The sequence below is a fragment of the Macrotis lagotis genome, chromosome 2 (assembly GCF_037893015.1).
Source record: "Macrotis lagotis isolate mMagLag1 chromosome 2, bilby.v1.9.chrom.fasta, whole genome shotgun sequence".
NCBI classification, from domain to species: Eukaryota; Metazoa; Chordata; class Mammalia; order Peramelemorphia; family Peramelidae; genus Macrotis; species Macrotis lagotis.
The window spans coordinates 71190715-71262803 of record NC_133659.1 but is presented as its reverse complement, the minus strand read 5'-3'; the positions used below and the strand labels follow the sequence as shown (position 1 = coordinate 71262803).

The 72089-nt window shown below is 34.8% G+C and overlaps 1 long non-coding RNA gene across 1 annotated transcript; it reads left to right on the top strand.

The window, feature by feature from the left end:
• The first annotated feature begins 26735 nt into the window (after positions 1–26735).
• LOC141511047 (uncharacterized) lies at positions 26736–58262 on the top strand. The gene is made up of 2 exons (XR_012475257.1): positions 26736–26837; positions 57773–58262. It is a non-coding gene; the product is annotated as an uncharacterized LOC141511047 (long non-coding RNA).
• The last annotated feature ends 13827 nt before the right edge of the window (positions 58263–72089 follow it).

The following is a 72089-nucleotide window of genomic DNA, read 5'->3' as shown; positions in this document are numbered from 1 at the left end:
AAGGAATGGTCAAATTCACCAAAGAAAGGGAATGTATGGAAAGAATATTGATTAAAATGAAATAAATGTCTACATGGATGAATTATCAAAGATAGTTTCAAGTTTCAAAGATCATAATTATGTATATATTTGTGAGAACATTTTTCTGTGTTACATTTCCATCTTGGGTCTCACATTATTTATTTGTACCTCTCATGCACTAAAATATTGTGCCTCTAATTTACATGGTCACAAGTTCCATGGCAGAAGGAACCATGTCTTATTAAATTTTGTATTATGTTCAAGACCCATTAGAGTGTTTTGAACATAGTTGCCAAAAAAACTTCACCCAATGAATTGAATTTAGGTTGAAAAGAAGAGAATAATTCTCCAGAATTAAATCAATCAAAATATGGAAGAGGTAATATTGAATGGTAGTAGGTTCCTCTCCCTGGGGTTATTCAAGCAAATGTGAATGACCTCTGGTTGGATATGTTGGAATGGGAAATATTTTTCAAGTAAAGGTTGGCCTCAATGGACACTAAATTCATTTTCAAGTCTGAAATTCCAAGAATTTAATTGCCAAAGTTCACCTGGTAATAAATGTCAAAGTAGAGAGATCCATACCCAGGCCCTCTTCTTTCAAAAGCAAAAGTTATTTTCAAGACAAGAAATATTTGACTACAAAAGCAGTTGCTTTGGCCAACCATTTTGTGATCATATAAAATGGGAAGTGGCCATTTCTTCTTCTCTACTTGAGTTCATTTGTCAAATATTTCTTGATGTGGACAAAGGTCAATGCAACTCAGCTGGAAATACTGCCAAGCATGACCTCTAAGGAGGACATAAAGAAAAGGAGCCTTATAATAGCAATGACAGTATTTTACTAATGTGCAAAGCTGATCTCATGCAGTCTTTCTAGGCTAGAATTCATTTGAAATTAAAATGACAGAAGGCACCATGTACATCTATGCTACTTTGACATGCAAGTAAATGCACCTCAATTCCCCTTTCTTTTCCTCACTGCTCAGACTTCAGCATTTAGCACCAGACAGTTGCTCATCTTTTCAAGACCATAGAATCTTCAGGCAACTCTCCAAGTAAAAGAATATTTGTTCCCTTACTTCTTGTTTCACCTTGCTTAATGCAAAACTGCTCTTTGCATGCCAAGAGTTGGCATTTAAGAACTATTCAATCAATGGTCTTGTTTTGGGTTCCTGATAATTTATGGGTACATCTGTGGTCAATAGACATTAATCATAACAATAGAGAAAACTTATCACGTGGCACTACTTCATCTTTAAAATGTCACCTTAATTATATTTACTTTTACAACATAATTATTGTGAAAATATTTTGCATGACTACACATGTATAGGCTATATGGAACTGTTTACCTTTTCAAAAAGGAGTGGAAATGGGGAGGAAAGAATGGAGATGATTTTTAACCACATTTTAAAAACAAATATTAAAAATTGGTTTTGCTTGTAACTGGGGAAAATAAGAATCCCCAAAATAGTAAATTTAAAGAATGTCACCTAATACTTGAAGAAATTTCACCTCCTAAAGTCTCTTCTTTATATTCATTGACAGGTCAGACATCATCATCTTTATTAAGAAAGTAATCAAGGGACAGTATAGATATTTTTTCATATAGGCTTTGGATTTTTCTACAGCTCTAAAGTAAACCTAACTTCTTTTCTTGAAAGAATTTCATTAAAGCAAGGATTCACAGTGTAGGAAAACCCTACCTTCAACTTCTACAAAAGTGATTTGGAGATGCCCACTTATTGGTAGAAGCAGGTTAACATAATGAAAAAGGTTTTACTTTTCCTAGAGCCCCCAAATTGGAAGAACCTTAATGCTCCATATGTTCCATGTTATGTACAAGAATAGACTCCCAGCTCTTAGCAACAATCTTGGTCATTGGGCAGCTAGGTGGCACAGTAGATAGAGCAGTGCCCCTGGGGGCAGAAGGACCTATGTTCAAATTTGACCTTCGACACTTAATAATTACCTGACTGTGACCTTGGGCAAGTTATTTAACTCCATTGTCTTGCAAAAAGCAAAAAAGAAAAACAAACAATCTTGATCATCATAAATGGGGTGGTGATGAGCTGGCCACAGGTAGGCTGCATTAAATGATCATTATGGGTAAGTGGGAATCTCATGCAGCAAAAAGATTAAAGAGGAAAAGCACTGCCTTCCTTCATGCTAAGACCCTTGCTGGTGCTGGGGTAATGGTAAACCTCTAGGTATGGGGGGATGGGGGTGGAAAGAGAACCTCTTTAAAAATGTAAGCTCTTCAAAAGTTATGTAAAGGTCCTTTAGAGGGATGGACCACCTTGTAGGTCTTTTCTCTAATAGAATGGACTAACACTTTTCAGGTATATTATGGTGGGAATTCATTTAACATATGGATTGGGTTAGACATAGACTGAAGCCTCTTCCACCTCTTAGATTCTGCATTTTAGGATCCTAGAAAATGTCTCTAATGTGGTATGTTGCTACTCTTCTTATCTAAGACACAACTGTGAGGAGATGGCCAATGTAGCTCTGTGTTTTGTCCATATTTCCTCTTTGTCTGGGCAACTCTATTGTGATTATCATTGTAATCCTATATCTAAACCATAGATAGTTCTAATTCTAGCTAATCTGTGATGATGGGTGGATTACAGAGACATTCAAGGCAACTGTCTGCCATTCTAGCCCATCAACCTTGGGGCATGTTTAAGATCTCTTGATAAGTCTCACTGATAACCATAGAAAGCATTCTACTTTTCCAGCCTTTATTGAGGTCCCTGGATATAACATCCCCTAGTTGTACAGTTAGATAATATCACCACAAGTAGTGGCCCATTCTTTCCACCAAGACCATACATTCAAGTTATTTTAGCCTGACCTTGACTGAGGCACCTATCATATTGTCTTTTACCCTCCAAGTATGACAAAACCAAACATGACCTTTGCTATATAAAAAGCAGCACCTTCCCATTGAACAGCCATGGGTGACTTTTGTGAAAAGAAAGTGAGCAGCAATAACTTCCAATTGGCAATTTCCCCTGAACAAAAATTGGAACCATCCCTCCTACTTTGAGATTGTAGGACAGAGGCTGGGTATGAGATTTCATTGATATATATAGGGAACTTCCAGCTGAGGAAACACTTTTCCTGAAGCAAATAAATCTTACAGCCCCAATTGTGAGAGTTGCCTAAGGCACTGAGAGATTATATGATTTGTCCAATGATCACCCAGTTAGTATAGCTGGAGATATAACTTGAACCCAATTGTTATTGACTTCAAAACTTACTTTCTATTCATATGTACTATCTTCTTTTTTGTTTGTTTTCTTTTGGCAAGGCAATGGGGTTAAGTAACTTGCCCAAGGTCATACAGCTTAGTAAGTAAATATTTAGTGTCTGAGGCTAGATTTGAACTCAGGTCCTCCTGACTCCAGGACCAGTGCTCTATCCACTGTGCCACCTAATTGTATCCCCCTTTTTTTAGCAAAACAGAGAATATAAGTGCTTTAAGCAAATATATATATATATACATATATACATATATGTACATATATATCTGTATATATATGTATGTATGTATTGGCAAGGTTTTGAGGAATCAAACCATGATTCAACAGTTTTTATGGTAAGAATGTGAAAAGTAACCTAAATCAATTTAAGCAATTCTGAATGATTTGGAATTATGAAGAAGCAACACTGGTGAAAATGTTAAGGTTAGATTTTAGATTTGGTTTCAGCACAGAGGATAGAAAATTGGCCTTGAAGTCTGGAAGACCTGGTTTCAAATCATGTCTCTGACAAATACTGGTTGGTTCATCCTCAACAAATCACTAGTCTTTCAGACAATCCTCAAAGAATATATTTCAGAAAAGTAAGAAAAATACAGATCAAAACTTTATTATATATTTTAAAAATATCAAGTTGTACATAATAAATTTGAATTTTTATGTGCAATCATCTTTTTAATTATGTTATATTATGTAAATGCTGGTTTTATTCTATAATTTTAAAATAAAATAGAATTTCAAAAGTTAGAATAGAAAGAGTTTCTGCATTTAAGAGTTGTCTATAGCACTGAAATCATATGGCTCACTCTGATCCCTATTTTTGAATAATTTCAGTAAAGGAAGAATGGAAACTCAGAATCAACAGCATAAGGGCAAAAAAGATCCTGGAGGAAAAACAAAGACTCAATTTAGTGACATTAATGATAAGCAAGGATTATTGGCCCCTCATCTAAGTCCATAAGGACCTTTGTTTTCATCTTAGTACTCCCAACTACAAGGATAAATACTACAGTAAATACCTTCCAATTAGTTAATTTTCCCATGAAGAGAATCAAGAAATAAAGATAATTGGGAATAAGGCAAGGATGGATTGGAGGATGACTGGTAAGAAACTGGATAAGACTGGGGAAGAATTCCATTCCATGGTAATCCTGGGACCTGAGATAGCTTGCTGCTTCAGATAAGTACAGTTCCCAGAATGAAGTCAAATCAAGAAAATGGGAAGTGTCCCTTAAATATAAGGAATCATATTTATAAATGTTTGTAACAAAAAAATTTGATTTTTAGTAATGGGATTGCTGAAGTCTTAACAATTGTCCTCCTGACAAAACAAGTCACAAAGGGCAGCAGACTCCAGGGGAGGGCTGATATAACTAAATCACTACAACACTAGTGTCAAAAAGGATCTTTATTGCTTTTGTAAGGAGCGATTAGATGGCACGGTGGATAGAATGCCAGATCTGGAGTCAATAAGACCACAGTTCAAATTCAGACTCAGATACTTACCAGTTGTGTAGCCCTGGGAAAGGTACTTAACCCTATTTTCCTTAGTTCCACGTCTGCAAAAAAAAAAAAAAAAAAATTAAAAGCTAGGGAAGGGAATGGCAAACCACTCCCATATCTTGGGTAAGATAACTCCAAATCAGGGCAGTTAGGTGCTGCAGTGGATAGAGCACCACCCCTGGAGTTGGGGGACCTGACTCAAATGGAGCCACTCAAATCCAGCCTCAGCCACTTAATTACCTGTCTGATCTTGGGCAAGTTGTTTAAACCCATTGCCTTGCAAGACCAAACAAAACCAAACAAAGATAGCTCCAAAAGGGATTGCACAGTTAAATATGACTGAAAAAACTTAACAACTGCTAAACAAGAAAGAGCAAGTTTTTTTCATTATTTTGCTTTTTTGATTGATATTTTGTTTTTCTAATTGCATCTTATAAAAGTTTTTCAATATTCATTCACATGTAAATGCATATTAAGTTATATGATTTATTTTCACCCTCCTTTCCCCACTCATTGTCCCTCATTGTACATATCCATTTATGTTTAACATGTTTACAAATTCAGTATGCAGAATTAAAATAAAGGGAAAAGAAAGAAATTGATGAGATAGGAAAGAAATTCATAAAAAAAAAATTTAAAAGGGAGTATAGTGTTCATTCAGATTCTGTAGGAATTTTTGTTTTTTATTTTGTTTTGTTTTTCATACCTTTGGATGAGGATAGCATTGTCCAAAGCTGGTAATTGTCCAAGCTCTCTGAATTTCTGAGAGGAGCAGCCTCCATCAGATCAATTCACAATGTCATGGTTGATGTGTACATTGTTCTCTTGTTTCTGCTCCCTTCATTCAGCATCAGTTCCTCTAATTCATTCCATGCTTCTCTAGAATTTGACCATTCATGGTTTCTTATAGAACAATAGTATTCCACGGCATTCATATACCATAAATTATTCAGCCATTCCCCAATTGATGGACATCCACTCAATTTCCAATTATCAGTACAAAAATAGCTGCTATGAATATTTCCTGTTTTTTTATGATTTCTTCTGAATACAGACCTAGAATTGGAATTTTTGGATCAAAGGGTATGATCAGTTTTATTGTTCTTTAGCCATAGTGCCATATTGATCTCCAGAGAGGTTGGATCCATTCACAATTCCATCAGTAATATATCGATGACCCAATCCTTCCACAGCCTCTCCAACATTGATCATTTTCCATTTTTTTCATATTGGTCAATCTAATAAGAGTGAGATGATAGCTCATTGTGTATATACACACACATATAAATATATATAGCTTTAATTTCTTCATTTGAAAACTATCTATTCATTCATATCCCTTCACCATTTATCAATTGGGGAATGACTTGTGATCTTATAAATTTCATGACATTCTCTATATATTTTAGAAATGAGACTTTATCAGAACTCCTGGTTGTGAAAATTGTTTCCCAGCCTTCTGTTTTCCTTCTAATTGTGGCAGTATCAATTTTATTAGTGCAAAACCTTTTTAATTTAATATAGTCAAAATCATTCATTTTGCAATTTGTAATGTGCTCTAATTCTTGTTTGATCATAAATTTATCTCCTTTCCATAGATCTGAAAGAGTATTTATTGGTCTGTTAATTTATCTATGGTATCATTCTTTGTCTAAATCCTACACTCATTTTTGGCCTTATTTTGGTATAGGGTATTGCACTATTTCTTAAACCATACCAAGCAGTTTCAATGACTGCTGCATTATGTTATAGTTTTAGTTCTGGTAAAGTAAGGCCATTTTTTACCATCAGTTTCCTTGATATTATTGATCTTTTGTTACTCCAGATGACTTTTGTTACTGGTTTTTCTAGCTTAGTAAAATAGTTATTTGGTAGTTTGATTGGGATGTCCCTGAATACAGTCATTTAATTTGGGTAGAATTTTCATTTTTATTATATTAAGAAGCAAAGATTTTTCCTAAGAAAGACCTAGCCATTCATAACTATTTCCACTTTAAGTTTATTTATATCCCTTTATGAGGTAAATGAATAATAGTTTCACAAACTTTTATAATTTGTCAGAAGTCTATGAGCAGAATAAATTGATTCACTGCCTTCACACAATTACAATTGTCTCTGAGACATGGCATATCACCTTTCCCCCATCTCCATTATAGTTGAGTGAATCATATGAATGATAAACACAGGCTTTACAAAAATAATGCTAGGAAAAATTGACTTTAACTTTCTTCATTGTTGATATGAACAACTCTATTTCAAAAAAAGAGAAGTAACAGAAAATGAATAATACACACACTTATTTGGATACAGAAATCTATCATACCCTACACAAAAATAGGAGGGGACTGGAATAAAAGAATGGGAGCAGTGATAGAAAGAAGGACATATTGGGTAAGGTGGCAAAAACAATACAGTGGAGGAGAGACAGGATTAAAGAAGAGAATAGACTAAAGAGGGGGGAAATAGGATGAAGGAAAATGCAGTTAGCAAACATAACTATGAGAAAAAAATTTTGAATCAGATTTCTCTGATAAAGGCCTTTCTTCTCAAGTATATAGAGAAATGGGTCAAATTTTATAAAATTAAGAAGCATTTCCCAATTAATAAATGATCAGAAAATATGAAGTCAGTTTTCAAATGAAGTACTTAAAACTCTCTGTCATATGAAAAATGCTCTGAATTATTATTGATTGGAGAAATGCAAATTATAACAAATATGAAGTACCATCTCATAGAAAAAGAAAAGACAAATTTTTGAGAGAATGTGGGAAAATTATACACTTCTGGTGGAGTTGTGAACTGATTGAACCATTACATAGAGCAATTTAATTGACTTAAAACCATCCATACCCATTGACACCGCAATGCCACCACTATGTATGTATCCCAAAAGAAATAAAAAAAAAAAACAAAAAAAGGAAAAGGACCTATATGTATAAAATATTTATAGCAGTTCTTTTCTGATGACAAAGAATTGGAAGTTGAGAAAATGTCCATCAATTAGGGAATGGTTAAACAAGTTGTAATATAATTGTGTTGGAATACTATTGTGCTAAAAAAATCATTGGGTAGGATGATCTCAGGAAAAACCTGGAAAGACTTACATAAACTGATGCCACATGAAATGAATAGAATCAAGAGAACCAGAAAAAAAGCAATGTTATAAGATGATCAACTGAATAACTTAGCTATTCAGGAGTACAGTGATTCAAGAAAATTCTAAAGGACTTATCATAAGAAATGTTATCCATCACCAGATGGATATGGATTGAATCTGAATATGGACTGAAGCATATTTTTGCCCTTTATTTTTTTCTTTTGGGGCAGATCTGTTTTATGTTTTATATGTTTTGCATGATATATGTTTTTATATGTTTTATATGTTTTGCATGATACACAATATCAAATTGCTTGCCTTTTTGATGAAGGGGGTAGGGGAGAGAACATGTGAATTTGGAAGAAAATACTGGAAGGTGAGTTACACTTCTGCATCATAGAGATCTGAATATCACCATCCAGAACAGAAACTCATTTCCATTGATTTCAAGTATTAAAGGTAGAATTCAAGTAGCATGGATCTATTCCAAGCTAGAAAGGACATGCAACTTTCTTAGCATTAAAGTTGAGGGGGAATAGAAAGAAAAATCCTTTAAACATCAGTTCATGTATTATGAATACTTGGTTATGCTCTTCAAATAGATTGATGTACTTGTGAACTTCCAATATTTGATTAATAAAGTTTTTGTGACTCTTTTCAATGAATTATGACCTATTTTGAAGGCATATAGACAGTATGTGAAATAGGTTCAATAATTACTCACCTGGTTGCATGTAAGTCTATATTAAGTCTTTGGAATACTTTTCCCACCAAGTACATATAGAAATCTGGAGATCTGCATTAGGCCAAGAAGATTACATGTGGACCCAATAGCACCATTCTGTGTACATGCTATAAAAAACTAAATTTGATTTTCAGGAGTTAATGCTGATGCATATTTTAGGAAAGGTGAATTTTTACAGTTTATTCAAATCTACTGAAGTTTTACACATAATTGCTAAGAAAGAGAATATAGAAACGTCATTAATTGTCAAGTAGGATGGAGACTTCATCACACAGAAGAGAGCTTTCATGGTTTAATATAGATTCCAAATCTGGATTATTAATCTATGTGGGTCATGCACCACATGGTGTCCATAGACAAGTCAGTTCAGGACCAAAAACTCCCAAATCATTTATTACCATCAACCATTAATATCGGTATAAATGAGTTCCATCAAGACAGGTTAGACTCTATTCACTATCAAGGTAATATAGAAAATGTGTTAATAGCATTTAGAAAGAGTTAAGCACCAAATTATGTTCATAAAGGATTATAGGATCTCAGTTTAATTTAAGGAACTAGGATTTATATGGACATCACTCTTGAGCAATGTTATAATTTGTAATTCTATTCTTCAGATGATATGTGTAAATGGAATATGAAACACCCTTTTCTAATGTGCTATAAGGACATTAGAATCTTAGAATGAAGAGGCCTAGAAAGAACCTTTGTTTTTCTCTTACATATATTATATGTGTTATATTATTATAAACTCTAAAGATAGGGTAACAATTGTGACTCTGTCCATGGTGCTCCCAGGGTCAAATTAGCATGCAATTGTAATGCAAAGAGGAGGTTCACAGGATATTTTGTTAAGCCTGAAACATATTAAAAGGACTTAATCTCCTGCAGGTGAATCCTAGGCTTGTAATGCTTAAGCAGAGTCATCTTATTACATCTCTTTCACAAATCCCAGGAAGGCAACCTGGATTTAATAGAAAACACATTTCTCAGGCTTATAGCATAAAACATGGTAAAGTAACTGTTAATAACTCTTGGCCCTCTTTTTATATTTTTCTATCTATCACAATACTTTAGAAATTGACCATCCAGAAGGGATAAAAATTGGTGTCATGATTGACTATGGGAGTATGGTATCATATCTGAGATTGCTAGCATTGCTAATGCATTGACACTTTTTAGTGAAACTTATATGACCTTATCCAAGTCATTTAACTTTTACTGGTCTCAGTTCCTTTTTCTGTTAAATGAGGATGCTGGTTTAACTGGGTTTTTTTAATATAACTTCTAGGTTTAAATCTATGGTCCTATGTCTTCACCTCACTTTTAGAGTTCTGATGACTTTAGTGGCAGTTTTTGATTGTTAGTATCAAGTAGAATAATACCATTCTCAGAGCACTATGTCATTCCTGAATATTAATCAATTTTGTTCCATGTTGTAATCGACCTTTCCCTACACATATAACATTTTAGACACCAAAAGGAAGTCATTCATTTACATGAATATGTTATTATAGAGAATATCCAACAGGTTGTGGAAAATTTGTGGAAAAATCTTTCAAAGGAAACCATGGGACCAGCTCTTACTTCCCTTAGTCCATCCTATAAAGAGATTTGGTACTTAAAGTGTAGAAATAAGAATATTGAATGATATTTTTGCTGTCACCCCATGCCTTTGCAGCAGGTTGAGGTACATTTTATGAAATCTCAGTATTTACAAAGAAATATGATTGATTTCACTTTGAAAATTCTTCTTACTCACATGGCTGTATAATGTGCCAGATATTTACCAATGCCAGCATTTATAAACTATAAACATCATCTTAAAGAGTAATCTGAGACATCTAGCCAGCATTATAATAGGCACAAAAACAATAGAAGCAGCCAAGAGACCAACAAAAAAGCAAAGCCTCTGTTTTAGAAACTTGGAAAGCAGGTCCAAGTGACAGCAAAAAGATGACATGGATAAAATGCTTTAAGGTTTTCAATGATATTTATGCACATTATATTTATAATCATAAAAATCATATGTGTTAGGTATTATAGTAAATAGCTCCATCTTATGGATGAGAAAACTGAGGCCTAGAAAGGTTATATGCCCTGTGTACAATCACACATGTGATCAACAAACATTCATTAAATGATAACTATATGCCACGAGAGCAAAATATTTTAAAAATCCTTATTCATAAAAAGCTTATATTCTAATGACTGATAAATGTCAAAGATAGAATTAAACCTCAGGTTTTTCCCTGACACCAAGGCCAGAATTTGCCATTACTTTAAGCTGCTTTTTTTGATCAAGAACAGATTCTGTAATGCAGACTTTCTTGGCATTCAGATGGTAAATATTCAGATATATTCATTTTCACTCAGTGCCTATACCCACTGGCAAATGAGCTAAATGTGCCAGTACGTGGGAATATTCACCTAGCTTTCCATATTCCTCAAGGCAATGTCTTCTAAATTTAAGAAAATTTCAGAAATTGGATGCCCTTTTGTGATTAAGATCAAAAGAAATATGCATTACAGAATTCCTGGAGGAATTTCAGATTAGGATTAAAATTAGTGTGAGTAGTCCAATATGATTAATTAAAAGGGGTACAAGCCCAGAGGACAACATGGGGGAGTTTGTCAAGATGACTATGAAATCTCTCTGGTTAGGGATTTTTTAGTTAGATTTGTTTTTTGTTTTTTGTTTTGCAAGGCAAACGGGGTTAAGTGGCTTGCCCAAGGCCACACAGCTAGGTAATTATTAAGTGTCCCAGACCAGACTTGAACTCAGGTACTCCTGACTCCAGGGCCGGTGCTCTATCCACTATGCCACCTAGCCACCCCAGGTTAGGGATTTTTTTTTAAAAGACATCCAGAAAGCAGGGATGTGTGAAGAGGGGATGGCAGATGAAGCAGAGTTGAACCTCACCTCTGATTGCAAAGGTGAGCATATACAACCCTTAACAATCAGAGGAGAGGCTCAATTCTGCCTTACCTGCCACACACCCCCCCCTCATTACAAGTCCCTTCAAAGAGAGTAGCTAGGTGATTCAGTGGAGCCCGGGGCCCTCTGTTCAAGTCTAGTCTCAGACCCTTGACTTTGCACAAGTCACTTAACCTGGATTACCTCAACAAAAGAAAAAAGAAGATATTCAGAAAGGACTTGATCATAATTCCTTGGGTTAAAAGTAAACATTGGGAAATGAATCAAAAGAGAGGAATATTGGACTTGACTGTGGCAAGTTTGTGTTGTGTGGCCACCATGGGAATGCTAAAGCACCATACCTTAGAAAGGTTTAAGGAAAAGGATGAGTTGAAGTTTCTGAAACTAGTTATTATGATGGAGACTGTGATTCAGTTGTTGGTGGAGAGTGGTTCAGACTCAGGAAAAGTTATGGGGAATAGGAAGGGTACTGCTGCATTTTTATTTGAAATCCCCAGAAGACTTCATTGATTTACATATGATTTTTTCATTCCTGGCTGGCCCACTGACTGATTAGTGGAAAGGTAATCATGGCCATTGCCTACTTTATCTTCCTCCCCCACTCCCGGACATCAACACATCCTTGTCACCTCTCTAAAGACTGGGAGAGGGATCAGAATTTTCCAGTGCACGCAAGTCTGTGACACTAAGGCTTTTCTAAGTTAGACTAGTCTGCTCTTCTGTGACAGCAACTGTCTGAGAATATCCCATCAACCTTGAGCATGTTTGAGAGTTCCAGACATAACACATTTTGCATTTTTAAAATTTCCTTTAATGGAACAAAAGAAATGCCTCATTATTATTTTAAAATTAATTTAAATATAATTTCATTACATATCATGAGTGTTAAGAACAAAGAGAAAGCTTGTTGTTTCATATATTAATATTGTAATATATTGGAGGTTGTCCCTTGTGATTACATTGCCCCAGGGTCTGACCTTTCATAATGTGTTTCTGCTTTGAGAAAGGAGTCAGGATGAAAAGCACACTGTATATTTGGGGAGACTATCTCTTGAAGGACCCAGATTCCAGTTAGAAATACCTGAACCAATTACTATTGAAATAGCACATTTTTATATCACTCATAAATATTTGTGGATCTCATTTGCCTAAAATTCCTTTGCAAAAATTTGCATAAAAATAAAAATACATAAACCCTTGATAAGGACCTTTAACCTGCTTCACATTTAATCTGAATTTGGAAACTCCACCCTCATACTCAGTAGATCATTTTTTACGTACTAACAACAGTTCTTTGATTTACTTACTACTAATTTCTGAGCTGCTAGGGTATGTTACTAATCTTCAGGTCTAAACTGTGGGAAAATAACTTAAATGTTATATTTCAAAACAATTAGTAAACCTTGACATTCTTTTTCACTGAGTTGATAGTTGATGGTGATTATCATTTTAGCCCTCATCTTTTTTGATGAATGTCAATATAATAAAAGTTCTGGGATGATTCACTAACTTACTATTATTCCTTAATATTTACTTGTTCCTTGTACTATTGATGGGTGGATAAGATTATTGATTCAGACATTAAAACAAAATAAAAATAAAAATCAGCTTATCTCCTCTAGACTCTGAATATATCTTTCAGACAATTCAAGTAGTGGACAGTATGAAGGGTTATTTAACTTTCCATGATTTTACATTTGAAAGTATTTTTCCTGCTTGTTTGTTGTATTATTACTTATCATTGGAATTATTAAGTTTACTTATCCAGGAGTTTAAAGCATTGAATTTTATTTATTCTCTAGATTATCTGTGGGCTCTTTGATTAGTCCTTTCTGTTCTGCATTCAGGAGTTCTGGGCAGTTGTCTGGTATTATTTCTTGCTTTAGGGAGTTCACTTTTGAACTATGAACTTTAAACTATCTCTAGGCATCCCAGAAAGTAAGAAAGGAATGATATGTAAGTCAGCCTGTTATTTAAGTAATTTTGGTTTCTTTACTCTTGAGATCTCTATATTTTGAAAGATTTTGATTTCAGTAATTTGGTTGGTAGGAATATTTGCCTTGGTGATATCTGGGAGACAAAAGGTTTTTCTGTATTATTGATTGATTTTTACTCTTTCTTTTATCCTATAGGGTTAAAAAATAAATGATTCTTGAGCAAGTGATCTTACTGTTATCCCTTTAAATTGAATGTTTTGGGTATTATTACACAGATGGATAAATAAGTGCTTTTCAACTGAATAAAAATTTCACGTAAAATACTGTGATGTAGTAATAGTAGTCATAGAAGTAATCGCAGCAGCACATGCAGCAGTAGAAGTAGAAGCAGAAGCAGGAGTACAACTAAGGTAGTATTTCTAGTAGCAGTTGTCATCATCCTAATCAGGATAGAAAATCTAGAGGGAAACAAGGAGATCAAAGTCCAGGAGGAAGACAGGCTACTGCAGAAGGGATTCCAAAACTCATTATTTGTCATAAGACAAAGATAAAAGGTGGATATCAATGCCAAACCCAAAGGTCAATATATAGTCAAGGCAGCATTCTTAAAGCCTGTTGATTTATTTCTAAGTTCCTTATCTCAGGCTAGAAACTGGAAAGATCCTGGATAGATAGCTTAAAATGACATTACCTGGACTCTCCTAATTTCCTTTGCCGTTCTTTTTCAACTCTTTCTTTACTCTTCTCTCTTATGCCCTGCTTGACTCACTTTTTTTCTCTCTCTCTTCCTGCACAGACTACAGATGGCATAAATGCTGCAGTCCTCATGAAGATAGAAAAAACTGTCAGACAGATGTGTTGTTCATAGCTCCCTAGCCAGGCATAACTAAACATTTACATTTATTACCAATTAGAGGAGAAACAGACTGTAGTTTTATGCACTGTATGTGGCTGGATATATTTCTTTCTGTGAACTCACTGAAAACTTCAGAATATACCCCTGGATCTCACTCTCTTACCAATGAAAATCTCATTAAGAAATGCTTGCAAATCCCAAGCCTACCAATGACATTATGCCTTTTTTCTTAATAACCCAACGGGGACATGATAGATTTAGAGAAACAATGCTACAAAAGGACAAATGATAGATCGTGATTGGAATCATATTGAACCTCACATGACCATCCCAATGATTCATGCCATGTTGGATCATACAACCATTGTTTTGCAATATAGAATTGTGAAGTTGCTAACTGTAGAGTTGTTGGTGATGATTTTAGAGATGCTATAACTATGTGAAATGTAGTAAATACTTTTGCTCAGAAATAAATGATTTTCTAGTTTCATTCCCTCATTCCCTTTTAAGAATGATGTATTTCAAGAGTTCGAAATATTAGCTTGTGATTTCAGTTTTGTGGGTATTCCTTGGTATGAACCTTAATCTCTTCTACAATTTTATAAATGGTCACTGTAAGCTTCCCAGGGCAAAGAAAAATATTCACCTTGTGGCTAAATTTTCTTGTAATAATCTTTTTCAGACTTAACTAGACTAGTTCTTAGGCAATAGACTAGTACCTGGCCCTCACTTAATACCTTATTTTTAAAGTTTTTGCAAGGCAAATGGAGTTAAGTGGCTTGCCCAAGGCCACACAACTAGGTAATTATTAAGTGTCTGAGGCTGGATTTGAACTCAGGTACTCCTGACTCCAGGGCCAGTGCTCTATCCACTGTGCCACCTAGTTGCCCCCTCAATACCTTTCTAAGCAGAAGGGACCTGTCATAGCTTTGCTAGTTCCATGGCAAACCTTTGAAAAATCCAGTTATTTTTGCACCATGATCCATAGGATCCTAAAACCTAAGATACAAATACAACCAAAGGTCAGAGAAATACCCCCAAAATTTGGTCAAGGATGGTGGTGTTTCCACCATGTGACTGAGTCATAATCACCCAGATCCTTCAGTAATTTGGATGCCTAAGATTTAGGAAACTTCGAATGGTGGGTGGAACACATGCTCGGCCCAGCTATTAAGAGGTGTCATTTGACTCTCTTTTTAATTCTTCTGTCAAGACAATCAGCTCTGGAGCCATAATATAAGGGCAAGTTTAAAGCTATAAACCCCAAAGGTCTGGGTTTTCCTGCTTTAATCTACTCTTTCCAGGCAGCCTCAAAGAGAAAACAAGGTTGTTACCCTCATCAGGGCTATTGGCAGCACCTGTGGCCTTCTTAGGTTTAGCGCTTCATTGTACTATGTCTTTATTTAGTCATAGGGATGGGAATTTAAGGGAGTAAAAAGGAATAGAATGATGAGAGAAAAGAGGGAATGAAGATTTTTGTATTATCTATTCCACAAAGTTATTGTCACAGATACAAAGAAGTGATTTTGTATCAACCAAATCCCTTCTAATCTAATTAGTCTAGTCCAAGACATTACTAAAAAGGAGGCAAGGAGAAGCCTAATGTTCACATGATCATCAAAATAGAACACAATACTATAAGCATTATAGGAAAAATATTTGTCTAGTTTTTTAATATTTAAAAAACATTATTTGTCCTTGTTTGAAATTTTCTGAGGACTTCTAATTCGCTTTTCTATTTTGTTCAATGTGTAACTCTGAGTCAAAGTATTCAGCAGAAGCCCCCTCAGATGCAATTTCTCTCCATTTTTTATGTAACTTTCCTTTGTTAAATGCAAGTTCACCAAGTTAAGAGCAACCTCAGTCCATCCCTCTACCATTCCTCTGAAGGAATGCTTCTCAGTCTTCCAAAGTGAGTACCTGACTCCAGTCAAATAGAGAGCAGAGTCACTCTTTGACTCCCCTTCTCCATGATTCCTACCTGCAAAAAAATGGACAAGACTATAAAAGTTTGACCCACATCTTCCTTCAGGACCGACTCACTTGGATTTATTCCTAGTCATTTCTTATAGCTGCTTTCCTTTCCTTTCTCCTTTTCCCTCAAGTATTCTTGTCTTGACCTTTGTTATTCAATCTGTCCTCAGGTGACTTGCTGTCTCTCTAGATGAATTAAATCTATGAAAATGTGTGAGGGTTATAATATGTATGAATTTTGTAGACCTTTGATGAACTTTGCAGACCTTTGAATTAAAGTCTGGAGCTTTGACAATTCCAGGGTTAGTGTGAATTCTTCACTTAAGCAAAATGTCCCCTCCCCCAGTCATTATAAGAACTGAATAAAGAAAGAACTAAATAAAGGGATCAATGATCTCTAAACTAGAAATAGAATCCAACATTACCTTATAAATTTTACTAAGAAATTGAGCAGCACAGAAGACTAGTCCATTCAAAGTCAACAAGTCAACAAATATTAATTATTCAAGTCAACAAACATTAATTATTCACCCAACACATGGTAGGCAGTGTGCTAAATGCTGGAAGTAGCAGCCAAATCTCATATCAAATTTGGAAGGGAGGGGATGTACCATGCCACGCAGATCAAACAGGTTATAAGTAGCAGAATCCAGACTGTTTGATTACTCTTTGATTGCTTTTATGTGCCCCTTCTCCCTCATCCCTGAGCCCTGTAATGCTGTAGCAAGATAAGATATAGGTCAGGCTTTGGTTAGATGAGATGCCTCTCTAGAAGGAGAAGATAATCATCCATATGGAAGACATTTAAAACTCTAAGTGGTAACAGAGGAAAAGAATAAATCATGAAAGTGAAGATGGGTGATAGATACTGGGAAGTCATGGTTTTAGAATTTATCTTTCCCAATCCTCTCATTTGACAAAAGATGAAACAGAGTCTAAAGACACTGACTTATCAGAACCTCAAAGCACTAGACCCCACAACTAGAAGCAAACTCTCTCTCAATGCTTATTCTCATACCTTATCCAATATAACAAACCATCTCCATTCTGGAAGCTCTTTCAAAAATCTTTTTCAGAGAAATTATGATCTATAAATCATGAAGAAGTTTTAGAATAGGAAGAAACAAGAAATGTTCTGAGAACAATTCTTAAAGTATAAAAGTAGAGCTATATTGGATCTGCTCTGGGAACTGTGCATAAAAATTTTGTTGGTAAAATACAAGGAAAACTCCAAAATGGGATATTGAGTAGGGCAGTGTTTTTTTTTTCCCCTAAACTGAATGTATAGTTATGTAGATCACTGAATCTGTATTCAAATCCTACTCCACACATTTACTATTTCTGTGACATTGGCAAGTCACTTTAATGTGCTTCAGTTTCCTTATCTATAAAATGAAGGAATTAGCCTTAATGGTCTTGAAGGTCCCATTCAGCTCTAAAGATGTGTTTCTTTGAATGATGGAATAGGGGATATATGAGTAATTGTTAATGTTGGTAAAGCTTTCCCTATAGAATGTCAATATGAAATTATATGCATACATGGATATAAACAAATAAATACATATTTACATATACAATATACATATATATATATATTCATGTATATTTTTCCAGATCTCTCCACTCTACAATTTTATACTACTGCATAGTCTTTAGTATTTAAAAAGTACATCAACAACCATTGCTTTCAGTGTCAATTAAGAAAGCAGAGTAAAACGCTCATAATTCCTATGTTAGAGATAAAGAAACCAAGAGGTTTCTTTGAGCTGAGTCACAAAGGTAGTAAGTTACAGTCTAGTCATACTGGACTTCTGCCATTCCTCACACAAAACATTCTATCTCCTATTTCTATTGCTTTAACTCTCTTGCCTGGAATGCACTCCCTCCTCACTGCTGCCTCTTAGAATCTTTAAATGCTTCAAACTCAGTTCATGTCTTCTTTCTAATTTTCAGTTTCCCAGGCCACCATCTTCCTCCCAATTTGCCCTAATTTTGATTTATTTTGTAGGGAGAGAGGCAGCAATATCTAGAGAATAAAGAGTTGACATTCAAAACTTGTCATGTTTCCTTTGAACTGCTTCTATGCTTGTTCACAGAACACAGCACCTTCTCTGATAAAGGCATATCAATCATGTTGGATGATCCTGTGCCAGTGTCTCCCATGTTGCATAATCAATTCCAAAAGTTTTTGATTGATTACAGAAGAAATACAGAAAAAAATATGGTGAAGTTCAAACCCAGACTCACCCTCTTGGGTGGTGACAGAAGGAAATTATCAAAGCACTGAACTCAAGCTAGTCTACCTACACTGGCCTGTAACCTCCTCTATATTATTGAGTATGAGGCTTCCCTCTCTTTTACCCCATCCTCTTCCATTAAGAATTCCTGGGCAATGGGGCAGCTAGGTGGTGCAGTGGATAGAGCACCAGACCTGGAGTCAGGAGTACCTGAGTTCAAATCCAGCCTCAGACATTTAATAATTACCTAGCTGTGTGGCCTTGGGCAAGCCACTTAACCCCATTGCCTTGCAAAAAAAAAAAAACCAAACAAACCTAAAACAAACAAACAAAAAAGAATTCCTGGGCAAAAGTAGCATTTTTCCTGAAAACATTGTAGTATCCTAACCATCCAACTAGAGAAATTACTTGCCCCTGACCAATCCTGAGAATAAGGAGAGTCCCAAAGAGACTTTTCTCTCTGCAGAATTTACCTGGTTCCACAGTCAGTGGTATTAGACTATGAGATTTCTCATGCTCTCTGATTCTGCTATTTCATACACAGAGCATTTTCCATATGGATCTCTTGCCCTGAGACATTATTTAACACTTGTTTCCATTAAATCCCACTTTCTAGTCCCTAGCCTTGGGTCACCCAAAGAATATAAAAATCCCTCCAGAGCTGGCACATTGAACCTAATTAGCTGCTCTCTTGGCAATTTGGGGGCATCACTAGGAGGTTTTGATAGCTCATATTTGACATTCACCTCCATCATCATTTCCATGCACAGATTTATGAGCCAGAAGTGCTACCAAAATGGCATATCATGTGTTTTAAGTAACATGAAAATTGACTGGTGTCACTAATATCACAGAATAACATGCTCTTTCAGCTGTTTCTTAAAGAGCACATTGCAAGAAGCCTTCAATTGATTACCCAATTCTCATTACCAAGGTGAAGAGACAGAAACTGTGTCAGACACAATTGCTCTGGATGGACATCAACATGGAACTAACTAAACCAGTCCTATTCTGAGTGTTTATTTAGTCTAATCCCGGGATGGACCTTCCCCTGGGTGTTTTAGTTGTCTTTATTCTTCCAAAAATTGATAAAAGCTAGGAGAACAGAGAGACTTTATGTCCAATCTGATCTTGATTTTAGAAAACAAGGCCAGTTGAGTCATGTAGAGCCCCCTTTCATGTGTAAACATAGTACTGCTGAAACATCATCAGTATTATTTATGTCACTCCCTTCTCATAGTTCTAGCATGAGAAATGTATGACCTTGGGAAAGTAGCTCAATATCCTGAAACTTCATTTGCCTCCTCTGTAAAATAAGTTTAAAAAATGCAATAACTCTCTTGTTTAGCCCCCCAAACTGGATGGATTAATTTAATCCCTCTCTGAAGGTCTGCTCTGGTTACTCCACATAAACATAAAAGTACTAGCTCTTAACAAATCTGGCTGTGTGGCCTTGGAATGGACATATAATATTATTTTAGGCAATTACCTATGATCAGTTTTTCAGTTACTCAACAAGTATTTATTAAGTATTTACTGTTTGCAAGATAATCATATTAATCACTGAGGGTGTAAAGAAAGGCAAAACACAAGAACAGAACCTCTGACTTCAAGATTACATTCTTTTAGAGGAAGCAACATGAAAACAACTATGCAAACTTGCTAACATCTATATCATTTAAGATATATGTATATATTTATAGATATATATATATGTAATATAATATATATATATATATATATGTATAGTATAAATGACAAGTAATCTCAGAGGGAAGCTAATGGAAGTAAGAACTGGGGGAAACCAGAAAAATTTCTTTCAGAAGATGGGATTTGAAGCCTTCTGCTGTCTAATTGGCAACAGATTCTAGATGCAGATATTAATATATTCGAAGAGATTCTCTACGTCTGAATTGTCCTTCTTTGTAAACATTGATCTTTAAATTAGGAAAACCATGGTATGTTTATATTGGAGTTGAGGCTCCTCTGTTGTCTGTCTTGCTCTTGCTCTCCTTGTTCTTGTTCTTGCTAATCTAGCTCTTCTTGGTTTTCTGGCATTTGACTTTGCTCTTATCATCTTTTTGATCTTACTTGTCATATTGTTCTTTGTCTGCTTCTCTATAAGCTATGTCATTTGACATTGGGAAGACGGGGAACGCTTAAGCATTAACCTTAAAGTATAATTGGAAAAGCAGAAAAAAACCTTAAATATGATTGTTTAGTATAGGATATGTTTAGTGTCACAGATTTTGCAGATGAAAAGAACTGTGACTATCATGTGGGCAGTGGATTATCTGATTTAGCAAATAACACCATGGTTATAAGAATATCAATGTAAATCTAAAGCAGAATTCCATGAGATAATGAAGATTTCACCATCCTTCAAAGGACTGTTAGTCCCATCGTTTTCTGTCTTTAAATGCAACTGAAGAATTTTGTTCACAGCCAGTTAGTTAGCGAATATTTACTAATTGCTTGTTATATATAAGCAACTGTACCAAATACTGAGAAAAATGAAGGAAGAGATAGACATTGCTCTCTTGTTCTTTTCTAGTGGTCACATTTTAAAGACACTGAAATGTTGGAAAGCTTCCAAAGAGGGCAAACAGGATAATGAAGTGAATAGAGACTAAAATATATGAGGATTGTTGAAGGAAATGAGGATAGTTAGCTTGGAGAACATTTATCATGTACAGAGAGGAAAGATCTCTCCTCCCTCACTCCCTTCTTCTCTCCTTCTCCCACTCTTCTCCCTTCCTTCTCCCCTCCTTCTTACTCTCCTGCCCTGTCTCAAGCATTCCCATCTTTGCTTCACGTTATTGCAGCTCCTTAAAAATTCCTTTTGTATTTGCCTGGATCTGATAGAAGCATGCCATATAGAAGCATTCAGGTAGGAAAAAAGGACCCAAGAAACTATTCATTTTCTTAATAAGAGTTATATAGTTTAATTCACTTTGTCACAGCTACAGTCTTCTTGATGCTTCACTAAATGCTTACTTCTTTTTCCTCAAAAATGCCCTGAAGTAGATACTGTGGATAATATTATATATCTTTCTCTCTGAGTAAGTTGAGGTTTAGGGAGTTTAGGACTAATTACACACAGCTATCAGGTGACAAGACCAAGTCTCAAACCTGGGGCTTCACACTCCAAGTCCTGAGTTCTCTTCACAAGATACTACAATTATATGGAAATAGTTTTATTCTGAGGATGGGTTTACTTATACCTATCATTTTTCTAACAACCCAAATTCTTTAAGAATTCTTGAGTGTCAACTTTTGAGTCAGAGTCAAGATGGAGGTGTGAAGCTAGCGTGCTCACTTAAATGAAGTCTCTATGTGATATTATGATATATATGATATTAAAGCTACAGATCCCACCAAAAAGAAAAGATCAAAACAAATTTTCAATTGCAGACATCATGGAGGATCTTCAGTGAAGGTCTGTCTCTTGGGGGAGGGAGGGGAAGGGGAAATAAAGTCCAACTAGGCAGTAGAGTGGGAAAACTGAAAAGTCAGTAGAAGGCTCTAAGCAACAGTTCAGCACAGATTCTGGCAACTGGATAGCAAGCCATTAGGGAGGGTCCCAACCCCAAACAAAATTTGAACCTTGGGAACACTGGGGCAAAAGACAGGTTTGGGTTGGGAACAAACTCCTGCCTAGGCAGAGCCTGGACAAACAGACAAACAAACCTCTACTAGGCAACACCTGAGTTGAGTTGTGTAGGCAGCATCTTGGCCTGTGATAAGCCAGGGATCATACCTTAGCTCCAGAAGAAAAATCTTGGGTCTATACTCTTTATATCTCTGGAACAGAGCTCAATCAATGAAAATGAGCAAAAAACTCCAAACAAACAAACTAAAAGAGAGCGAACTATAGAAAGCTACTATACAAATAGAGATGATAAAAATGTCATCTCAGAAGAAGTCAGTGAAAAATTTCTTACAAGGGAAGTCTCAAAGGAATCTAGAATCTAGAAGAGCTTTAAAAGAATTTAAAAACTAAAGAAGAGATGAAGAAGAAAAATGGAAAAAAAGAAATGAGAATCATGCGTGAAAATTTTGAAAAACTGACTAAAGAAATCAACTCCTTTAAAAGTAAAAATAATCAACTGGAAAAGAACAGAACTCTTGGAAAATTAAAATCAATGAACTGGAAAAGGAATGCAATTCATCTAAAACTCAAAGCAACTAATTGGAAAGGAAATACAACTCAGCAAAAAAGTAAAATTAACTTACTGGAAAAGGAAACAAAAAAGTTAACTAAAAAAAACCCCTAAAGTTTAGAATTGGACAAATATAAACCAATAAATTATGAGATATCAAACAAAGTAAAAAGACTGGAAAAAATGAAGACAACATAAAATACATTTTAGGAAAAACAAATGAACTGGAAAATAGACCCATGAGAGATGTTATAAATCATTGCTCAATCAGAAATTCTAGATCAAAAAAAGAGCCTGGAAAATATATTTCAGGAAATTATCAGGGAAAACAGTCCATATGATCAAGAAAACAAAATGATCATTGTACAAACATACTTAGAACTCCTCTAGAAAGAAATCTCAGGATAAAATCTCCAAGAACTATCATAGCTAATTTCCAGAACTCTAAAGTAAAGGAGAAAGTACAAAGAAAGCACAATCAGACTTACACAGGACTTATTGACTTCAATATTGACTGGAATATGGTATTTCAGAAGGAAAAGGGCCTTGAATTACAACCAACAATTTATTATACCACAAAATTCAGCGTTTTCTGTCAGGGTAAAAAAAAATGGATATTCTATGATATAGAGGACTTCCAAAATTTCCTGAATAAAAAGACCACAACTGAACAGAAAATTCATACTTCCTTCAAATAGAAGACTTAAGAGATGCATAAAAAGGGAAAGGAAAAGAGGGAAAAAAACAAATTTTAGTCAAGCACATTAAATTGTATACAATTCTACAAGGGAAGGGAATACTTGTAACTCCTGAGAATTTTATTTCTCTTATGATAGTTAAAAGGTTGAATATAGTTAAATATTTTACTTAGAGAATATGAATATGGCTAGTTCTTGTCTTTATATTGAAGAACAAAATGACATCATTATGTTTGAGACAGATCACAGGGCATCCAACTGTGGCAGATCAGACCAATATGAGCTCAGAATGCTCTACCACAGGTCATGCACAAATAGTCAAGGTCAAAAGCTGAGGTGTTAACTCTAAACCTATGGGTCTTATGTTTGCCTTAACCTACTTTAATTCTGTCATGCTCATGGAGCTCAGCACTTTCTCTGATGAGGGCATCCTATACTGAGTTGTTCTGTGCCAGTGTCTCCCATACCTTACAGTCAACTATAAAATTCTTTAGAGAGACCTTCAGAGTATCACAGGACTTATAATATTTAGAGGTTCTATATTTAATTAAATCAGAAGTGACTTGCCTTGTTTTTACATGATGCATCATGTCTTTAATTATTATGCTGCTGAAATGAACATATCCATCATAATTAATAATCATCCCATGTTGTTATTAGTGTCTATAATGTTCTTCTGGTTCTGTTCATTTCTCTCCATATCAATTCATGCAGGTCTCTCCTGGTTTCTTTTCTTATAGAACAATAGTATTCCATCACATACATGTACCACAATTTGTTCAACCATTCCCCAATTGTTGGGCATCCCCTCAATTTTCAGATCTTTGCCAGTAAGAAAAGAGCTGCTATGAATATTTTTGTACATGTCATCTCTCCTCATTCTGATTTATATCTGGTCACTGGACTCAAAGTAAGCCTGGTGACTTAGTGCAGAAATCCCCTCACTCAAATCCACACTTGACTGTTATGTTATGACATATCTCCTTGATGTCATGATCTTCTAGAACAAAAGACAAACATCATCATCATCATCATCATCATCATCATCATCATCATCATCATCATTGAGCATCTTCTCAATAAAGAAAACACTCTTCCAGGTTCTGTAGGTATATAAGTAGCATGAAATAATGTACTTTGGTCTTTGAAGCTTTCCCTGATAACCCATGCTGCAGTGCCTTACTTCTCCCTCTGAATTCCCCTATCATTGACTGTCTACACCAAAGCTTTTGAACTCATCATATACTAACTGCCTTACATAGTCAATTCTATCTTTATATTATTGTCACTAAATATACTCCATTGGCCAAATCAATTTACCTCTTTGGGTTAAAATTTTCTTATCTAAAAAGAATACAATCAATACTATTTCTTAGGGGGAAATAAATTTTCTCTAAATCACAGAGATCTCTGTAAATATGGTCAACTGTTAATACAATATTTCCATCTGATGATTACTTTTAATCCTTTCTATTTGCAAGACATCAATTTTCAGAGGAAAAAATGAAAATATTTTCAACATCTACTGTGGACAAAGCACAGGAGATCTGTAAGACTAAAGACATCGCTGCATACTACTTATATAGCAGAGGGCTCTATTTATTGAACAGATACTGTATGTTGATGCTATTGATTGTTCTTTGTTCTAGAAGATCTTGACATAAAGAAAGTGATGCCATAACAATCAAGTCATTTGGATTTGAGTGAAGGAGTGCTGTGCTAAGTTACCAGTTTCACTTTCTCCTCCAGAGTCATCTGGGTCCAGTGTCCAGATATGAATGAGAATGACTGCAGATGGCCCTGGATGTCAGGCAGAGTTAAGGGACTTGCCCAAGGTCTCAAAGCTACTAAGTGTCAGGTATCTGAGAAGGGATTTGAACTGAAGTTCTCCTCACTCCAAGGCTGGTGAACTATCCATTATACCACCAAACTAAACAATAAACATCCAATAAAGTATTTTGGATTGAACAAGTTCCCCAGACTGAAAATCCACACATTTGGAAAAAAATACCAAAATGAAGACCTCCAAGAAAAGTGATGAGTGAATTTCAAGCTCAGCTGCTTCACCGTCTGAAAATACTTCAACATAATAAGTTTATTCCTTTAGCACACCACCCCCACGATGGTCTCTGGGATAGTAACATCTTCTTTCAGATCAATGGATAGCCTGTGCATATATACTTGTCTAGTGGACAGGGAGGGAAGGTCTCCAGTAATGAAGTGCTGGCCTTTAAAGGAAGCCTTGGAAAATAAAATCAGATCCATCAGAGGAATGATTAGGAAAAATGGCCAAAAAGAAGGAAAAGAAATGAATTGTTATTATTTTTACCTGCATTCTGTTTCTGGCTGGGCCATAGATTAGTGATGGGACCTTGGCTTATTCACAGCTTCATTGTGCCAGGTTTCCCATCTGTAAAATAATACTTGTCCTTGATCTCCATCTCAAAGGGAGTTTTGGTAATGTCTGTGATATACTTTCAGGTCCCTGGGCAAAAGTTGATCGAGAGACCGAGCTAGTAGTTCTTATAAACCAATCCTCTGTGGCTCAGAACTGTATTAAATGACCTGTCCTCTTGATTTGTGTCATCTCATCTAAGGCTCTCACCTTGACTTGGACACAGGAGCATTGTCATTCTAATCTATCTGCAATATAGATTAATTGAACTATTCCTTTTGAAATCCCATCCAGTTTTCCCAGTCTGCCTCTTTTCAGGGAGAGTTTTCATAAGCATTTCTCTTTATTATGAAATGGAAAAATAGACATCAAACAGAATGTTAACTTCTGGGTCCTTTATCATGTCAGGGATTACTAGAAATAATAATTATAATAATAACTAGCATTTCTGTAACCTTTTCAGGCCTCAAAATTATTTTAAATATGATATTTTGATTCCCTGAGGATTTTTCCCCCTGGCTTTGCCAATTTTCTCATCTGAAATTACTTCTGTAACAGCTGAACCCCTACATTCTTTTTCTGTTTCCTCAACAGTAGCATCTATCCTTTGACCCATACCTAATTTCTTCCCTTCTGACTCATGGGAAAAGAGGTGCAAATAAAGTTTGTAGTCATGTCTTTGATGAAGAGAAATAAAGGGAAATGATAGTCAAGTAGAAGGGTGAGTAGGAAAGCAAGCACATATTCATATAGAGATTTGGAGGATTCAATGGTGTGCCATTTTTCTCACTCAATAAGTCTATGAAGATATAATGCACTGTACAAAATCCCCTTAAAAGATTTCTCCAATGTTTCCTCAGGATGTGGAAATGACCATGGATCTGACAGGGTTTGACCAATTAAGTACCTAATCAAGAAGCTTAATGAAGTTGAAAAGACTTTGAATATGGGACCCACTGACAAATTTGTATGATTGTCACCCAATAAACAGCATTCTGTATCAGGTAGGAGATGGCCTCCATGTATAAAATCACCAATCTTTGAAATACTATGACTTATAGTCTTTTTTTATTGGACCTATGATTTCATTAGAATACCAAAGTCAACACTGATGCAGGGCAGATCTGCACTTGCCTGACTTCCCAGAGGCACTGGAAGGTAAAGGGATTAACTTGAAGGTCATATAATCCATTTCTGTCAAGTTTTCTGGACTCTGGGGTCAGGCAAATTTGTAGAAGATTTTAACCTGGGATCTATGAACAAATTTGTTGCTCTTCCTAAAATTTTGATAACTGTATTTCAATATAATTGGTTCTCTATTGTATCTTATATATTTTCTTTAATGCCAATCCAATAATAAACATTTATGAAATACAACTATGCATCAAACACTGGGCTAAATACTGGTGATATGAATATAAATTTAAAGAAAGTACTTGCTCATAAAGAAAGACAATTCTTAAAAAAAAGCTTAAAAGGGAGGGGAGGATGGAGGGAGGGTAGACATTTCCTGGACAAGGGTTTGATGGAGAAGTTCAAAAGTAGTACATCAGGCAGGAGGTTATGAGATCCTGAATTATATCCTAAAATGGAGGTTTTGGAGTTTATGACTCTACCTTCCAACCAGAGATTTCTAATGAAATATAAGTACTAAGACCAATAGAATCTTGGAGATTTCAAATTTTTCAATGATATAGCTCCTTCCTGTTACATGATGGCATGATAGAGAAGTCCAAAGAAGTCCAAAAGCAGAGTTAGTGGGAAGTGAGAATGCGTTTAAAAAACCTTAATCATAGAAGAATGCCAATGATTCACCAGAATTTTACTTCACCAAAAGGGTCCATAAAAATGATTAAGATATGCTGCTTTGAAAGTCAAGGGAAGGAACAAACTATCTAGCAAAGGACCAGGGACCATGAAATAAGTTTAACAGAGTCATAAGAACCATTATCATTCTACCAATATGACAAATGAGTTTGTATCTTAGAATCTGGATGATCAGATGTTTCAGACTTTACTGATGGTGTCAAATTTTCCTTCTATTTCATGCTAATCGAATCCCATTTGGAACAATTAAACTTGGATGAAAGAATAATAATAATTAGCATAGTATAGATACATGTATTTAGCATTTTACAGTTCATAAAACACTTTATAAGTATTATTTTATCCTCACAATCAGCTTGTGAGATAGGTGGTATTACTATCTCCTTTTTATAGAGAAATAAATTGAAGCAGACAAAGGTTAATGACTTGCCTAAGGTAACTTAGCTAGCGAATGTCAAAGCCTGAATTTAAACTCAGATCTTCCCAACTCCAGGTCTCTTGTATTACTCCTTATACAAGTTATCTGCTTGAGGAAAAAAAAAATTTAAAAATATCAGTCAGGTGTGGGGGAAAAGGAGTTAAGTATAATAAAGATAGCTCAAATAACTCAAAGACCTGGAGAATGATTTTCACCATATGAGAGGGAATTGATGGGAAGGAAGGAATTAGAGTTACACAAGAGGAGCATATCTGTATAAGGTCTAATGTACCTCACTGGCAACAATACCTATATTCAAGAGATCACAGCTCAGGGCAGCTAGGTGTTGCAGTGGATAGAGCACCTGCCCTGGAGTCAGGAGGACCTGAGTTCAAATCCAGCCTCAGACACTTAATAATTGCCTAGCTGTGTGACCTTGGGCAAGTCACTTATCCCCATTGCCTTATATAAATAATTTTTTTTTAAAAAAAGAGAGATCACAGATCTATCAAAATGTTGAACTGTCCTGGGGAAATAAGGATGTATAAATTCATTTGACCGATTTTTAAGTTATGGAATAAGGGAATATATGATATCCATATTGTATATAATGTTCAGAGAATCATGCTGAAATGGGTTGAAATTAACATATTCACACATGAATTATACTTGTAAAATATACACAAGTCGTCAATAACAAAATAACATTCATGAATTTAAGAGTTACAAAGTTTGGTGAATTATAGGGAAGCAAAAATGATTTTAGAAAGAAATTTGGACGAAAGCAATGATACTTTCAATGGACTTTCTATATCTGGAGTTAATCTATACAGAATCTATCAAGAGAGTTAGGTTAGGTCAATTGACTGAATAATATTTGGCTGGTCAAAAAGAAGTCTGATCCAATGTTATAAAATGTTTATGGACCACTCACATAAAATTGGTTTAGTGCCTCACCAATTAAACCTAATTGGGGAATGTCCTTTGCCAGCCTAAGTATACTTTCATCTGAGTACTGAGCACTGAATAAAAGTGTAAGTTAGGAAGGGAACAAGATGAATGCTCTCATCTCAGTTGCTTCTACGACATGGCTGATGCTCAGTGAAAGTTATAATAATTACAATAAGATTATGTTAAATATAAAAAAAATAAATTAAAAAAAATTAAATTAAATTATAATTTTTAAATATTAATTATTTAAAAATTTTTTAAAAATAAAATTTTTTAAAAATTATTAAAAAATAATTTAATATTTTAAAATTTTAATTTTAAAAATAAAAAAATTAAAATATTTTTTTTTAAAAAATAAATTTAAAAATATAATTTATATATAATTTTTTTAAATTTTTTTAAAAATTTTAAAAAAAAAATTAAAAATATTTTAATTTTTTTAAATTAAAAAATTTTTTTATTTAATTTTTAAAATTTAAAAAAAATTATTTAAATTAAAAATTTATTTTTTTATTTAAAAAAATTATAAAATTAAATTTTTTATTTTAAAAAAATTTTAATTAAATAATTTATTTTTAATTTAAAAATATATATATATATATATATATATATCTTGCATATATCTATTTATGAATATGTCTCTCCCATAAAATATTAGCTCTTTGAGGCCAGGACTAATTGTGTGTGTTGTGTGTGTGTGTGTGTGTGTGTGTGTGTGTGTGTGTGTGTGTGTGTGGTGAGAGTAGATGTAGGTCTGTATTATATATTTCACAATCATGAAATAAATTCTTGCTTACTGATCAGTAGTGACATTCTAACTATTTGTAATGAGATCTGGTTTGGAGATCCATATTTACTACTTATATAACTATGGAATCTTGGACATCAGTTAATCTGTGGGGCCAATAATACCTGCACTACTTCCCTATCTAAGAAAGTCATTAAACTAATCAAATGAGATAATAATAATAATAATGACCATTTATTTAGTCCTTTAAGGTTTTCATCATTTTAGGAATAGATTATCTCATTTGTTCTTCATAACAATCCTGTAAGGTAAGTGCAACAGTTATCTACATTTTATTGATAAGGACAATGAGGCTTAGAGATTTGACCTGAATCCCATAGTTAGTAGCTAAGGCAGGATTGGAACACAGATCTTCCTGATTCTAAATTCAATACTCTATTTTACCATGTCATTTTTATAAAGTCTAAAATACTAAAGAAGGAGGACAAAAAATTCTTCTGATTGTTATCCCAAAGTGAAATGAACTGTCTCAGAATTTATTGGGTTTCTTCTCATTAGAGATTTCTTATCCAAGACTGAATCTTCACTTATCAGGTATATTATAGAGGGATTTCTGTTCAAATATGGATAGGATCTGAGATCTTTTCCAACAGAGGTGGTATGAGATGATGGAGAAAAGACCACAGTTTGAATCTCACCACAGAGATTTTGTGACCCTGACCAAGTCACTCAATCTCTTTATTTTGGTTTCCATATCTGTCAAGTATGAAATGATAGCATAGAGTTATTAGGGACATTAGATGAAATAATGAACATAAATTACTTAGCAAATATTAAAATCCCATTGAAATGCTTGCTAAGTCAGCAAAGTAAATAAAATGCAGGGCTTGAAGTGAAGGAGACCTGAGTTCAAATTCAGCTCAATCACTCACTAATTGTATGACCCTGGACAAGTCATTAAACAATGTTTGCTTCAGTTTCCTCTTCTAAAAAATGAGTTGGAGAAGAAAATGACAAAACATGCTAATTTTGCTAAGAAAGTCCCAAATGGGGTCCTGATGAATTGAATATAACTGAAAATTGACTGAACACCAATACTATTATACCATCCTCCATTAGTTCCTTCTCATCTTCATCATTCAGATACAGACTGAACCAGACGGCCTCTGTGGTTCTTTCTAATTCAAGTTTCTATGCTAATGGCTTGTTTCTATAAGGATATAAATGTTATTCATCTTAGTCATAGTCTTCTAGCAAAGAGACACTTAGTCTTTCAATGACCATGTGCAAATCACTTAACCTCTGTTCTTTTTTGCTAATTTGTAAAATGAATGTGTTAAACTCAATGTTTAAAAGTTCCCTTCAAGCTTTAAACTTATGATCCCATGATCCTTTGATGAATGCACATGGAGAGAGAGAGAGAGAGAGAGAGAGAGAGAGAGAGAGAGAGAGAGAGAGAGAGAGAGATAGTACACTCAAAGCAAGGGAGACAAGCAATGCAAAGATACAAGAAAAGAAAATAGAATGTCATCTTTGGGGAATGGCAATAATTGATAGAAGTAAATGTCAGATGCTCTAGTAAGTACACTAGACTTGATATCACTTCTAGCACAATCACTAGCACATGGAGGGACTTGATAATTGCTTGATGATTCACTGATTGATTTATTGATATGCTCCCTAAAGCAGAGTGCTTTGTATGTTGTAAATGCTTGATAACTATTTGTTAAATTTATAATAATGATAAATGATATAATATCACAGTTACGTTGTTAAATAAGTGTTACAGATATGATCCACAATCTGGATCACAGATACATATCTAAGTTGATTGTGCATTACATCCTTTCTTGTCCATCCAATTTATATCATTACATCTCTTTGACATGGCCTGGGACTTCCTGAGAACTTCATTGACTGACATTTAACCAACCTGTCCAGACATCCTCATCCACTTTTTAAATTTCCTTTAACATCCCCATTTCTCTATCCAATCTGGAGTTCCAATAGTTTGGTTTGACTGGTTCTGTTTTCCACCAAACCATAGTTACAAACAGCATAAAGCGTATAAAACAAGCCCTTCAGGTAGCTCTAGGCCCTCATTGTGCTCAATACAATTTTCCCCACCTTCCAACAATAAAAAACCCTTTTTAAAAGTTTATTATATGCTAGGTATTGTACCACATGCTGAGGATACAAAGAGGGGAAAAGGTGATCTCTTCTCTCAAGGAGTTCACATTTGAAATTCAAAGCCTGCAGTAATCCTGTAAACATCCACAATTTCTCCTTGGCTCAGACTTTTCTCGTTGTCTCTGTGAGTCCTTCTAGATTATGATGATAGAAGATCCCACTTGTAGAAAACATAGTCATATTCCCACCCAGACTGCACTTCTCTCTCCCTCTGAATCTCTATGCTTCTTTCTGTTTCTGTTTCTGTCTCTGTCTCTATTTTTGACTTTACCTTTGTCTCTTTGTCTTTATCTCAATCAAACAAAGAAAAAATACAACAATAAAGTGACAGAGTTTTGTGTATATGTGAGTGTTTGGCAGCATATTTTTGTGTAAATATACATATACATACAATCACACACACACACACACACACATATATATGTATATATATATACATATATATGTTAATATAAGTATATTGATTGGTTGGAGCATGGCAAGGACCTAGGGATATCTGAAAATATATTCCAATAGGTGGGTAATGGCCAAATATTTTGCCTCTTATGACTGTATAGATAAAAGTATTGCATAAAGAAGAATTCACTAAGGTTAAAAAATACACCAGTACCCAGAAAGATATGAGCTTATGAACTTATATATTAAAATTCTCCTTCATCAAATTGACTGACCTCAATCCAACCACTCAGTCCGTTGTGTAACTTCTGATGTTCTTCTCATGCTAGTTTACACCTACATCTGATTATTATGATTGTTCAAGATAAAGTATTGAAACCTGAGGGTGTTGAATATCTCCATGACTACCACCTTTATTCCATGGTGTCCATGGTTACATTTGCAAGATGCTATCAACCATCAAATTAATTGTGATTATTTACTTGTAATTTCAAATGGTTTCCTCATTACTTTGATCTGAAATTAGTACTTTGTACCTTCACCTCTCCTCAAAAAAGAAGAAAGAATTAGAGAAGAAAGTGAAATCAGTTGTGTTTTTTTTTAACTTGACAGTTGCAATGCATCATTTTCTCTTTCCTGAGGGCTAAATAAAATGTTTGAAATTGCAACAAATTGGGATCTCAGGGACAAATTCATCTTCCTCTTCAGAGCTCTTCCCCCTGTCTTTGGAATTCCCTTGGGTTTAGAGTTTTCATTTATTTGACTGTGTAAACTTAAATTCTGGGCCTCAAAGGAAAAAAAAGTAAGGCAATTAGCCTTACTCTCTAGTTCCCCATGATGCCATATTCAAGTCAAAAATTTTTCCCAGTTTCATCCTGTAAATCTCAAGCCTATTGGAGATGATCTCTACATTGTACAGCATATCCATATATTTACTTAATATGGATTCAATTCAATTAATTCTTTAATGCTTAACTGCTTAATATACTCTTTAAAGAAGTATATATATTAAATTATATACTATATTAATATACTAAATTATATATTATTGTCTTAATGCAGTGAATACAAAGACATCAATTAAATAGTTCCTAGCTTCAAGAGGTTTACATTCTACTGGAGGATACAAAATCTATCCAGAAGAATGAATGCAAAGTAATACAAAGTAATTTCAAAAGAAAAAGGAAAAACATATATTAAGTATTTTCCATGTACTAAGGTCTAAATTAAGCACTTTACAAATACTATCCCCTTGGATTATCACAATATCCCAAGATAGTTGCTGCTATTATCTTCATTTTGCTTTTGAAGGGAACTGGGGAAAACAAGAGATTAAATGACTTGGCCAGGATCACACAACTAGCAAGTGTTTGGGACCAGATTTAAAGTTAGATCTTCTTAATTCTAAGCCTAGCATGGTCTAATTTTTGTACCACCCAATTACCTAGCACCAGAGAACACCCATAAATGGGAAGGATCAGAAAGGGCCTCTTCTGAGAGGCTGCACTTGATCACCTCAGGTAATCACTTTCTGGGTCATTGATCACTTCCTCAAGGTACTTCCTTAAAGGATGCTAAGGATTGCAAGAGACAGAGGTGGGAGGGTGAATATTACTGGCAAGGTGGATTTAAACATGTAAATACAAGCTTGAAGGAAATGGAATGTTGCAAACAAGAATGTTTCAAACTGATTTGATAAGAATTGAAGGTTCAAGAAGGGAAGCAGTATGAAATAAAACAAGAAAGTTATATGGGAGACAGACTGTGGCAGAGCTTTAGTTCTTTGGGGAAAATCTCAATGTTCAAAGCAACATTAAGCAATCAACAATCATTTACCAATTTTTTACTATCAGGTACAATGGTATGTGCTTTGTATAGGTACACAATTAATGAAACAATTTCTACTCATCAACCTACAACTACAAATTAAAATTTATACAGAGCCAATACAAGGTTAGGGAGGTGGGAGGGGCAGTTGTGTGACCTGGAATCAGAAGGATCTGAGTTCAAATTCAGCCTCAGACACTCAATACTTTCTAGCTGGGTGACCTTGGGCAAGTCACTTAATCCCATTGGCTCACAAAAATACAAAGAAATAAACAAAAACCAAGAATAAATACAAGGTAATTAAATATAAGAGGCTTATGAGAGAAGGGGATTAGTAATTGAGGGAAAGTTCTAAAAAAGCTTTACTCAGAACATAGTGCTTTAGTTGATTCTTGAAGGAAGACAGAATTTCTGTGAGGTGGAAGTAAGGGGGGAAAATTACATTATAGGCATAGAAAATGACTGGGAGATAAGATATAGCTGGCTACTTGAGAGGAGCAGAAGAAGGTATGTTTGGATTATGAAATGCAGGCGGGAGGTGTGGTAAACTTTAAGAATGTAAAGATATATTGGATCTAGATTGTAAAAAACTTAAAAGCTAAACAGAGAAGTTTATATTTATCCTTCAGACAATAGGAAACACTAGATTCTTTAATGAATGGAGGGGGTGGTGACCTTAGTGACAGAGAGAAGCCAGATTGCAGGAGCCCAGGGTAGGGTAGTGGAAGCAATTGTTATAGACCATTCTAGAAGTTTGGCATATGAATGGAGGAGGGAAAAGGACAATTACTCAATGAGTCAGTAGGATGAAGTGAAAATTTGGGGAAAATCAGAATATCCGCAGCAGGTTTACAGAAGAGCATAATAAACTTAGGACACTGAAGAAGAATCTCAGACATATAAAAAGTTATTGAAATGAGGAGAGAGATTGACATCAATGACAAGGAGACCTGTTGATTTTTAATGTTTCAAGTGACCTTGATAATTGCCTAATGTATTTTTTTAAATAATAAAACCATGACCTCCATAGGTTGAAGCACTTGCCAAATGTCCCACAGTTATCTAATGGCAAAGCCAGGACTAGAAATTCAGTCTCTTGACTTCCAGTTCAGCGGTATTCCCCCCAAAGCACTGTGCTTTTTCTTTTGATATCAAAAAGAAAGAAGGATAGATTAGAAGAGAGAAATATTTTGAGATAGAGAAAGAGGAAGACATGATTAATTTGACTCAGTCACTGAACACAAAAGACAAAACTCTCACAGATCCTATTCACAGGACTCTACATGGTAACAAGAAAAAGCAGACTGACTGGGGAGTTGAAGCAACAATAGAAGGGTATGAGATTCAAAGAGAAAGAAAAAAGAACAAAATAAGTGAATATTATGTGATAAATATGATAGATAAAATTTGACATCTAAAATATATAAAAAAACTGTTACAGAAAACTTACAAAATCCTGGTCCACAATGACTAAAATAGTAAAAGAATAAACAGAGACAATTTTCTATTTTTGAAATTTTCTTTTAATTGTTATCTTTTGTTTTTATTTCATCTTCATTTCAAAATATATCCTTCCTCTGTTCTCTGGCTAGAGAGTCAGCCCCTTTAGCAAAGGATAAATAATAAAGAGAAAAAAACAAGTTCTGCAAATTTAATCAAGAGTCTGACAGTACATACCATAATTCACACCCATAATACCCTACTTTTCAATGACAGGAAGGAGATATGTTTTCTCAACTCTTCTTGTGGACATACTTGTTCATTATATTCAGACAGAATTTCATTTTATTTTTATTGTTTTTTTAATTTGCAGTGTTGAAACTTTTGTGCATATTTTGTTTTCCTCTTTCTACTTACTTCACATTATATCAATTCCTCCAATTTTCCTTGGGCCTCTTTCTGTTTTTCATGTTTCCTGTTTCTTAGAGCATAATAATATTTCATTATGTTCATATGCCATAATTGAGGAACATCTATTTGATATTCAGTTACTTGCTAGTACCAAAAACAATTTTACTATCAATGTTTGTACTTATGCAAGTTTTCTTTCTACTTGCCTTGGAGTATTTAACTTTCCATGGACTCTCTGGAGAAAAAGAAATCTTTTCCAACTCTTAATTCTGGTGTCTTCCCTTGGTTATTTCCTATTTTGCATATATATATATATATATATATATATATATATATATATATACATATATATATATATATATATATATATATATATATACACACACATATACTAGCTTTGAATATTCATTTGCATATTGTTTTGCCTTTAGATTGTAAGCTCCTTAAGGACAAGGACTGGATTTTGCCTCTTTTGGCATTCCCATCAGGGTCTGTTTTACAGTAGACTCTTAAAAAATATTAACTGTTTGAGTAATTAAAAGGGTATATCAACATTTAATTGTGATTATATCATGCCAAAATATTTTTGCAGATTGGTTTAGTCAGTTCACAGTTCTGATAGCAATGCATTTGTTTACCTGATTTTCCCTTTCTTTATTTCTATCTTTTTTTTTGTCATCTTTGCCAATTTGATAAAAACAAAACAAGAGTTGAACAGGCAGGTTTCAAATATGGACACACAAATTATTAATGATCACTTAATAAAAGTATTTGTCCCACTAATAATCATATTGATACACACTTTGCAAAATTGAGATTCTTATTCAACATCCTTGAAATTAGCCAAAATAATTATAAGTAACAAAATTCTATACCAGGGAGTTGTGAATATACTGATAAAACACTAATTACTGGTAGAATTGTAACCTCATAGAATCTTCTTAACAATAATATCAATTAACAAGCATTTATAAAATACCTCCTAATGATCTAGGAACTCTTCGAAATGGTCAGGACTCAAAGATGAAGTGAAACAACTCCCACTTTCAATGAGCTTATATTCTACCAAAAATGATAGAATGTTTTTATATAGGAATATACAAAATAAATTTGAGGTGATCTTTTTATGTAAGGAGGCCATCAAGGGATCAAAAAAGAACTCAAAGAAGTAGTGCTTGAACTGACACTTATACAAAATAATCATTCCATACAAGACAATTATTTCATTACTTGGAACTTACCCTGAGAGTGCTATCTATAAAAATAAGTCAACTATTCAAAGATTTTTATAGTAGTATATTTGTAATTGATTAAAACTGGAAGCAACCTAAATACCCAACAACAGTGGCATGGTCAAATGAACTGTGATATAACAATGTAATCAGATAGTAAATAGAATTAAGATCAGCAAATATGATTAATATGAAGGAATCAGGAAAGACCTTTATGAAATAAAGCAAAGTAAAAATAATAGAATCAAAACAGCATGATGAAAAACATGGTGATGAAACAGGAAGAAGAAGAAAGAATCTTGATAGAGAGTTAAATGGATGAGTAGAAAATTTTGACAGTTTAAAAACTGAAATCCATAAAATTAAAAGTACATTGTAATTGGGGTGGCTAGGTGGTGCAGTGGATAAAGCACCGGCCCTAGAGTCAGGAATACCTGGGTTCAAATCCGGTCTCAGACACTATTACCTAGCTGTGTGGCCTTGGGTAAGCCACTTAACCCCATTTGCCTTGCAAAAATACCTAAAAAAGAAAAGAATTAGTGAATGTCAGAGATGGAATTTGAACCTAGGTTTTTCTGCTTTGAAGACAGCTCTACATTTTCCACACCATAGTGCATCTTCAATGATTATCTTTATTATACATTAAATTATAATACATATTTTTGCATAATAGATTATAGTTCATATTTTAAAAGATTATCTGATTTTATGATTAACTAAATTCTTCTCTTTTCTGATAAAAAATGAATGGAGTTATAGTAGGAATCCTGTGAATGAGTGATTTGTTCCAATTGTTTCTTGATTCTTCACTTTTACACACGGGATAAGTTGAGAAAAGTCTGTGGTTCAGTTGAACAAAAGAGATTCATCCTATCAGCAAACCATCTTTAAATCATATCTAACCACTGAGCATATTGATATCTGCAGACTGAATTCTTCCTTAATGTGGAAGGAAATTTAAGAAGTCAAAAAAGTCAAGAAAATATAGACAGGTCTTGTGTACAGCCTAGTAAATATGAATAGAAGCTTTACCAAATGGAAGTCTGAAGATAACTGCTATTAAAACCCAGAGGGTATCATCACAGATTGCCAGCCTAAGCCTGACTATAGCTCAGTGCCAATTCCCAAACAGTTTGGCAAGAATGACCTAGCCTTTCCATTCCATGGGGTGATTTCTGGGAATAGAGTTTGCTCAAACCATGTCTGCACAGCAAAAACAAAGCAGAGGGTAAAGATAATTACTTAAATTATTCAGACCTGGCCTCATCCTCTTCTTTAGGATCTAGCTGATATTTTTTCCTTTTTTTTTCCTCTGCCCTTTCTTTATTTTCTTATTTCTCACTATGCTCTGCACCCCACCCTCCCTATTTTTTCTGATTTTAATAAAATTCCTTAGATAATAATTTGAAGATAATGCAATGTTGCAGATGATTTAAAAAAACTGTTTTTCTATTCTTAGATGTGTTATTAAAATACCAATGAGATTTTTTTTCTTTAAAATATTCTGGGAAATTGATACATCTTTAGAGTTTCTGATATATGACATGAATGTGCTGATTAATTTTGAAATTATCATAATGTAATTACATTGTTAAGTGTTATACTCTTTAAAATATTCATTTTAAAATATTTCAGCTATTCAGTGCTAGAAGAATGAGTACAGCAATGCATTATAAGAAATTAAATACTAACTTCCAAATAATTACATGAGTCCCTGCAGGAGACTACATAAGGTTTATTTTCTTCATACACAGTGGTAAATTTAACAGGAATATTTCAGTACTTCTCAGATGCTCCATAATAACTTAGAGACAAAATTGGTCCTGAAATAGTAATTTGAGTGAATGAATGAATGAAAAAATATTAAGACTTTACTATATACAAAACCTATGCAAAGTGTTGTAGGTGCAAATAGAAAAGCAATATAGTTCCTTCTCTTTTTTTTGCAAGGCACTGGGGTTAAGTGGCTTGCCAAAGGCCACACAGCTAGGTAATTATTAAGTGTCTGAGGTGGGTTTTGAACTCAGGTCATCCTGACTCCAGGGTTGGTGCTCTATCCACTGTACCACCTAGCTGCCCCTAGTTCCTTCTCTTAAAGAGCTCATGTTCTAATGGGGGAAGGCTTTATACATAAGAGTTTTCAGTTGCAAGTCAGTTAGAATGACCTCCTTTTTAATCAAAGCAAATAGTCATATATCTCCCTTAAGTTCTTTCCATGGATAAAAACTTTATATGGTTCAATCATTTGATGTTATCAAGGATTTTGAGGAATAAACATTCTTCTCTGGATCTTCACTATGACTTCTGTAAAAGAAGGGATTATAAAGACAATTGCTGCGTCACATCTCCACAACAGTTGATACTAATAATTATGGCTATGGTGGCTAGATTGGAATCAGGACCTCTTTTCTGGGGAAGGAGGCAGAGGAAGGATTTCCCATACTATTGTCCTTCTACTGTTGGATTTTCACAATCTCTAAGAAGGGGTTGGAGTTGAGTAGTGGTGGTTTGATGAATACCACATGCCACCTCCTGTCTCATCCAATAAGGGTGACACATCATTACAAGTAGGTGGGCTTGGTTGCCTAATAGTTGGTGGCATAATTGATATCTTCTCCACAGGTACAATTATTCTATAAATTAGGGGAAATTATTATGAAAAATAAGATAATTCATTTCCAGCCAAAATGTTAGAGAGAATACAAACACAGTTCTAAAGTCTCCCGATCTTTCCCCATCTGTGATATGAAACAAACCTCTTAACAGAAATCCGAGTCACAAAACCCAGATAGAAAAGCCAGAAGAAAGAACATTTACCTCAGGATTTGTTTTTTTGCAATCCTGGGTGAATCTGGGCACAGAGGGCGACTCTGCCAGGAGCACAGGAGCTGGGAAAGCCAGGAAGCCCAGATTAGCCAAGGATTAGCCTGATTAGCAGTGGGGTTGGAGCCCAGGGGGCCTGAGGGCCTGAGAGCTGACCTCCTTGATTAGCAGTGGGGCTAGAATCTGGTCAAACATGGGGGCTTGGGTCAACTAGGGATCAGAGGCATTGGTGTTTGTGCTGACCTTCTGGAGTTTGCCAACAGGGTTGGGAGGAGAGCTCTGGTGCTGGAGAGCTGCCGACATCATTCCTGGGCTCCTTTGGTCTGAAGAACTCAGAGGTCACACCACCATTGTGGCTGAGGCCTCTCCCCAGAACAAACACAATTACAGACTACTTCTGCCCTAGGCACAGGTGTATGAGAGGAAGAGCCAACTCATACAAGGTAAAGCACACCATTGACTGAAGACAAAAGTATTTAACAGCTTCAATCACTCCCTCCAGGCTAAGGGAGAAAGCCTCAATCAAGGTCACAGACACTCCAGGGAAAGCAACCAGCACCTCCTACTGGCCAGACAGAGAAATTACACTCAGTGAGCAAATCTTCTAGCACCCCCTACTGCCCAGCTGGAGATATTGCACTCAGTGAGTAAAGCTACTAGGGATCCCAACACCAAACCTCTGTGGACCAGCCCCTCCCCAACTCAAGGTCTTAGCAAAAATGAAGAAAGTTCAGTAGAAATGTGGATCCATAGAAAAATTCTTGGAAGAAAAAGACCCTAACTCAGAGAGACCTGGAATCTCTGAGGAGAATATGATCTGGTCTCCAGTACAGAAAGACTTCCTTGAAAAAGATAAGGAAGGAGTTTAAAAATCAATTGGAAAATTTGGGAGAGTCAATTAACAACTTGCAACACAAAAACAAATCTTTGGAAAATAAAAGTGGACAAATACAAAATGAGATAAATTCTCTCAGATCCTCAATAGGGCAAATGTAAAAAGAAAATAATTTTCTCAAAACCTCAATTGGTCAAATGGAAAGCTATTTCAAAAATAGAATTGGAAAAGGAGTTGCAAAAGGTAAATGAAGAAAACTCTTCTGCAAAAAAAAGAAGAATGGAGGCTCTGCAAACTAATGACTTCATGAAACATCAAGAGACTGTTAAACAAAATCAAAAACAGAAGAAAATGTAAAATACCTCATCAGCAAAACCACTGACCTCGAGAAAAGATTGAGGAGGTGCAACCTGAGAATTATTGGACTTCCTGAAAACATTGAAGAGGTAAAAAGTCTGGACTTCATATTACAGGATCTAGTGATGGAAAATTGCCCTGATACCATGAAACAAGAGGGCAAAGTAGTTATTGAAAGAATTCATTGATCCCCTCCAGAAAGAGATCCTAAAATGAAAAAACCAAGGAATGTGGAGGCCAAATTCTATAACTATCAGAGAAAAGAGAAAATCCTGCAAGCAGCCAGAAAGAATCAATTGACATACCAAGGAGCCACAATAAAGATTACACAGGACCTGACTCCATCAACATTAAGGGATCGAAGGGCCGGGAACGAGAAATGCAAATTAAAGCTTCTCTGACGTACCACCTCACACCTCTCTCAGACTGGCCAATATGACCAGAAAGGATAATGATCATTGTTGGAAGGGTTGTGGGAAATCTAGGACACTATTATTACATTTTTGGGAGAGCTGTGAACTCATCCAATCTTTCTGGAGATAAATTTGGAACTATGCCCAAAGGGCAACAAAAATGTGCATGCCCTTTGATCCAGCAATAACAGTACTGGGTCTATACCCTGAAAAGATGATGAGAAAGGGTAAAAACATCACTTGCACAAAAGTATTCATCGCAGCCCTGTTTGTGGTGGCAAAGAATTGGAAATGAAGTAAAAGTCCTTCAGTTGGGTATTGGTATATGTATGTCATGGAACATTATTGTTCTATTAGAAACCAGGAAGGATGGGAATTCAGGGAAGCCTGGAGGGATTTGCATGAACTCATACTGATTGAGATGAGCGGGACCAAAAAACATTGTAAACCCTAATAGCAACATGGAGGCAATGATCAACCTTGATGGACTCACTCATTTCATCAGTGCAATAATCAGGGAAAATTTTGGGCTGTTTACATTGGAGAATACTATCTGTATCCAGATAAAGAACCGTGGGGCTTGAACAAAGTCCAAGGACCATTTCCTTTAATTTAGAAAAAAACTGATATCTTATTGTCTGATCTTGTTATCTCTTATACTTTATGTTTCTTCCTTAAGTATATGAATTCTCTCTCATCACACTCGATTTGGATCAATGTATAACATGGAAACAATGTAAAGACTGACAAATTGCCTTCTGTGGGGGGGTGGAGGGAGGGAAGTAAGATTAGAGGAAAAGTTATAAAACTCAAAATAAATAAAATCTTTAATGAAAAAAATTAAGATAATACTAGCCCTCAGAAATTATAGATCAAAATTGGTTTATAATCTTTGTTTCTTTATTCAGGATCCTATTGGTAAGAAAGCTATGATATATACATTGAAACTAAAAGAGCATAAAAAGTTAAAAGTTTCGTAGGTCAAATTCTATTTTATTAACCCAAGTATACTTTTCTGGTATATGGGTATGTATGTGTGTGTGTGCTTATAGATATGGAATTGATATTTTTAAAAAAATTATAAAAAAATGCCTTGCTTATCTTTTCCTGATTACTATACCTCCTCAAACACCCTAATTTATATATCATATACTTGCATATATTGTCATTACCTTGCTGGCATTTTAAAAAGACAATACATAACCTAATAAATGTATTTGTTAAGGAACTCAACAGTTGCAATTCAGAGACACTTATTCATGTGGCACATTATGAGTTGCTTCAGACAGAAAGTAATGATGTTTGGTAGGATGCTGTTCAGATTGTTAGACTCAGCTTTTTATTATTTTTTAATATTGAATATTTCACATAGTGTTTTGTACAAATTCACTACTGTCAAGATATTCTACTGCTAAATCTTTACTCTGACAGTCCCTGAGAAGCATGAATACAAGTAACACAATAAATTTTAATTGATAACAATAACCAATTATCATTTAATGTACTTTTCTTTTGTTTAAAAAATTATTTACAGGTGGCTAGGTGGTGCAGTGGATAGAACACCGGCCTTGGAGTCAGGAGTACCTGGGTTCAAATCCAGTCTCAGACACTTACTAATTACCTAGCTGTGTGGCCTTGGGCAAGCCACTTAACCCCATCGCCTTGCAAAAACTAAAAAGAAAAATATTTACTATTAAAAATCTGAGAAAAGGATTTGGATTCATGAACAATAACTTATAGAAATTGTGGAGTCTCATTATGGGATAGAGTTTACTTAAAAAGGACTAGTTCAATGGGAGTAGAATGGAATATACCTTTTTCTCAGCAATACAAGGCAATTGACCATATATTAGAACATAAAACTACACAACCAAATGCAAAAAAAGCAAAAATAGTAAATTCACCCTTTTCAGATCATACTTCATTGGAAAATTACATTTTATTATAGACAATGGAAAAGATAATTGGAAATCAAATAATCTAATCCAAAAGGCAAAAACAAGCAGTTCAGAGAACAGATTATAGAAAAATTCATATAGAAAAATTCACATTAAAGAAAATGTCAACAAAGAGACAACATTCCAAATTTCATGGGAAGTAATCAAAGTGATATTATGGGGGTAAATTTATATCTCTAATTATTTATATCCATAAAATAGGGAAAAAGCAGATCAATGAATTGAGCATGTAACAACAATAAGAAGAAAAATATTAAATTAAAAATTCCCAATTAAACACCGAATTGGAAATTCTGAAAAATCAAAGGAGAGATTTAAGAAAAGTGAAATTAAGAAAATTATTGAACTTATAAGTAAAACCAGAAGCTAGTTTTATGTGGAGAAAGCAATAAAACATAAAACCATTATTCAATTTGATTTTTAAAAAGGAAATAAAAATATCAAAAATGAAAGGGCAAATGCATCATCAATGAATAGGAAATTAATAAAATTGTTAGGAGCTTTTTTGTCCAATTATATATTAATAAATTTAACAATCTAAATGAAATGGATGAAAGTCTATAAAAATACAAATTACTTTATAAAATGAAATCTATAAATAGCATAATCTTAGGAAAAGAAATTTAACAAGCCACCAATGAAGCTTTTATGAAAAAATCCCCAGAACCTGATAAATTCACAAGTGAATTCTTCTAAATATTTAAAAATTGAGTCCAATACTATATTAAACCATTTGGAAAAATACATGAATAAGAAATCCTACCAAATTCCTTTTATTTCATAAATATGATGCTGATACCCAAACCAAGAAGAACCAAAATAGAAAAAAAAAATTATAGATCAATTTCCCTAAGGAACATTGATAAAAAGACTTCAAGTAAAATATCAGCAAAGAGATTATAGCAACTAGGAATGCAGTGTTGGCTCAATATTAGAAAACTATCAACAAAACTGATAACAACAAAATCAATAGAAATCATATGAATATCTTTGTAGAGACAGGAAAAAATTGTGACAAAATGCAGCACTCATTGCTATTAAAATACTAGTGGACATAGGAAAAATAAAAATTTAACTTAAAATGATAAGTAATATTTGTCTAAAACCATTAGCAAGTATTATTTATGGGGATATGTTAGAAGCCATTTCACTACAATCATGAGTGAATCACGGGTGCCCATTAACACTTCTATTGTTTGATATTGTACTAGAAGTGTTAACTATAGCATTGAGAAGAAAAAGAGATTAAAGGAATTAAAATAAGAAATAAGGAAATAAAACTCTTTCCAGAAGATATGATACTATACCTAGAAAAATGTATAAAATTAATTCAAAACTGTTGGAATTATGAAAAACTTTAGCAAAATTGGAGGATACAAAATAAGCATACATGGATCATCAGAACTGCTATTCAATACCAATAAAGTCCAGCAGCAAGTGATAGAGAAATTCCATTTTAAATTATTATAGAAAACATAAACCACTTGGGAGTCTATGTGCCAAACAAAACACTTTTCAAACATATAATAATTAGAAAATATTTTCTCATGGGTTGCCAGAGCTAATATAACAAAAATGACAATTATATCTATATAAATTTATATATATATATATATATATATATATATATATATATTCAGTGCCATACCAATGAAATCATCAAAAATTATTTTGTAGAGTTAAAAAAATATAATGAAAATTCATCTGAAAGAATGAGGTCAAGGATATCAAGGATATTAATGAAAAAACAATATGAAGGAAGGTGGTCTAGCCACCCCAGGTATCAAACTGTATTATAAAGTGATAATTATCAAAACAAAATCTGGTAATGGAAAAAATAGAGTAGTGGATCAATGAAATAGATTAGATAAATATTACATTACAGAAAATGACCATAATAATCTAGTATATGATAAAACCAAAGATCCAAATTAAAAAAAAACCTCATTATTATGTAAAAATTGCTGGGAAAACTAGAAAATAATATAGCAGAAGCTAGGTATAGAATAATACCTCACACAATATACCAAGAAAAATTCCAAATGTGTGCTTAATTTACACAGAAAGAGTATGCATAAGATTAAGAGATTAATGTTTTTGTCGGTTTTATGGATAAAGGAAAGATTTAGGACCAAAGAAGATTTGCAGAGCATTGCAAAATGTATAACAGATAATTTTGATTTTAAAAAATAAAAAAGATTCTTCACAATCAAAACCAATGCAAGCAAAACTATAAGGAAAGCAGAAAAGTGGGGAAAATTATTTGTAACATGTATCTCTCATGCAGGTCTCATTCTCTAAGTTTTTTGAGAATTGAGTCAAATTTGTTAAAGTACAAGTCATTCACCTGTACAATGAATTTGTATAGGTAGTTTTCAGTCATATGGAAAGAAATGCTTCATATTACTATTGACCAGAGACATTCTAATTAAAACAACTCTGAGATACTCCTCACATCATTCAGAGTTGATAATAGTTTCCTGACCTGCCACCACAAGGAGCACCAAGCACAACTTGGAAGATCAGCAGGGTGACCTCTGCCAGAGCAAATGTTGAGTGTTGAAGGGAATATGGGAAATCTGGAACACTATTGCACTCTTGTTGAAGTTATGAACTAATCCAACTATTCTAGAGAGCAATTTGAAACTATGGTCAAAGGATTATAAAACTGTGCATAATCCTTGATCCTGCAATATCACTGTTAAGTCTTTATACAGATGACCTTCCCCTAAAAGGGAAAAGAACTTATTTGTATAAAAATATTTATATTGTTGTAGCTAAGAACTGGATGTCAAAGACATGTTCATCACTTGGGGGAATGACTAAACAAACTGAGGTTTATGAATGTAATGGTATTTTATTATGCTAAAAGAAATGGTAAGGAAGATGATTTCATGGAAATATCAAAAGATTTACACAAACTGAAGTATAGTAAAGTGAACAGAAGCATAAGACTACTGTATACAGTGACAACAATATTGTTTGAAAATGAACTGAGGAGGGGAAGGAGCCAAGACAGTGGCCTGAGAACAGATTTTTTACTCTCTCCAAAATATTTCAAAAACATTAAAATTATGACCCAAACTAAATTTTCAAAAGACAGAACCCACAGAAAGATCAGTGAGGCAATTCTCCAACCCAAGGTGACCTGGAAAATCATGGGAAGGCTCTGTTCCATGGGGTTGGAGGGGCAAGTGAAAGAGTTTCACCCTTCCAGGAACAGCCCTAGGGCTCCTGGGTCTCTAGGAGTCCCAGATCCTGGCAGAAGAATCAGTTTCCTGACCTGCCACCCCAAGGAGCACCAAGCACAACTTGGAAGATCAGCAGGGTGACCTCTGCCAGAGCAAGCCCAAAGTGCTGTGGCCCTCCTCAGTATGACTATGGACTTCAGAATGACCCAGATCCAAGGAAACAGAAGCAGGCCTGTGGAGCCACCCAGTAAGAGCCTCCTGGCAGCTGCGCCCTGAGTGCTCAGCCCATGAAAGGTAGGGGAGTGGAGAGAGACTGCCAAGATCTCTCCTCTGTCCCTGGGACAGGACTCTGGGGTTTTGAACACATTCAGACCCTGGTCACAGTCTGGGGCACCAAAGGGGTAAGTTTGTGGCCATTTAACAGACCAGGAGAACAGTCAGAGCCTCACATACTGAGGTCCTTGTGGGGTGCTCCAATAATGCTCAAAAGCTCAGGGGGCACCCAAAACCAGGGACAGACTGGGGAAATGAGCAAACAGAAAAAAAAGAAACCTGACCATAGACAATTTATTTGGTCCCATGGAAGACCAAAATACTCTTTCTGAAGATGAGAAATTTCAAGCTTCTGCATCTAAAGACTTGGAGAAATATAGGAGTTGGGCTCAGGCTATGACAGAGATCAAAAAAGATTTTGAAAATCAAGTAAGGGAGGTAGAAGAAAAATTGAAAAAGAAATGAGAGAGATGCAGACATGAAAATGAAGTCAGCAGCTTAGTTAAGGAAATCCAAAAAAAATGCTGAAGAAAATAACATTAAAAACCAGTTTAGATCAAATGGATAAAACAATTCAAAAAGTTATTGAGAAGAATGTTTTAAAAAGCAGAACTCGCCAGATGGAAAAGGAGATAAGAAAGCTCTCTGAGGAAAACAAATCCTTCAGATGTAGAATGGAACTAAAGGAAGCTGAGGACTTTGTGAGAAATCGAGACACAATAATTCAACACCAAAAGAATGAAAAACTAGAAGAAAATGTGAAACATTTCACTGAAAAAAAACACCAGATCTAGAAAACAGTTCCAGGAAAGATAATTTTAAAATTATTGGGATACCTGAAAGATCAGTAAAAGAGCCTTGACCTTATTTTTTAAAGAATTTCTATAGGAAAATTGCCCTGATATCCTAGGAGCAGAGGGTAAAATAGAAATTGAGAGAATCCACCAATCTTCTCCAAAAAGACATCCAAGAAAACAACCCCCAGTAATATTATAGCCAAGTTCCAGAACTCCCAAGTCAAAGAGAAAATATTACAAGCAGCCAGAAGGAAATAATTCAAGTATCATGGAACTACAGTCAGAATCACACAGGACCTAGCAGCATTTTACATTAAGGGCTTGTAGGGCTTGGAACATAATAGTCCAGAAGGCAAAAGAGCTTGGAATGCAACCAAGAATCAACTACCCAGAAAAACTGAACATCCTCTTCCAAGGAAAATGATAGACTTTCAATGAAAGAGGACACTTTCAAATGTTCCTGTTGAAATGACCAGAGCTGAACAGAAAGTTTGATCTTCAAGTACAGGACCCAGGTGAAGCATAGAGAGGATGGACGAGAAGGGTAAATTATGAAGGACTTAATGATGATGACAATGTGTATGTATTCCTGCATAGAAAGATGATACAGATAATACTCATATGAATCTTCTCATTTAATAGAGCAGATAGAAGGAGCATTTATAGATGAGGCACAAGAGAGAGAGATGAATTTGAAGATATCATATATATATGGTAAAAATGGAGTTAATGGGTGAAAGGGAAATGTGCTGGGAGTAAGAGAAAGGAGGGGTAGAATAGGCTAAGATGTTTCATGTACCTTTTGCAATGGTACGGAAGAGGGAATGAGGGAGCCTTCATTCTCATCAGAAATGGCTCAGAGAGGAAACTGCATACACATTCAATAGAGTATAGACATCTAGAAGAAAAAGGAGAGAAGGGGGGATGGGGGGGAGGGGGTAGGGGGGATGTGGTGATAAGAAGAGAGGGTAGATCATAGGAGAGGATAGTCAGATATAAGACATTTTCTTTTGTACTTTTGCAAGGTCCTAGGCCTGGGTGGTCTGTCTGGGACCATGGGGTCAGGTGGTTGCTGAGTCTCCAATGTGGGATGTGGGCTTGAGGCCTTTTGGCCCCAGGCGGGTGCTCTGTCTGCTAAGCCACTCAGCTGTCCCACAGCACATTTTTGAAGAGGGACATAGTGAAAGGAAAGAGAAAATATAATAGATGGTAGTGGGGAGGAATAGATAGAGGGAATTACAATCAGCAACAGCAAGTGTGGAAAAATATGGAAGTAACTTCTACAATGGACTCATGATAAAGAATGCGAGGCACTTGAAACAGAGCTGATGGTATCAGAACACAGACTGAAAAGCATTTTTTTCTCTTTCTTTCACTTTATTTCTCATGAGATTTTATATTTTTGTGGGGGAGGGTGTATTATGTTTACTTTTAAACCAGAATATTTGACTAATGTGTGAATAAATTAAAGAAAATTTAAAAGAAAAGAAACTGTGAATGACAATTATCCAGACAATACCGAGGAAAAATGTTGTAGCATATTATCCATACTATACTATAATAATATTGATTCAACACAAACTGAAGCAAGCTAATTTTACTACCTTTTACTTTTCTTCTTTTATTTGAATCTTCTTGTACAAATTTACTAATATGAAAATATTTTACATAATTGCACATGTGCTTGATTATCATCAAAGGGAAGGAAAGGGAAAGAGTAGGAAGGGAAGGGAGGATAGAATTTGGACTTGAAAACTTGAAATAAAAAAAAAAACTAAAAATTGGGGAAAAATGGACTAGTTCAAAGGTCTTTGTCTGTATTCTTGAAAAATCTAATATAAAAGGTCTTTAAACAGAAAGGGAAGGGGAAAGTGAGGGGAAAACTGCCTATGTGTATTCACAGAGTTAGACACCAAAGAGAATAGCTAAAGTATAGGCAAAAGGAATAGCAACAGGAAGCAACTGGAAATTCACAGGAGATAAGATCCAACAAAGGAGCCAGCAATAAAACCTGCAACTTCAGAAGTGCTCAAACACATGTACACAATGAGGACAAGTAACAAGTAAGATGAACTAGTGATTCTAATGCTATGAAATAAATTTGATTTGATAGGATGAGACTCATAGCTAAAATTTGGCTCTGAAATAGCATATCTTATTTAAAAAGAATTCTTAAAATAGTGGAGGCCATTGGAAAGAGGAGAACAATGAAGATAAAATAAAGGATTATAAAGAACTTCAAGAAGCAGAGAAGGAAAACATGGCAGAGATATCCAAATGAAGATAAAGGGGGGTACAAACAGAAATTATAACTCATCAGAAATTGAAAATTAATGAGTTAAGAAAAAAGTCATAATTAAGTCTGATTTATCCTGTTTGTACATAGTTCTTTGTACGTGTTCTTCCTCATTAGAATGTAAGCCCCTTGAAATTGAGAAACTTTTTTTTGTATTTCTTTGTATCCCTACAGCTTAGTTCAGTATCTGGCACTTATTAGATGTTTAATAAATGTTTATTGACTGACTGATACATAGCATTTATATAATGGTAATTTGTATCTTAATGGCCTGAACTTGCTTCAGTGAAAGTTTCATCTTTTTTTCTGAAGGAACAGAAACAAAGAAGATAATTCTCTTCAAGATCTGATTCTCACCCACAATGAGGAATCAGTTGATGAAATAGAAATGATGAGAATATTAGAATTGGTGATAGGTGAAAAGAGTAACACTGGACCTCGACTTTCTTCCTCTCTAAATTCCTGGAGGGTCTACTTTAAAAAGCTTTGAGAAAAGATAGGTACAGGCAGTGAAATTTTATAGAATCAGTTAGCCCTGGAGGGATGGGAGATACTCAATAATAAAATTTTGAAGACACAAATAAAATAATTCATTAGAAGGGGGGGAAAAAGGGAGAGCTACTAAAGAAACAATCATGAAAGTGCAAAGAAATTTAGAGATCAGATTAGATTTTTTAAATAAAAGATATGCAGAGAAGATAGTAACAGTGGCAGATAATAGACAATGAAGACAAAATTCTGACATAATTATTTTAAGGATAGTGTTAGGAGTTCTAGAATGAGAAGTAGGGCTTGGGTAATAAAGAAGGGTAAGGATGATCAAAGATATATAGACAGAAAGACAGATAGATATGTATGTAAATATATGTATTGTATATATATATATATATAAACATGCATATACACACATACATGTGTGTATACAGCTGTGTGGTACAGTGGATGGTATGTTAGGCTTGAAGTCTAATTTCAAATGGCCTCAGTCATTTATTAGCTGTGTGTCCCTGGGAAAGTCTCTTAATCCTATTTGCCTCATTTTCCGCATCTGTAAAATTTGCCTAGAGAAGGAAATGACAAACCATTCCCAGTATCTTTGCTAAAAAAATTCAAATGGGTTCATGAAGAGTCAACATGACTAAAATACTGACTAAAAAACCTATACCAGGGGCCGCTAGGTGGCACAGTGGATAAAGCACTGGCCCTAGAGTCAGGAGTACCTGAGTTCAAATCCAGATTCAGACACTTAATAAGTACCTAGCTGTGTGGCCTTGGGCAAGCCACTTAACCCCATTTGCCTTGCAAAAACCTAAAAAAAAAAAACCTATACCAAAATTGACTATGTACTAGGGCATAAAAACCTTTTAATCAAATACAGAAAGGCAGAAATAATAAATGCATACTTCTCAGACCATACTGTCATAAAAATTTCATGTAATAAAGGGTCATAGAAAAAGAAACCAAAAATGAATTATTGGTCACTAAATAACTTTATTTTAAATAATGAGTGGATCAAGTAATAAATCATAGAAATAATCAATAATTATATCCAAGAAAATGATAATGATGGGAAATCATACCAAAATTTATAGGATGCAGCCAAGGCAGTTTTGAGGGGAAACTTTATATCTCTAAATTCTTATATGAATAAAATAGAGAAAGAGGAGATCAATGAAATTGGTATACAACTGAGAATGCTAGAAAAAGAAAAACTTAAGGATCCCCAATTAAAAATCAAATTAGAAATACTGAAAATCAAGGAAAAAATTAATAAAATTGAAATCAAAAAATGCCACTGATGTAATGAGCTGGTTTTATGAAAAAATCCAATAAAATAGATAAATCTTTGTTTAATCTGATTTAAAAAAGAAAGATAACCAAATTACCAGTATCAAAATGAAAAGGGTGAACTACCCATCAATGAGGAGAAAATTAGTGATAAATCAGAACTACTTTGCTTAATTATATGCCAATAAATTTGATAACCTGAATGAAATGGATGAATATTCACAAAAATGTAAACTACCCAGGTTAACAGAAATGGAAATAACATACTTAAATAACCTGATTTCTGAAAAAGAAATTGAAGAAATCCTCAAAAAACTTCCTAAGAAATGGTCCCCATGGGGTGGCTAGGTGGTGAAGTGGATAAAGCACCGGCCTTGGAGTCAGGAGTACCTGGGTTCAAATATGGTCTCAGACACTTAATAATTGCCTAGCTGTGTGGCCTTGGGCAAGCCACTTAACCCCATTTGCCTTGCAAAAAAAAAAAAACGAAATGGTCTCTAGGTGAAGATGGATTTAAAAGTGAACAATTAAATTCCTATTATATATAAACTATTTTTAAAAAAATAGAAGTTCTGACAAATTCCTTATATTACATGAACATGGTGCTGATATCTAGAACAGAAAGAACCAAAATGGACACAGAAAATTATAGATCAATCTCCCTAATGAACATTGATGCAAAAATCTTGGATAAAATGTTAGCAATGAGATTACAGTAATTTATTATTAGGATAATACACCATGATCAGGTTGGATTTATACCAGGCAGGCAGAGATGGTTCAATATTAGGAACTCATTCAACATAATTGAACATATCAATAGCAAAACCAACAGAAATCATATGATTATCTCAATAGATGCTGAAAAGTCTTTGATAAAAGACAGCATATATTCCTATTAAAAACACTAGAAAGTTTAGGAATAAATGGAGTTTTCCTTAAAATAATAAGTAGTATCTATCTAAAGCCATCAACAAATATTACATATAATGGAGATAAACTCAGACTTATTAAGATCAGGAGTGAAACAATGATTTCTATTATCACCATTACTATTCAATATAGTCTTAGAAATGCTAGCTTTGGCAATAAGAGAAAAAAAGAAATCGTAGAGATCAGAATTGGCAATGAGAAAGCAAAGCTTTCACTCTTCACAGATGATATGATGTATACTTAGAAAACCCAAGGAAATCATCTTAAAAACTCCTTGAAACAATTAAAAATTCAGCAAAAAGCATGATATAAAATAAACTCACCTAAATCATTTCTATATATGAACAACAAAGCCCAAGAGCGAGAGATATAAAGAGAAATTCCATTTAAAGCAACTGTAGACAACATTAAATACTTGGGAATCTACCTCCCAAGACAAACCCAGAAACTGTATGAACACAACTATAATGCATTTCTCACCCAAATAAAGTCAGATATAAATAATTTGAAAATTGTCAATTGCTCATTGTTAGATTTAGCTAATATAATAAAAATGACAATTCTATCCAAATTAAATTACTTATTCAGTGCCATGCTGAACAAACTACAAAATAATTATTTTACCAAGCTAGAAAAAATAGTAAAAAAAATTCATCTGGAGCAGCAAAAGGTCAAGAATAGCAAGGGAACTAATGAATAAAAATATAAAGGAAGTTAACTCTACCAGATCTAAAACTATACTACAAAGCAGTAGTCATCAAAACTGCCTGGTAATGTTAAGAAATACAGTAACAAATCAGTGGATTATAATAGGTTCAATAGAAACAGTAGTAAATGGATAAAGCAATTTACTGTTTGACAGTCTTAAAAACTCACTATTTGGCAAATATTCTTGGGAAAATTGGAAAATAATATGGCAAAAACTAAGCATAGATAAAAATCTCACACCCTATACCAAAATTAAGTCAAAATGGGTTCAGGATTTAGACATAAAGACGGACACTATAGATAATTTAATAGACCAAGAAATACTCATCTATCAGCTCTACGGAAAGGGGCAAAATTTATGACCAAACAAGAATTAGAGTACATTATAAATTTCAAAATGAATGATTTTGACTATATTAAATTAGAAAGCAGAAAGCTGGAGAACAATCTTCACAACCAGGAGTTCTAATAAATGTCTCATTTCTAAAATATATTGAGAATTTCATCAAATTTATAAGGTTACAAGTCATGCCCAATTGCTAAATAGTCAAAGGATATGAATAGACAGTTTTCAAGTGAAGAAATTAAAGCTATATATAATCATATGAAAAATGCTTCAAATCATTATTCATTAGAGAAATGAAAATTAAAACACTTCTGAGGTATCAACTCACACTGTCAGACTGGCTAAGATGACAAAAAGGGAATGTGATCAATATTGGAGAGGCTGTGGGAGTATTGGACATTAATGCATTGCTGGTGGAGTTGTAAAATGATCCAACCCCTTCTGAAGAGTAATATGGAACTATGGCCAAAGAACAATAAAACCTTATGACATAGAAATTCCAATTCTAGGTCTATATCCAGAAGAAATTATAATTCAAAATATTCATAGCAGCTCTTTTTGTAGTGGCAAAGAACTGGAAATTGAGGGGGTGACTATTAATTGGGGAATGGTTAAACAAGTTATGGTACATGAATATTATGGATTACTATTGTTCTGTAAGAAACAATAAATGGCTGGACTCTTGAGAAGCATAGAATGAATCACAGGCTATGATACTGAGCAAAGGGAGAAGAACCAAAAGAACAATGTACTTATTAACAACAACATTATGAGATGACCAACCTTGATGGATGCAACTGCCCTCAGCAGCTCAGAGAGCTTTGACAGCTGTATTAGATCATCTTTGGACAATGCTTTCCCCATTCAGAGGAAGAAAAACAAAACAAAACAAACCAAATTTAAAAAATCCTTCAGAATGTGATGGACAATCTTTTCTCTTTTTTTAAAAAAAAAGATATCTCTTATGTGTTTCTTTCTCTTAATCCTGATTCCTCATACTGAAAAATGACTAATCTATAAACATGTTTAAGTCAAATGTATATGTATAATATTTACCTGTCTGTTCACTGCTGAGAGGAGGGGCGTAGGAAGGGAGGGTAGAAGAAAATACACATAGGCATATGGATGAATGTTGAAAAACTTTCATAATATGTATTTGGAAAAATAAAACATCAATTAATTTTTTTAATTTAAAAAATGACTAAACAATACACATTTATGTATATATAGATTATTATTATATTACAAATATATATGTCTTTTAAAAACAAACATATTTGTTTATTAATACACACATATACACACAGACATATATATATGTTTGTATATGTATTTGGTTGTTTTTTTAAAAGCTGTATAGACAAAAAGAGGAAGAACAAAGTAGGGATAGAAATGATGTCTCAGGAATATAGAATAATTGGTAATAATGAAGAGAAGACAGAGCTACTGATCTTTCATTTCATTTGTTTTATCTGAAAACAGAATAGTGTTTCATACTAAAAAAAAAAGAAGAAAACAAAACAAAACATGCCAATAGGATGTTGAAATCCAACCTAACTCAATAAATATTAAGAGGACACCCAGTTGCTTTGATGAGTTCAGATGTCCAGGTCCAAACTTCATTCCAAAGTGGTGAAAAACTAATAAATGTAATTACTGATCTCCTATCAGTCACTTCCAAAAGATCTTGTAAAGGGATAGAAATATCATGTTTGGAGTCATGCCATCTAAATTTTATGTTAAGGGAAGAGAATGAAATTTGGGAGGTTTAGTCCAGTGAGATTTACTTGGATTCCTGAAAAAAATTCTTGAACATATTTTAGAGAATAGAGAACATTTAGAAAAGTCAAGCACTAATCACCAATGGCTTTATTAAGAGCAGTTCATGCTAAACTAACTTTATTGACCTTTTTACAGGCTTCTTTAAACTTGTATGGAGGCAGAAGCCATAGAAATTCCCATACATATTGGGTCCTGGGGCACATTATATATTCTCTTTAGAGTTCTAGGAATACCTTTCAGGATGATTAATGCCATCAACTCCAACCCCCACAAGTATTGTCCCTTCCCCAAGATTTTTGGTTGAGAGCTATTTTAAAGAAGATAAATTGGATAAAATGGTACAAATTACAATTGATACAAAACACCCCCCCAAAAAAAATTCTGATTTTTTTTACAAGTTTGCAAAGAGTCCAGAGAAAAGTAGACTGAAAATTAGAAAGCATATGTAGCAGAGAAGTAATAGAGATTCTATTAGAGAAGTTCTTTTCTCCCATATATGTACTATTGGAGAAATTCTCCTTAAACATGTATAGCCTACAAATACATACATATATATATATATACATATTCTTATATGTATATATTTTCATATATGTGTATGTATAATACATACACAAACATGTATAGTAATTGTAGACTCAGGAATCTAAGTCTAGTCTGCCTTTATCTCTCAATGTAGATAATTTCTATCAACTGATGCAACCATGTAACTTTTGGGAAATTCTATAAGATGTATTAGAGAAGATACACGATTGCCTACCAAGCTGAATATGTATAGAACCCTTCTGCTGACTTCATTATTGTATGTCCTGACACCTGAAGAGTCTACCAGCTCCATGCCAGAAAATTGAACTGCTTCCAATTGAATTTTCTTAGGAAGATTCTGAAGATTATCTGACAAGAAAAGGTACCAGACTCTGAGGTCCTCTCTTGAGCTGACCTGCCAAACATTCAAACTTTGCTGCAAAGAGCATGTATGACTCCAACAAAATGGCCATATTGTTCAAATGCCAAAGGTATTTTTTTCCTAAGAAACTATTTTACAGAGAATTCATACAAGGCAAGCACTCCTACAGAGATCAGAAAACACAATATGAAGACAATATTAAGATCTCCTTGAAGAATTTTGGCATTGATTGTGACACAGAAGACATTGACTTAGGACCATACAGCATGGTATGCATGCATTAAAGAAGATGTGTTCTATAAACAAAGGAGAATGTCAATAAATCAAAAGAAACATGAAATGTTCACATTTAAAAACATCTTTCTATCCCAAATGTTCATATAGACTATTTATGATCTGCCTAAGATAGTCTTCTGACCTCATATTGGTCTGATCAGTCACAGTAAGAAACATTGTACTTTGACCCCTATCTGATGATATCATTTTGATCCTCTTCAAGAAAGGACAACAATGAATGAATGAATGAAAAAATTCCTAGGGTCAAATGGGAGGAAGACCAGAATAATATTTTCCAGACCCTTCCAAGCTTACATGGTTCTCCTTTTCTTAAGAAAGATTGTGCTGGTTCAGGGAAGAAGATATAGACAAAAGCTAAAGTCAAAGTTTCTCCTTTTCCTCCATGAAATTCTTCCTCAGGGATTGCTGGAACACTTTCTCTTTTTGTTTACCATTTACTGGAACTTCCCAATTTTTGGCTCACTGAATGCTTATTTATAAGACCCAGAAGCCATGACAAAAATCTGTCAGCCGATTGGAATAGACTTCCAATTTGGTGTCATTTCACTTCACTCTGTGGTTTGTTCCATTTAATCTAAAACCTATTACTTCAATTGATTAGTGGGCTATTTTATCATTTCTCCCCACTATAACGGAGCCAGATACTTGATTTACTAAGTCATTCAAACCTACCCTTATTATAGAGTTAGGGTGATAGAGTGGAAAAAGAGCTACATGTGGAGTCAAGAAGACTTAGTTTTTAAATTTTATCTCTGGAATTTACTATGGGACTTTAACTCAGTTCTTTCTTCTTTTCAGACCATCCTCCACTCAGCAAAGGCCTAGCAGCAGAACCACCTCAGCTGTCAATAGGGAGAGTGATCACCTCACCCCAGGGTATAGCCCACTATTGATCAAAGACAAAAGTATTTAACAGCTTCAAACACTCCCTCCAGGTGAAGGGAGAGGGCCTCAATCAAGGTCACAGAAACAGCAGAGAAAGCAACCAGCACCCCCTACTGGCCAGTTCATCCCATTCACATTCAAAGTTATAATTACTCTTTATTGCCCTTCAAGCTATCTTCCCTCTGTTTGCATTTCCCCCTTTTTTTCACCTTATCCCTATTTCTCAGCATTTTGCTTCTTAATACCACTTCCTTCTGTATATTTGTCCCCTTATATCCAACCCCTCACTTTTTCCCCTTTTCCTTTGCCCCTTTTCCTTCCCTTCCTTTGTCAGTCTCTCCTTTCCTCCCCCTCCCCCTTTCCCGCTTAACACTAAAAATGTAAGATAAATTTATAAACTTAACTGAATGTGTGTTAATTTCTCTTTAAGCAAAATCTGATGAGAGCAAAATTCAAGTGGTTCTCACCCCCTGCCTTCTTACTTTCTATTGTAAAAGGTCCTTCGCACCTTTTTATGTGATTCAATTTATCCCATTCAATCTCCTTTTTCCTGTTTCTTTACTGTCCTGCTCTTTTTAAGGAGATATTATTTTTAACTCATTCCATCAGTCACAAACAAGTCACAAGTGCCCATTACTTCTGGATAAATATATTCCTCTAATACAGTTACATTTCTCAAGAGTTATGAGAATCTTTCTCCTATTGCTATTATGCTATTATGATTCCTCTTTTTTAGTTGAGGAAACTGAGATAGACTGAGATTAAGTGACTTGTTCAATGTTACATAGCTGTAGGAGTGTGAGACTAGATTTGAATTCAAGTCTTCCTGATTCTAGGTTCTTTGCTCTATTTATTGTGCCATCTAGCTTCTATTAATGTAATAAAAATTATCAGTATCTAAATTGGCATTGATGAGGGTGAGTCCCCTCACTAAACCAATCATCACACATCCTTCAGATTCTTCTTCTACTTGTGCATTAAATGGATGGTGAAGGGAAAGTTGCAGACATAGTTTATCTCAATTTTAGCAAAATATTTGACAAAGTGTCTCAGGCTAATCTTATGGAAAGGCTAGAGAAATGCAAGTTATACAGAAGTGGAATTAGGTAGATTTGGAACTGATTCTATGCCCAAAAATGAATTGCTATTCTTTAAACATTGAGTTGGAAGGAGGTTTCAGTGGGGTGGCACAGGAATCTTTCCCTGGACTTGTGCTATTTAATATCTTATCTTTCATTCTGACTTCATGTCAACTTGGAAGTCTCTAATGAAATCCTTGAGGAAGCTATGCTTGGTTTGGTGCTGTTTAGCAATTTTTTAAAAAAATCAGTGATTATATAATACTATAGATGGCATGTTAATCTAATTTGCAGATGAGACAAAGCGAATTGAAGAAGTTGATACATCTCAGAAGACTGTGGATCTAAAAAGATCTTGAAAGAATAGAATACTAAGCCAAGTCTAATAAAATGAAATTTAACAAAGATAGATGTTAAACTTCAGTTTAAATAATTATTATCACAAATATATGATGCAGGGGAAATAGTTGGGTATCCTTTTATCTGAAGAAGATCTTAAAGTCTCAGTGGACCACAAGATCAACAGAATGATATAACATCCACAAAAGTTGTCAAGATCCTAGGATTTATTGAAAAGTCAGTGTTTCCAAGACTAGAAAATCATATAACACTTCTCTAGTTAAAACAACAGAATGTGGGTAGCATAGTGGATAACATGTAGGAACTTGAAGCAAAAAAATAATCTTCATGAGTTCAAAACTGACTTCAGATATTTGCTAGATAAATGATCCTGGGCAAATCACTTAATGTAGTTTGCCTTAGTATACTCATTTGTAAAATAGTATTATCTTAATTTTTTCATTAAAGATTTTATTTTGAGTTTTATAACTTTTCCTCTAATCTTACTTCCCTCCCTCCACCCCTCCCCACAGAAGGTATTTTGTCAGTCTTTACATTGTTTCCATGTTATACATTGATCCAAATTGAGTGTGATGAGAGAGAATTCATATACTTAAGGAAGAAACATAAAGTATAAGAGATAACTGTCTTCAGATACTTGAAAGATTATAATGAGGAAGATGAGCAGGCTGACTCTGGCACCACATGGCAGAAGTAGGAAGAATGAGTAGAAGTTATGGAGAGTCAGATCCGGGCTTGATATCAAGGTACTTTGGGTGTAATGCTGATAAGTTCCACTTCACTTGAAGTCTTCAAGTCAAGGCTGGATGACTATTTGTTAGATGAGTTGAAGTGAAAATTATTTTTTGGTGGGGAGAGGATATGAGTTGGATGAGATGGTTGATAAGGTCCCTTCTAACTCCTTCTGAGAGTTTGTGATTCTTTCATACTTTCAGTGTTGTGCTATATATGATGCAAATGGGGTAGCTTTGAGAGCCTACATTTTATAATCATTACAGACATTTCTTTCCTCTAGCAAAGGCATCTTTAAAAATTAAGCTTATGGTGAGGGTATTCTCCATAGAATGGAGGTATATATGATGGCAATACATTTTTTAAACTTACAATTTGAAGGGATGCTTGTTACCTGTGTGAAATTGCAATGCTTCATGTAACTATAAAAATAGAAATCATATGGGTGCTTTGACAATATATTTCTGAGATATACCTCTGTATAATCTGTCTAGGTTATAGAGGTTGAATCTTATGCAATGAAGCTGAAATTTGGGTGAATCTGGACCACATACGTTTTCAATTTGGATCATTTGCTCTTTAGGTCTGTAAATCCTCAAAATTGGCTTCAGAAATTCACCTTTGAGCCCAATTTGTCCTGATTGCAGTCTATGCTCCATGATTTCACAGATACTTAATCCTCACTGAGTTTAGTACATAACCATGTGCAAGCTGTTTCCAGATCCATGAGTGTCTATTGCCCCTTGGACAGGCAAATCCCCACCCTTTCCCCAGTCTATTGCATGTTTCTGTATTTATTTGGTGCTGACTATCAATGACCTTCCATTTGCTCTTTTGTCACCCTTACTTACTCATTCAACTGTTTTTGTTTTCCTGAAGTTCATAGAGGCAAAGGAAAGAGTTGATATACGTAATCAGCATTTTGTCTTTTGATAGTCTGCTAATGAAATTATTTCCAAGAACCAAGTGCATCCCATTGGAGAAGAGATTCTAATGAGGTATACAATGGAATCAATGACCTCTGTCTGGTTTGCAGATTATCCTATTCTGATTTTTCTGTGCTCTCCCTTGATCAGATCACATCTGGAATATCATGTTCATTTCTAAACCTAGGGCTTTTATCACTGTATCATTCACATTCATCTTCTCTTCTCCCCTACCCCCAACACTTGTTTTTACTGCCCAATTCATACCCCAGACTATTATTGTAGTAACTCTAAAATGATCTAGCTTCCTGTGATCCCTTTCCTCTCCAATGGCTCCTTTACATTATCACTATAGTAAACTTTATAAATATGTTGCTACCATGTTCAAAATATGAATTATTATTCCATAATTTTAATTAGGCAGTTAGGTGATACAGTACAGTTTGGATTCAAAAAGACATCTTCCCAAGTTCAAATCTGACTATAGATGCTTACTAGCTATGTGACCTTGGGCAAATCACTTAACCCTATTTGCTTCATTTTTCTTTTCTGTAAAATAAGCTGGAGAAAGAAATGGCAAATCACTCCCATATCTTTGCCAAAAAAAAAACCCCAAACAAATAGGACATGAAGAGTTGGATATGACTGAAAAATGACTGAGCAACAACAGCAGCAATAACAAATTTTATTTAATTGGAATACCTTCACTTACCCTTTATAATTGGTAATCTGACTCCAACATGCCTGCATGTCTCTACTTTGCTATGGCATTGTCTGTCCTACAATCTATAGCAAGCAGTCATTTGTTATTCCACTTCCTCTTCCACTCTCTTCTCCTCCTAGTCTTTATACACATCATTCTTTATATTTTCTTTTCCTTTTCCATGTCCTCCCAGAATGAAGTTTTCCATTAATAAGAACTGATCCATCCATTCTGAAAATAATACTAGCTGGCATTTATATAAGACTTTTGCCATTTGCAAAGTTATGACCTATCTTTGAAATAGATAAAACAAATATTTTAAAGAAGGATACTGAGATTTAGATAGGGTAAGGGGCTTGGTCATCATTGCATTCCCAAGAAACAGTCAGATCAGGACTCAATAATTCTGATACCAAAGACTGTTCTTTACTTTATATCCATAGATCTATATCCATAGATTTCAAAGTATGGTCCTGGTATCCCAGGTGTCCCTCTTTCATGATATTTACAAGTTCAAAACAATTTTCATAAGAATACTAAGATGTTTAATTTCTACTATTATAAATATTGATACCTATGAGAGGTATTGATAGATGTAATCCGCATATACAAATACTCTTGGAGAGATCCTCAATATTTTTAATAATTTAAAGGGGACTCGAGCCAGAGTGGTGATTGTCAAATTATGTTTCCCTATTTGACCTTTTCTATGCAAATAACAACAGTTTAACTCATACAATGGATTTTTGGCTATACTATCTCTATTCCCTACTAGATGACACATTTCTTGAGGTCTAGAGATTTATATTACTTGTGTTTTGCATATCAAAACCTAATACATTTTTTACTAGGAAATCATTCATATTTGCCAAATGGAATCATATTAGCTTTCCATACTTGAACTTATCTATTGATACATAGAAACTTAGGCACCAAATTAAATCAAATCAACATGAATTTATTAAGCAACTCCTAAATATTAGTGCTGTGAGTATAAAGCAAGGTGGGTACAAATGTGAGGGCTATTTTGCAAATTTATACAGACCAAGACCCAGATTTACTTGACTCCAGGCCCCATGCTACACTTATTAAGTCAGCTAATAGGGGAGATCACATGGAAGCTAGCTAAGATTCAAAAGAAGCAGGAAAGGCTTCCTGTAAAAGGGTGGATTTTAGAGGGGACTTGAGAAAACTTGGGAAGTCAGGCTGTGAATTCCAGGCACAGGGAACTGCAAGGGAAATCATCTGAAGTTGAGAGATGGAATGTTTTATTTAAATAACAGTAATGAGGCCAATGTCACTGAATTACAGAGTGTGTAGTGATGTATAAAGTATAAGAAAACTAGAAAGGGGTATGTATGTGCATGTTGGGGGGGAAGTTAGGAAGGACTTTAAATAGCAAAGGATTTATATTTGATCTTTCAGGCATTGGGAGCCATTAAAGTTTATTGAGTCAGGGAATGACATGATCAAATTTCACTTTTTCAGCACTCTGTCATCTGAGAAGATCATGGGCTGGAGAGGTGAGACACATATGCTAGGAAGACTAACCAGTCAGTTATTCCATTAGTTCAAATGTAAACTTATAATGACCTTATCAAAGTGGTGGAAATAAAGGAAGAGAGAAGGAAGAAAATATGAGAAGTATTATGTGAGTAACATCAACAAACTGTGGCAACAATATAATCATATATAAGGAGGTGAGAGACTAAGCAGTTGAGAATTAAATGTTGGCTGCAAGATTGTGTGAAGATAGTGGTACCCTAACAATAACAGAGAAGTTAGGAAAAGGGGAGGTTTTATAGAGAAAGATAATAACTTCATTTTTGGACACATTAAGATGTTTGCAGAACATTGAGATCAAGCTATCAAATTGGAATTTGGAGACATGAAACTGGAGGTCAGTGGAGACGTTAAGACTAGATAAATATAGTTTGAAATCACAAGCATAAAAATGATGATTGAATCCAGGGTTGCTGCTGAGATCACTAAGTGAAATAATATAAATGAAGAAAATAAAAGACTTTAGGGACAGTAAATATGGGACACCCATAGATTGCAGGCATGATCTGGATGAATATCTAATGGAGCAGTCAGATAGGTAGGAAGAAAACTAGGAGAGAATAGTATCCAAAACCAAAACCAAAAAAAACCCAAAACTTTAAGAGAAGAGAATATCAAGGAGAAAAGAGACATCAGCTGTGTCAAAAGATAAAGGGAGGTCAAGAAGGATGTGGATGGGGGACAGCTAGGTGGTACAGTGGATAGAGCATAGCCCCTGGAGTCAGGAGGACCTGAGTTCAAATCTGAACTCAGACACTTAGTAATTACCTAGCTGTGTGGCCTTGGGCAAGTCACTTAACCCTATCTGCCTTGTAACCCCCCCCCCAAAACAAAGGATGTGGATGGAGAAAAGGTTATTAGATATAGAGTTAAGAGATCATTAGTGACATCAGAGAGATTTTGGTTAAATGAAAAGGTCAGAAGCTACATTGTAGAGAGGTAAGAATGCGAGAGGAAAGGAAGTAGAGTCTCCAAGCACAGGTAAGCCACAAAAGGAAGGAGAGATATGACGAATAACAAAACAGTGTCTGAAAATTGTGCTTTTAATAAGATATTCTTTATGCATGCATGTATTTTATGTTGTGATCCTACAACACCTCTTGTCTGACACAACCAGAGATAACATAGCAATCCTATCATTGTTAATATCAAATGAGACACAAGAGAAGCATATTCTTAGACAAGAGCATTCACCACTCTTATGGAGTATGTTTATAGCCCAAGGTCTAAATAAATGCAAGAGAGATTCCTTGTAGATGATCGGGTCTTCCAGATATTACCATATTTGGATGATCTTGTATTGATTGCATCAATAACCAAAACATAGGAAGACCCCTAAATAAAATCCAAACAACTTTAAAAGCATCAAGTCATGTCATTCACACAGTCAAAAACAAAAGGATGAAAAATGCCTAAAGATTTTCTAGAGTAGGTTATACAGCTATATGGACAGTTCACAAAAAATGGTCCATCAAATCATAATTATGGACAGATAATGAATAAAGAAATGATCTCAGAAATGACTAGAGAAGAGATTGGTCTGATTTACACACACACACACACACATACACACACACACACACACACACACACACACACACACACATATACATGTAAAATTTCCCCAATAGCATGTTAAAACAATTTTTAACATTTTTTAAAACAGTTTTGAGTTCCAAATTCTATTTTTTTCTGATATGACAATCAATCAAATAAAGGTTTTTTATATTCAAGGTATACCTTGGAAAATCGGAAAAATTACACAAGCTGTATCCTAATATAAAAATTTCTCTTTCAAAAACTGATCTTCTTCCTGATAATTCTGAATGACTGCAAATCACATAATACCACAATCTCTAGAGAACTGAAGTTGTGAATGACCCAAAGGGCAATGGAGAATGAAAAATAATTGCAAAAGAAATAATGTAAAATATACTAACCAGGAAACATCTAGTAGGAAAAGAAAGTAGGTTGACCATATAGTGAGAGTGAGGGATAACACACAGTCTGCCTGGATATGATAATGGTAAATGACCTAGAGAAATAACTTATGGGGTAGGGCATCTATGGAGAATTTATGGGAGGACAGGCATAAGAATCACATCAGATGAGAAGTAGTAGTAGATAAGATACAAACTGCATCAGTGGTGAGAGGACTCACATGAATGAAATAACAGAGCCACTGACATCCTAAAGTATACTTCCTCATTGAAACAGAGAACTCACTGATTGAATCATCCTGGTCAAGTCACTTAATTTCTGAACTTCAATATCATCTGCAAAGTGAAGGAGATTGTAGTCAAAGTTCCTCAACTCTAAATCTATGTTCCTATGATCCTTCTCTATGGTCCTGCCAATTTCTGACCATTTATGGAACACTGATTTTCTCAGCATTTTCACACACAATTTCATTTAAACCAAACAACCACTTTCTTATGTACAGACTACAGATATTATTGAATCTATTTAAGATGAAGAAACTGTGTCAGAACAGTTACCTGACTTGGCTTTAGTCATATAATTCATAAATGATGGACATACTGTTGAACTCAGGTTGTTGGTCTCCAAGTCCAACACTTTAACCTTCATGTCAAATCCACCTAACTGAGCTGTCCTCTCTTTATTTCTCTACCTTATTGCATCAAAATTTGATTTGCCTCTAGTTTGTCTTTTTATCCTTGCTCTGTACCTTTATCCTGCCTGTTTTCTTGGGCATTATTCATTATTTAAATCTACAAGATATTTTTAGAGCATTGTTTGCATTGGAAGAGGTTTCAGAAAGCTAAGTCCCATGTTGTCTTCATTCTACTTTTTCTTTCTTAAGGGAGCTAGCGAAATTTTTAAAATGCAATTTTGAAGTAATGGTTTGTCTAAAAATTGTTTTTCTCTCTGCTGAGCCTTTCTGTGTCTTTGAAATGGTTGAACCTACCACCTCATTAACCTTCCCCCTTTATTGCCTCCAAGGCCCACTCCTCTGGCATTTAAAGTTCTTCCCCACCTTATCTCATCTTATCTTTCCAGTCTTAACACTTCACTCCTTTCCATGTTTGTGAAACCCTAACAATATCTGCTTTCTTACTAGTATTACTGAGACTCCAGCACCCATTTCCTTGCCTTTTCTGTCTCTATTCCTTTGGCTAAGATGCTCTTCCCCCTCATCTTTGCCTACTGATATCCCTAGGATCCTTCAAGAAGGAACTAAAATGGGCAGCTAGGTAGCACTAGCCCTGGAGTCAGGAGGACCTGAGTTCAAATAGGAATTCAGACACTTAATAATGTCCTAGTTGTGTGGCCTTGGGAAAGTCACTTAACCTCATTGCCTTATTAAAAAAGGGGGGAGCTAAAATATTAACTTCTACAAAGAAACTTTTCCAGTCTCCTTCGGTTCTAAAGTCTTCCCCCAAAGATCATTTTATCCTTTATATAATTTTTTTGTACAGATTTTTGCATGAATCTTCTGAGGGCAAAAACTATGGTTTTTTTTTTAAATTAAAACTACTTATTTATTTATTTATTTTGAATTTTACAATTTTCCCCCTAATTTTGCTTCCCTCCCCCCAACTCCCACAGAAGACAATCTGTTAGCCTGTACATTGCTTCCAGACCATGTTTTTCTAATTTGTTCTATTTCTAATTTGTTCTATTTCTAATTTGTTCCATTCTTTGGATTCCCAACATTTTGCACAGTCCTTCTCAGTAAGAACTTAAGGAAAGCTTACATGCACGCAAGCATACACATATATAAGCAAATTTTTGCTGTAAAACCAGAACAAATAATTAAGGTTTCAAGAAACTCAAATCACTACACATACAGGTAGAATGGGTAGAGTGCTAGGTCTGGAATCAGGAAGACTAATCTTTCCAAGTTCAAATCTGGTCTCAAACACTAACTAGCTGGATGACCCTGAGCAAGACAATTAATGCTGTTTGCCTCAGTTTCTTCACCTGTAAAATGAGCTGGAGAAAGAAATGACAAATCACTCCAGTATCTTTGATAAGAATACCCCAAATGCAGGCATGAAGAATTGGACAGGACTGAAAATGACTGAGCAATAAATAACAAGTGCTTAATCAATGTTTGCTGATTTGGCTTAGGAAAAGCCCATTTAAAACTTCCCACTCCCCCCCAGTAGATCTATTAATGTTTTTTTCTTTAATGCTATTAATTCAATAAATTTAGAGAAATGAGACCTATGAAATCTCCCTTTCTACTTTAGAACAGCTTCATAAAAAGCGATGCTAATTCACTGTGAGTCAGGTGAAGGAGGTCCAAGTAGTTCTGAAAATTAATAAAGAGATATGCAGGAGAGTAGGGGCAGGGTGCCTGGTTCCCACTGGCAGCAGTAAATATTCCTTTATTCTTTTTCAGAACTTTTCCAATAGGTGTGAGATCTAAGAAAATGAAACAACCTCTCAAGAAAGAGTTTGCTAGGTGCCAATAGCTCAACTAGATTTATGTTCACATTGGGGGAATCAGTTTGTGAAAGATGTCAGCTTCTTAGAAAGGATAAGACATGATCAGAAGAGCAGAATGGATGGTCTGTGGGAAGATAAACGAATGGGCATAGTTCCTTGTGTCCTCCAAATGAAAATGTTATCTTTTGCCCCAGAGGATGCTCCTGATTTTTTCTGAGCTCTTGATGTCCTGTGCAAATCCCTACATAATCACTCAGCTGCCAGATAGTGACCTCCTTTTTCCCCTCAGGAAAATTGGGAGAGGGGATGAAAAGAGTTAACACATATAACTAAAGTGGCTTTTTCCTATCTTTCAGAAAATAGAATAATTTATCTGCAATCCAGTTCTCCTCCAAAATTCATAGAAGAACATCATTGTAATCACATTATAAAGTTTAGGAACAGGGGAATGAGAGTTTTTATAGGAACTTCTCAGTAAGAAAACTTTTGTTTTCTCTGCTACTTATGGCTTTGCAGAGGAGACAAACTCAGGGCAAAGGACCCAGGAGTTTTGAATTCTCATTTGAAGTGGAATTTTACAGATTAAAATGAACTGGGGAAATTTTAACAAAATAAAAATGTATCCTAGATAATGCTAACTTGTGGTTTTTCTAAGTCAATATGTAGCCCTTAGGGATCTGATCCAGAGTTTGTGACCATGCAGTTCTTCCTCACTCTAAGAGCATTACTTTCTTTCAATTCACTACACAATGTTGCATTGTATCCAGAAGGCACTTAATAAGTGCTTATAGAATTGCATCTCTTTGAGGATTTCTTGGACTTCTGCAATATGTTTGGAATGTATCTGATGAAATTATCTTGATTTCATACACAAACATACAGGCACACACACACACTTACATGCATGCAAGCATACACATACATAGGCAAATCTTTGCTGTAAAACCAAAACAAATAATTACGGTTTCAAGAAACTCAAATCACCACACATACAGGTAGAATTATAAAAAAGTTAAATCTCAATGGGTCTGCAGAGTAGACTGGAAAAAAAGGTTGAAAAAAAGTACTGACTTTATCATACTTGGATGCTACCAAGAACCTTGCTTATGCTCTGACTTTTCATGTGGCCTTAAGCAAGTCACTTAACCCGTTTGAGGCGCAGATCAGTCACCTGTAGAGAGGAGATTGCCCTTTCCATTTATAAGTCTAGGAGCCTGCAAACATTACAATAAAATTCAACTTTCACCTATATCTTCAAGAAGTTGGAGAGTGCTCAGGGGTATCACAACAGTAAAACCATCTCAGCAGACAAGCTAAATCAAGTTGAGGCTACCTGAAAGGCCTCAATCCTGTCAGTGAGTTTGGGGGGTGCCTACCTCAAGCAAGTGAGGATTTCCCTCATCAGAATAGGTGGATTAAAATAATTTGTTCCAAGAACCATGATGGCTTAGAGCTTGGTCAGATATCCAAGTCACCAAGGTCATTCACTACATCCTGAGCAATCACCAGTCATTCTGACTTTTGCCTTCAATGTCCCTGAAAGAGAGTGAGGCTACTGAATTTTGTAATTCTGACTCACTTAAATACAATTCATGTATGAGTCAAGACATTTGTCCTCTTTGAAGAGATGAAGGACCAATAACAAAATTTAGACCCAGAGAAATCAATAAAATTTGCAGAACAATTGACATACATTTGAAATGCTTGACAAACCTGTGAAGGAGATATTATAAGGTTTTATCATTATTTCCATTTTACAGATGAGGAAATTGAGACTCAGGGTTGTGGTTTCCCCATGGCCAAATAATTAGGAAGTGTTGGCATAGAAAGGGGATTTCAATCCATATCTTCCTGATGGCAGAAGACCCTAATCTTCTATATAAGGATGCTTCTCAAGATTTGAATAGGAAAAAACTCAATAAAAATCAGACAACTCTGAAACCACAAACCCAGCAAGAACCTAGGTATCATGCCTTCCTTTCTGGGTCTTTATCCAACACACATACTACTTCTACTACACCAACCAATGTAATCTCAACCATTTCCTTGCAAAAGTTAGTACTAGAAAGAGAGTAATTTAAGAGCTAAAAGCTTTGAGTTGTAAGAAAAGTTGATGATATTTTGTAAGGCTATTGTTGTTCTGCTAAGGAAGATGAATTATGTCTATCCTTATTCATAACTTGGGTGGCCTCAGCATCTTCTACTTCATCAGTTCACAAGGACTCCTCCCGTGACCACATCTCCAATAACCTTGCTCCATGTAGCATAAGACCTTGAAAGACAAGCTGACTCATTTATTCCCACAAGCTTGGTATAGAACAACCAATGTCACTGGGACTTCAGTGCCCAATAATGACATTGCTCTAGAGTACACATTTTATTTTTTGCTTTTCTTTATATCCCCAGCACTTAGAAAGTGCTTGATCTTTTAGAAGGTTCTTTAGCACTTTACAACATGCAAAACTCTTTCCTTACAACAAACCTATGAGTGGAAATTTTTATATTATATGTGGATAATAACATTACAATCCAGTACTGTTACCACCCATTATGCAGATATGCAAAGTGAGTCTGGGAAAGGTGATGGAGAACTGTTTGGGTCAGATAATTAATAAGTGTTTAAGTTAGAAGCTAATTTCAGATTATCTAACACCTATGATAATACTATATCTAAATAGGTGGTCCTTTTTCTCTTTTTCTCCTTCCCACTAGGGAAGTATCTTTCTGTTTTCTCTTTCTGTTTCTCTACCTCTCTGCCTCTCTCTGTCTGTCTGTCTGTCTCATTGACTCTCTCACTCTTTCCTTCTTTCCTCCCCTTCTCTCCCTCCTTCCCTTCCTCTTTCTTAGCCTCTCACTCCCTTTCTGTTTTTTCTTTCTCTCTATTTCTCTCTCTCTCTCCCTCCCTCCTCCCTCTCTCTCTCTCTTTCTTCTTCCTCCTTCCTCTTCCTCTCCTTACCTTCTCTCTCCCTCCTTTCCTCTTGACCCCTATTGACACAGATAACACTTCCACCTCCTAATCCTAGATTTGCCTTGTTATAGGCAGTCTTACTTGACTGGGGATATTATTGTCCAGTCAAGTAAGAAATGAAATAATTTTGAAAACAGAAATTGAATTAATTAAAACAATTATTACCATAGTTTCCCATACTCAAAAAAAAGTTGTTAGGTAAGATTACATTTCCCCTTCTAGACTATAGAAGAGCCTTTTATTTTATTTTATTTTTTTTATATTTTGAGCCTCAATAAGCAGGAAAGGAGCAGAACACTTCTGAAGAGGCTTGGGAAATGAAAAAGGAATGATAATTCATTATTCAGTAATCAACTGCCTCCTGAAACAGCAGCACAGGTTCTGTGAGGACGTGGATCTGTGAACAAATTCTTGCAAACCTTGCCCAGCCCCCTCTAGGACAAATATTTTCTACAGAGACCTTATTAAGAGCATAGAGAGATGGAGGAGCCAGCAGGGGGGAAAAACTACTCAGAACCCCTCTGCTTGAAGCCCATCCTATTAACATGCAGATTCATTTTTATTAAATGCTGGCTCATTCGCCATGACTGTCTCATTAAGAAACTCTCTATCAAACAATTATCTTTGTAACCTGAGTATTCAGACTGGATGAGTCACTACTAAGCTTGTCCTGCCTACTGTCATAATGGTAGAATATGCAATTTGCCATCTTAAAGCTTATTTTCAGGTAGATGGTTCTCCTGGCCAAGTCTCAGTTCCTATTTCCTCTCCCTGAAGTTTATGGAACATATTTGGGGATACCCAATTTTGCTATCATATCTTTCATATATTTATCTATATATCTATCTAGCTATCTATATATCTATATCTATATCTATATATTTCCAGTGGCCCCTTTCCAACTAGCATAGGTCTACAATGGGGCTAGCAAACACTTTAATATCTAGATAGAAATTATAGATACAATAGAGAATGTTTTTGGTAATATATCTATATGTGGAAATATATTTATATATTTGAAAATATAAACTAAGTATGGGAATGTAGATATAGAAATATAAATATCTAAATCTACATCACACAGAGGAAAGGGGCTTTATTTTGTGTGTTTGTATGCCCACTATCTAATACATAATTTTGTTGGTGTAGTTATTCAGCCATGTTCATCTTTCTGTGATCACATTTGAAGCTTTCTTAGCAAAGAAGTCGTTTGCCATTTCCTTCTCCAGTTCTTTTGACAGGTGAGAAAACTTAAGCAAATAGGGTGAAGTGACTTACTCAGGATCACAGTGAGAATCAGTGTCAGACCAGATTTGAACTCAAGAAGATGAATCTTGATTCAGGTCCAGCACTCTATTCATTAAGCCACCTCTAACACATAATAGATATTTATTAAATCTCTACTAATTGTTTGGTTGATAGTTGAACAAGTATCTCCTCTATAATAACACCCCCCCCACCATATGATCATCCAGTTTTGCTT